Below are 70,860 nucleotides of genomic sequence, written 5' to 3'. Positions count from 1 at the left end.
AGCTCTTCCACAGTCTGCACACTTCCCCCCTCCGGTCTCCCTCTCTGTCCCTGCGTCTGTTCTCCGACCACTGTAGCCGCTTCTTCAGCGACTCGAGCTGCTCCCGGCTGCGGGACATCTCCTTCAGGAAGCTATCGTCCACCAGCCTTGTGATCTCGTACATAGCAGCCTTGAATACCGTCTCCATGACTCCGGAGAGCTGAGACTGGAAGGTTACGATGGCTTCAGACATCATAGCAAATTGTCTATGTGTAGCTAGGTACAGTTACGAGTTCATAACATTTAGGTACTTTTGTTTCGGTGGGTCAGTGTTACGATCCAGCTCAGCAAAAGGCTAGGAAGCTAGCTAGCTACCGTTAGCAGGCTAGCTACTGTTGGATGTTGTCTCTTTCAATGACGGTTCTAATAACAAGTTTAATATTTTCGAGATATAAGATGTAGCATTTACTGTATGAGGATATTCGAACAAAGAAATACCATAGGCATTGAAAGAACGCAAGCTCATGGCAGTTAGGTAACTAACGTTTGATAGGTACAGAGCCAACACCAAAATCACAGATAGAACAATGAGACAGACATTTCACCGGATGTATAAAATGTAAAGCATCCGCTTTCCATTCACTACCACATATGGTAGTGACAGGAAATCTACTGGCCGTGAGTGGGAGAATATGGAACGATATTTTGCTTGATCTCAAAACAATTTTCTGTTCCCCAAACTATTATATGTTATGAGCAGAGTGTACCATGTGCGAAAGTTTTTTTAAATGACGTTGTTTACAAGGAACGTCAAGGCGAGGAGGGGGGGAAATATGCAGATAAATGCTAGAACGCGCCAATAGGATCTTGCTAGTTCGTGATTGGCTCTGCCCACCTCTTTCATTGTTATGCCCACTATTACTAATTTGTTCCCATTGGAAACAACAGGCTGGGTCTATCTTGGTCTAGTTATAACAAATCTTTGCTGAAGTCATTCCCAAAAAACAATAGCACTTCCGGAAACAAACCTACGGATCTGGTAGTGGGACAATCCACACTACGCTCCTCTCTGGAGAGACGTCTTTATTTGAGCAAAACCTTTGCATGTTCTCACGTTGACTGTAAAAAAGGTTGAACATATAATCCGGCTATTTTTATAAAATTGTGTAAAATATTTACAGGAAATCTACACATCATTCAGTGCGTCACACAAAGCACTGTGTGCCGTGTCCATAGAATAAGAAGCCATGTTCTGATCAATCCTGTACGTTATATTCTAAATAATAATCGATTGTACATGTACATGAGTGTTGGTTGAAGATGTCTGCCACCCACATGTCGAACGAAGGGTTTCAAATTCAGTTCGCCTCTGTTATGGAGAGTGTATTGAATACTGCAGTCACCGAGACAATTAAACTTTTCGAAACAACTATTGAGGAACTGCGAGCCGAAATATCCAGAATAAAAAAGAGAACAAGGAACCTCAAATCGAGGCGTCGATCCCATGAAATAACGAAGAGATGGACCGGTGAAAGTGAACGCCAAAACCACAGAGCCCAGACCGAGTCAAAGTGCAACACGTATCGGAAAATGTGACATCGGCGTTCAATGCGGTGAGTTGAAAACGTTATCCACTGTTGCTAACTATCTATCTACGTTCTAATTACTCACCCATGATCACACATCCTGATAATTAGCTCGCTGAGCATGTAGAATCACAGCTAATTTTTCCAAAACTACTTCATGTAGCTACGTTTAATTTGTATAGACTACAATATTAGGCAGAACATATCGTTTTGAGAGTTGTAGTCTATACTATTATGCATTCATAAATGACTGATAAGAGATCCTTCATAACCTACGGATTTATATGTCACCCAAAATGATAGGGATGTTGCAACCATAGAAATAGATAAAATAGAACTTACTTGGAACCTCAAAAACTGGCAATTTGACGGGATTCTATTTGTATGGTTGCAACACAGGATGTGAAATGTTCTGTCACATCAGTTGGTTTGTAAACTTTAACTCAGCGTGTTTTTTGTGCCTTTTATCCTATGTACAACTATCTTCTGGTCTGGTATTTTCAGTTCTGACAAAGCAGGCTTTACCTCGGGCTGGGGAGCAGCACCTGCGGGAGGAGGACCAGGGGACTGAGCTGCACTGTGGAGCGTATAACAAAGAGGGCAACCCACAGATGGCCTTTGTTCTGATCAAACAGGAGGTCGACTGGGTAAGACAGGCTTGTAGCCTGAGTCCCCAGCTAGTCTTAGTCCCAGATCTGTTTGTACTGTCTTGTCAATTCATCCACCTCTCTATACCCAACCTGTTGTTGGTGAACCCAGAAAAAAAGAGAAACCTTCACACTGCGCTTGCTAGTATCACTTGTTCATTTAAGCTTATGTACATCGGCCTCACAGTCTTTGTCAGAGTTTTCAATGACCCTAAGCTTTTGTGGTTGATTGTGCCATTGCCCCCCCCCCCATCATCAGGAGGCAGACTATTCTGATGACTACTCCCCTGGGTACATACTGCTGAAGAAGGAGGGGGCAGGTCCCCCGACTCTGGTCCGCAGACAACCTCTCAGAGAGTTACCAGGCAGAGGTAGGAACTAGGGAGACCTGCTTCTGAATCACACATCTTATTACAATGTATTAAACAGTATTGGAATGAGAACCAGGCTCTAATAATATCTATAATTATCTCTCCACTGTTATTCTCTCTGTCTTTTGTTCTTTCTCTGTCTCTCTCTGCATCTCTCGCTTTCCACTATCCCCGCCACCTTTCTCCTTCCTGTCCCTCTGTAGCCCTGGTCCCTCCTGGAGCCGTCAGGGCCCTGATCAACCGTTACACCCAGGAAAGGCCTCCCACCACCCAGTCTACCCCAGGAGCCGCAGCGGCCGTCCTCCAGGGAGATCCAGACACCCAGGAGGCCCCCCAGGCTCTCAGCCCATCCCAGCCCAGGACCAGAGAAGTTACCAGTGCCAGTGCAGGCCAGGCCCCTGGAGCAGAACAGCAGTCACTGGTAATACCAGCAGCAGAGTCTCCCATCAACATTACACCAGACAGCATCTTCTCAATCAGCAGCCACTATCCAGTCTACATCACCTGTCCTGTCTGCTGTATTGGTCCAGTCCACGGTAACTACTCTGTCAAAAGAAACTGTCCAGTCGACCGTAACGGTGAAGTCGACAGCAGCAGCGTCAGAGCGCCTGCCACCTGTCCTCTCCGGGTTACCCAGAACCCCTCATCAGGATACACAGCCCAGCCCCGTACCCCCTCGTCCACCCCAATCATCACCATCACAGTCCTTCACAGATGTTCTACCTGTAGCTCGTCCAATAGCAGTGCCCTCAACACAACCAGCTAGGCCTACAGGACCACCGGTCGCACCACCAACACAACCGCAACCGCCTACAGTTTTGGAGCAGTTGGGTGTTGCCATGGCAACATCGCTAACACCACCGGTCCAGTCCGCTCCTTCTCCAACTGTGTTGATAGAACCTGCCGGCCCCCCTGAGAAGCAGGGGTCGTTGGTCACTGATCATGTGCAACGCTCCCCCACTGTGCCACGACCGAAGTCACCTGCTTTCCCAGAGAGGATGTCTGATGAAGCTCCTCCTCAGCTGTCAGACCCTGCTGTAACTACACCCTCACCCTCTTGCCCCTTTCAAATGTCTAAGACACAGTTTTTAGCTCAGTTGTCAGTAGTACCCCAAGTACGCGCCCTGCCGTGGTTGGAGGAAGAGGAGGAGGAAAAATGGGGGGGAGGAAGATGAAGGGCAGAAAGATGAGGGCTTTCTTCCCTCCCTGCCACGTCTACGGAAGCTATGACAACCAGGTCTGTCGCTACGGAGACAACCCCCGCCGGCAAGAAAAAGGAGGAGATTGTTGTCCAGGTAGGTGGTGGCAGAAAGTCAAGTCAACGTGAAGCGCTCCTCTCTGGTCTCCGCCTCCGCTTAAGGCCCTGCCCCCAGAACAGTACTCCATCTCCAGTGGTTGCTAAGAAACCCAGAGAAGAGAGAACCGCACACCGGTACCATACCAGCTCCAACAGACTCCCCAGGCTCCACCGAAACGTCTCGCCAAAAAAACAGTTTTAAAATGTTTTACCAAGAACCAGTGTGCAGACTGCGGTCGTGTCCTGAGCAGCGCCGCTTCTTTAGAGAGTCACGCCTTTCTCCACACGGGAAGCGCCCGTTCGCCTGCTCTGCCTGCGGCAAGGACTTCCCCGACCTCAAGGGCCTCAACCGCCATGCCCGCGTCCACGGTGATCAGCGGGGCCACCAGTGTCCGCAGTGCAGCAAGACCTTTGTCTACCGCTTCGGCCTGACCAAGCACGAGCAGATGGTCCACAGCGGCGTGCGCCCGTTCATCTGCCCGATCTGTGACAAACGCTTCGTCATCCGGCGCGACATGGAGACGCATCTCCGCGTTCACACTGGAGAGAAACCGTTTGCCTGCTCCCTCTGTGTGAAGCGGTTCAAGAGGCGTGTGGAGCTGAATGTTCACCTGAGGTGGCATAACGGGGAGAAGAGACACTGGTGCTCGTACTGCGGGAAGGTCTTTCTGGATTACAATAATCTGAAGAGGCACAAACTGGTCCACACTGGGGAGAAACCTTACACCTGCTCTGAGTGTGGCAAGCACTTCAAACAGACTGGCCATCTGAAGAAACACCTGAAGACAATACACAAAGACAGATAGAGAGGACAGGGGGACGAGCCTTTAATGGCACCCTATTCCCTATATAGTGCACTATGCAGGCTCTGGTCAAAAGTAGTGCACTATATATATATATAAGAATAGGGTGTATAGAGGGGATTAATGGACATTCTCCATTTGTCAGTTCAAAACCCAGCCATATAGGTTTTAATGGGATATTGTGTGTAGTTGGTGAGGAAAAAAATACATTTAATCCTTTTTTAATTGAATCTTGAATTCTCACAGTGATTAATGACGCAGGGATCTCAATCTATTCTCACAGTGACCGGGAAGGACATGTTATTTTATGTTTTTCTGTACTGATTGATTACAAGAGTCAACGCTTTGGTTGTGTAAACATTTGGGGCTACTTTTGTTGTTTGAAAGGTTCATGCTGCGAGAGAATGACGTTCCTAAGTGATAGCGTAGTGTAAAAAAAGAACGACGTAGCTAAGTGATGACGTAGCGTAAAAAAAGAACGATGTTCCTAAGTGATAGCGTAGCGTAAAAAAAGAACGACAGCTAAGTGATAGCGTAGCGTAAAAAAAGAACGACGTAGCTAAGTGATGACGTAGCGTAAAAAAAGAACGACGTAGCTAGTGATGACGTAGCGTAAAAAAAACGACGTAGCTAGTGATGACGTAGCGTAAAAAAAGAACGACGTAGCTAAGTGATAGCGTAGCGTAAAAAAGGAGAAAAATGTTGAATTTACATTTATTGTATTTAAAACAAAATCTGATTATTTGTACATTTTGTTTATTAAGAAGTTGTTATGCCGAAAAGCAAGGTTATATTTAGTTTTATCGCGGTCACGCACATTATGGTTTTATGGTCAACAGGTTTCAACTAGTTTCATTTAAATTTGTTTCATGTTCTGTGCTATCGCCGCACTTTGGATCAATGATGTTCCTCATGGTTGGTTTAATGGATCATTTATAGAATGGTGTGGGCTGATTAGATTTAGGCCTAGCCCTAAAAGATAGCTTTAATTTTATTCTAGGGTTTAACCTATCCAGTGCTGTTGAACGTTTAAACCAGACATTTTTTCATTTTTTTTATTTCACCTTTATTTAACCAGGTAGGCTAGTTGAGAACAAGTTCTCATTTACAACTGCGACCTGGCCAAGATAAAGCATAGCAATTGGAAACATAGAACAACACAGAGTTACACATGGAATAAACAAAACATAGTCAATAATATAGTAGGACAAAAGAAAACAAAAAGTCTATATACAGTGAGTGCAGATGAGGTAAGTTAAGGAAATAAATAGGCCATGGTGGCGAAGTAATTACAATATAGCAATTAAACACTGGAATGGTAGATGTGCAGAAGATGAATGTGCAGGTAGAGATACTGGGGTGCAAAGGAGCTAAATAAATAAATAAATACAGTATGGGGATGAGGTAGGACAAGACTTGTTTTAATAATTTTTCTGAGCTATTAGATATGCTTGGGAGGGTGCACTGTCTCAGCGTCCAGGCACATGTTGGGCCCAACACTATCTAGGATAGGCACTCTATGACATTGCAATATCAGATTTGCTACTTACACTGAAAATAAATCTGTCTCATCTCTCTAGGTCAGTTAGCAAGAACCAATTAAAGTTCATATTTTGGTTTGGCTATTGTGCTTCTATGTTGAAAGGTATTATTTCTCATATCAACTAATGACAGTTGGACATCTACAGTGTTTTCAGAAAGTATTCATACGCCTTGACTTATTCCACAGTTTGTTGTGTTAAAGCCTGAATTCAAAATGGCTTAAATGTTGATTGTTTTTTCACCTATCTACACACAATACCCCATAATGACAAAGTGATAACATTGTTTTCGATTTTTAGGCAAATTTTGTGAAAATCTAATACATAAATAACTCATTTACATAAGTATTCACACCCCTGAGTCAATACATTATTATAATCACCTTTGGCAGTGATTACAACTGTGGGTCTTTCTGGGTAAGTCTCTAAGAGCTTTGCACAGCTGGATTGTACAATATTTGCACATTTATTATTTTCAAAATTCTTCAAGCTCTGTCAAGCTGATTGTTGATCATTGCTAGACAGCCGTTTTCAAGTCTTGCCATAGATTTTCATGTAGATTTAAGAACATTCAATGTCGTCTTGGTAAGCAACTCCAGTGTGTTTTAGGTTATTGTCCTGCCGAGAGCAGAATTTGTCTAAAAGTGTCTATTGGAAAGCAGAAAACTAGGTTTTTGTCAAGGATTTTGCCTGTGTTTAGCTCTATTCCATTTATTTTTATCCTAAAAAACTCCCAAGTCCTTGCCGATGACGAGCATACCCATAACGTGATGAAGCTACCACCATGCTTGAAAATATGAAGAGTGGTACTCAGTGATGAGTTGTTTCGGGATTTGCCCCAAACATAGGGCTTTGTATTCAGGACAAATACAGTTTTGTAATATTTTTTTCTTTACAGGTTTCCTTTTCACTCTGTCATTTAGGTTAGTATTGTGGAGTAACTACAACATTGTTGATCCATCCTCAGTTTTCTCCTTTCACAGCCATTAAACTATGTAACTGTTTTAAAGTCACCATTGCTGTTTCCTTCCTCTCCAGCAACTGAGTTAGGAAGGATGCCTGTATCTTATCAGGGTCACCAGGGTCTAGCCTACGCATGTTATTCTTGTTCATATATGGTGACAAATAAAATACAAAAAAATCATGCCAAACAGAAAGTATTCAAACATTGAAAAACCCAGATTGTATTATAAGAAAGCTCAAGAAATTGTGTTTTAACCCAAATTTGATGTCGTGTTCACGTGCTAGTCGGAACTAGGAAATCCTGAAATGTTCTAACTGGTTGAAGTTAATCACAGGCTGTGATCAACGAATTAGCAAGTCTCAAATGTCGGAGTTTCCTAGTTCCGACTGGCATGTGAATGTGGCATAACCCCTTTTTTTGGCACTAGTGTACTTCCATATATATTTCACATTCAGTTTTGAAACTGGTACCAGGTTACCTTCTGATAAGGCTTATGGGCGTTTGTTTGTAGAGCAAAACAACAGAAATGTCTGAGAGTCTCACCGTTTGATGGTGGATCATATTAGTTTGTAGCAGTGGAGGCTCCTCAGTGAAATACATTTTAAATTGTAAAACATAAAAAAATATGTATTTTTTAGATAAAACTATACTAAATATAATCACATCACCAAATAATTGATTAACACACACTATTTTGCAAATAAGGTCTACAGTAGCCTCGAGCAGTCTGTCGGGTCGCACATGATGTAGCCAGACAGCTTGTTTCCGTTGTAGTGGAAATTTCCTGTATTTACCAAATCATGAGAACAAACCACACATAAGTCAGAGTTATCATAAAGTACATCTTTAATTATATGAGCTCCATCACAACCCTGTGACTCTCAGATCAATTCAGTGTCTATAAATGAATTCTCTGAGAGTCCTTACACACTGCAACTGAGATCCTTTATAGCAAAGACACACATAGCCAGACAGCATTGGCTATAAATTATCGTTCAGCTTTGTCTCCTAAACTATGTTCTCACCTCGCTCTCAGGACCATAAAATAAATCCTCATATCAACAGGCATATATCAAATACACCCCTCCTTGACAAGATCACAGAGACACAGTGACTGGCACACAGACATTGTGGAGCCAAGAGATAATTGATTTAAAAGACATGTTTACCTATGAAGACAAGCTTGACCCCTCCCCTCTCTGCGGCCCAAGTAACTTACCCCATGACAGAGAACAGATAACTGAAACCGGCCAACAGTATTATACAAAAATAGACATTCTGATGAGAAGTAACTCACAAGCATATAATGAAATTAAAACATCTTATCTATGTTACCCAACTAATTCTGATTATTCCCCAACACTATCCTCTGGGTACATTGACTTCAATACAAAACCTAGGAGGCTCATGGTTCTTACCCCCTACCATAGACTTACACAGTAATTATGACAACTTCCGGAGGACGTCCTCCAACCTATCACTGCTCTTGCAGCATGTTGTCCACCCAATTAAAGGATCCGATAATAAATCTAGTACTGAAAGCATAAGCTACAGCTAGCTAGCACTGCAGTGCATAAAATGTTGTGTATAGTTGACTCAAAGAGAGAGAAAGACAGTAGTTGAACAGTTTTGAACAAATTAATTAATTCCAAAATGAAGGAGAAGCAAGAGATACATAGAGAGTAATTGTTTTAAGTTTCACTTAGCTTGCAAATGCAGCAAGCTAGATTAGCTTACTGAATGGCGGATGCTATGTTAGCTAGCTGGCTATGACTTTAACACAACACTGGAACTCTTCCCCAAGTCAAGGTCAGATTTTGGTGTTACTAATGTATTGCCACCGAGGCCCGCCGGAGCGCATAGATGTGAGAAGGAATACAACATGGCTGCTATGAATGTGAACCATGTGATCAGGGGTGTATTCATTCAGCCGATTCTGTTGAAAAACGTTTCTTAAATGGAAGCAAATGGAACAAAACGGGGATAAACATACCTGAATTTGTCCAATAGAAAATGTTGTTTGCAAATGTTGGACTAATGATAGGGAAAATGTTAGTATCATGTAGAGTCGTGGCCAAAAGTTTTGAGAATGACACAAAAATTAATTTTCACAAAGTTTGCTGCTTCAGTGTCTTTAGATATTTTTGTCAGTTGTTACTATGGAATACTGAAGTATAATTACAAGCATTTCATAAGTGTCAACAGCTTTTATTGAGAATTACATGAAGATGATGCAAAGAGTCAATATTTGCAGTGTTGATCCTTATTTTTCAAGACCTCTGCAATCCACGCTGGCATGCTGTCAATTAACTTCTGGGCCACTGATGGCAGCCCATTCTTGCATAATCAATGCTTGGAGTTTGTCAGAATATGTGGGTTTTTGTTTGTCCACCTGCCTCTTGAGGATTGACCACAAATTCTCAATGGGATTAAGGTCTGGGAGTTTCCTGGCCATGGATTCAAAATATCGATGTTTTGTTCCCCGAGCCACTTAGTTATCACTTTTGCCTTATGGCAAGGAGCTCCATTATCCTGGAAAAGGCATTGTTCGTCACCAAACTGTTCCTGGATGGTTGGGTGAAGTTGCTCTCGGAGGATGTATTGGTACCATTCTTTATTCATGGCTGTGTTCTTAGGAAAAATTGTGAGTTAGCCCACTCCCTTGGCTGAGAAGCAACCCCACACATGAATGGTCTCAGGATGCTTTACTGTTGGCATGACACAGGTCTGATGGTAGAGCTCACCTTGTCTTCTCCAGACAAGCTTTATTCCGGATGCCCCAAACAATCAGAAAGGGGATTCATCAGAGAAAATGACTTTACCCCAGTCCTCAGCAGTCCAATCCCTGTACCTTTTGCAGAATATCAGTCTGTCCCTGATGTTTTTCCTAGAGAGAAGTGGCTTCTTTGCTACCCTTTTTGACACCAGGCCATCCTCCAAAGGTCATTCGGCTCACTGTGCGTGCAGATGCACTCTCACCTGCCTGCTGCAATTCCTGATCAAGCTCTGTACTGTTGGTGCCCCGATCCCGCAGCTGAATCAACTTTAAGAGATGTTCCCAGCGCTTGCTGGACTTTCTTGGGTGCCCTGACAACAACAATTGAACCGCTCTTCTTGAAGTTATTGGTGATCCGATAAATGGTTGATTCAGGTGCAATCTTACTGGCAGCATTATCCTTGCCTGTGAAGCCCTTTTTGTGCAAAGCAATAATGACGGCACATGTTTCCTTGCAGGTAACCATGGTTGACAGAGGATGAACAATGATTCCAAGTACCACCCTCCCTTTTGAAGCTTCCAGTCTGTTATTAAAACTCAATCAGCATGACATAGTGATCTCTAGCCCTGTCCTCCTCAAAACTCACACCTGTGTTAACAAGAGAATCACTGACATGAGGTCAGCTGGTTCTTTTGTGGCAGGGCAGAAATGCAGTGGAAATGTTTTTTGGGGATTCAGTTAATTTGCATGGCAAAGAGGGACTTTGCAATTAATTGCCATTCATCTGATCACTCTTCATAGCATTCTGGAGTATTTGCAAATTGCCGACATACAAACTGAGGCAGCAGACTGTGATAATTAATATTTGTGTCATTCTCAAAACTTTTGGCCACGACCGTAGTAGCCTAAACCTATCGCTGTTACATGAACTGGGTGAATGAAATATGAATGACAGTTATCAAATATGTTGTAATAGAAATAAGGCCATCTCGTCTTCAACGGCATGGACCGCCACTGGTTTGTAGCCCAAACTGTTTGGACGCTACAAATGTTTTGGTGAGAAGACCGATTTTTGGGATGTCTGCTGGTCTGAAAAACACCCCTGTAGGTGTTACCTTCCATCACACATGAGGAATGGCGACATCGGCAGATTGACAAGCAGACCATGCAAAAAACACATATCTTTAGTTTAAACAGATGGATTTTGATGGGGATTTCTTTATTATGCCAATTATGCTGCTGCTCCCTTGGGGTGGGATGTGTGCAGTCAAAGCATTATTTACTCTAAACTGTGTCCTAAACTGTGTCCTGAGCACTAAACTACTAGTCTAGTCAAGCAGACTGACCACTATCTAGTTTCACTGATATGTGAAATCAGACCGGTTTCACATTGCTACTAAACTACCTCAGGTTATTTGTCTTGTTATAATACAGAGTCAGTAGGAAAGCAGAGATGTTTTATTCATGACAGATGTAAACTAAAGACTTACATTATGCTACAAAAATGAAAACATCTTACAGTGCAAATAACACGTTGAGAAAGTGCCTAGAGAGAGAGAGAGACTGTTGGCAGTTTTTTTTACAAAAGAGACATTCATTTTCATTGTGGCTTTGGCCATGTTTCAGGCTGACTACTTTGCAGACGCCTGCCAGAGTTCACACGTGGATAGGTGTTCAACATATCAGCTTCACACATCGTATCTGATGCATCATTTCGGCGACAATGATGTATCACGCAAAGCAGTTGTTGATGCAATGCAATGTCTGCAATATGGTCGACCTGGAACGTAACCGTTAGCATTAAGAGGCAGTTTCGGGAAGACAGTCAACACATGAGCCTTACGATATTACCATAACCAAGTGGGAAGGTGGCATTTACCACATAAGACAGAGGAAAATCCACTTGAACGCCCCTCCAACTGGTAATTACTAGTCTATCACCCATGAGCTACAACTTCTCCCAAATGCTGACCTCTGATGTCACTTGCTAAGGAAATTAACTCGATAACAGCATTTTCAGCAGTTAAATGCAACGAAACCTTATTAAAAGCAATCTATTTATCTATCTATCTAATCTAATATGGCTTTTGAAAACTATAATTAGTTGGCAAGCATGATGGCTGTACTTTGTGTTTATGGTTGTCGCAGCTGGTTGTCCATTAGCCAAATCAGTGTTTCCCAAGCATGTGCACTTCACAAAGTTTAAATGACAGATTCCCACTTGGTTGTGAATGCAGCATTAGATCAAATAAGTAGGTCTCTGAGGGACGTAGTGAAGAAGGCAGAGACCAGCAGACACACCAACAGTGGGAGGGACAGAGCGATGGAGGGTGGTCCCGCGTTGCGGACGATGGAAAACCGACAGGTGCCGACATTCATGGCTCTGTCCACCGCCTCCAGCTCCACTGTCAGAGAGCAGCACGAAGCGTTGAACGCTGCTGCAACGACCGTCTGCTTCAGGTCCGTGTGGGTGAGGCTGCCTACGCCCTGGAGGTGTGTGAGGCTGGCGATGCCTGTGCCATTGACGCCGTCTGTCAGGTTGGCAGAGAGCTGCCAGAAGGCGGAGCTGCAGGCTGCTGGGTCAGCTGGGCAGTCGACCACCGAGACGCTGACCACCTCACACTGAGGAGGGGTGACATCTGTCACCTGCAATGGGAGGGGGGGAGATTAAGTGATGAGGAGAAAGAGAGACTTGGGTCCTATAAGTCTAATTCTGGCCCAGAGATTTGGTAGTACTTTCTCTGACCACCAGAGTACTTGTGCGGCTGAGCTTCAACACTCTTAAAGAGGAGCTGAACTCAAAAAACGACTTACTTAGTTGAAAATGGCCTACAAGGCATCGCTATTAGTCAAATACATGTTTTATTAAACAATATATATTATTACATATTATTTAACTAGGTAAGTCAGTTAAGAACAAATTCTTATTTACAATGACGCCTTGTCCAGATATCTTTTGTTGACAATTTGCATAGAAAATAGATGCCTGCTACAGTGAGTTTCCACTGAAGGTCTTGTCAATAAAAAAAGCTGGACAGAATGACGTCACACCTACAACAACTTTTTTGCTAAAAACCTAATGTTGGTTAAAATAATAAAGTAGTTGAGTTTATCCATTTAGGGAAATTGATGAATGAACTGCAGACAGCCTGTTTGCCCTCCCACCTATCTGGTTCATGTCTCAGGTAGCCTGCAAACGCCTGCATGGATAGAATGCAAGAATTTACTCATATCTGGCATATTCTAATCATTCTAATGTGCCAACGTGTCGCCACAGTCAGCGCCATGATGAAACTTGCACTCTACTAGATCTGAAATAATTGGATGTGGTAAAATTGTATCCAGCCAATCAGAAAATCAAGGCGAAGCAATTCAGGCATTCTGGAAAGTCAGGACAAGGTTCCTGCAAAGAAACATTGTGTTTATAGTTGAAATCTAGATTTAGCAAGTTGTTAGAATCACATGCCCTGCATACCTTCACAATTATTATTCATCAGTTATTTTTTGGTCGAATTAACCTGGATCAATAGAACTCGCCTATTGACTACAAAGTGTAAATAGGATCATTTTGGTCATAGAGTCAGTTTTGATCAAAACGGAGATGAGTAATTGAGGTCATGGCTTTTTACCTGAGGGTTGGGTTTTGATTTCAAATCTCTATCCTACACGGGACCACTGCCAGGCACAGTCGAATCACAGTTGACACTAATTATACAGAGTACAGGTGCCAGTTGTGCTTCCGCACAATTATTTCCCAGCCGATCGAACCATTAGCATGCAGAGCTTTGGAATTGTTCTAAAACAATCTATTGTCACAAATTTCAATGTTGAAAGAATTCGTTTTTAAATTATTATTTTTTTTAAATAAAAGGCTTGTAATTTTCTGCAACTCAAACATCTTCACATTCGTGAGCTACGGTTAGCATCAAACAACTTTCATCAGAGATATGGATATATGATGATGCTTATGTCTCCGCCCTAACAATGAGATTCTTTGTCCACGAAACAGAACGGCGGGCTGTCAAGCACCTGGCTTTTACAGGTTTTGGATCCTCCGTTTATGTTCCGAGGTTGGACTTCAGCACACTAGCACGGTTAGCAGTGTGCTTAAGGTTAAGATATATTATTTTAAGAAGATAAATTGTTAGAAATAGGCGGGGTTTATGACTTTGTGGCTGTGGTAACTTGTGACGACCAGGCACAACTCCGATACAAAGTGTTTTTTCTCAAAATTGCAGGGATGTCACATGTCTTACTTATAACAGTACACTCATAAACTAATCACTGTAAAACTTAGAGTAGATCAAATAAGCCACATGTAGCAAATAAGCCATTACATTTTCTGTTAATCAAATTCAACACTTATTGACCTCCATACAAAAACTCCTCATTTGGTGAGTGAACAAAACAAAAACCGCCACCTGCCAGAGTAAACAGATTTTGGGACCAGTTATCCCTCTCTTCACCTCTTTCTCTTTGATTACGCTCAGTGCACGGGATTCTTGACCAAACACGTCACGCGGTTGCTAAGCAATTCGTCACCCAATGTACTGTGGCCTGTTTGGGACTGTGACTCGAGGGACAAACAACAATTGCTGCCAGGATACAATATAGCGAACATAACACACCCACATTGAACCACACCCCCAGGTGGCTCCTTAATTGGGGAGGACAGCTCATAGTAATGGCTGGAACGGTATCAAACACGTGGTTTCTATGGTTTCCATGTGTTTGATAACATTCCATTTACTCAATTTCAGCCACTGTTATGAGCCTTCCTCCCCTCAACAGCCTCCTGTGATGCCAGGTTACCTTGGTGGTGTATAGACAGGTGCCGACATTCATGGCTCTGTCCACCGCCACCAGCTCCACTGTCAGAGAGCAGCACGAAGCGTTGAACACTGCAGCAACAACCATCTGCTTCAGGTCCGTGTGGGTGAGGCTGCCTACGCCCTGGAGGTGTGTGAGGCTGGCGATGCCTGTGCCATTGACGCCATCTGTCAGGTTGGCAGAGAGCTGCCAGAAGGCAGAGTTGCAGAATGCTGGGTCAGCTGGGCAGTCGACCGATGAGACGCTGACCACCTCACACTGGGGAGGGGTGACATCTGTCACCTGCAGAAATAAGTCTAGAGTGAGAGAGTGAGTAATCATGGTGAAGCTTCAACACTCTTAAAGAGGAGCTGAACTCAAAAAGACTTACTTAGTTGAAAATGGCCTACAAGGCATCGCTATTGTCAAATACAGGAAAGGAGTCAGTTAAGATGAGTGTCCAGATATCTTTTGTTGACAATTTGCATAGTAGATGCCCATAGTGGAGAGGGCCCATGACAGGTCTTGTCAATAAAAGATGACGTCACACCTACAACAACTTTTTTGCCCAAAAGTGGAAATAATAAAGTACGGGCCCAGACAGTGGAGACGGGCCCATGCATGGTGGCAAGAATTTAGATATCTGGCCCATTCTAATGTGCCAACGTGTCGCCACAGTCAGGAGATGAAACCACTCTACTAGATCTGAAATAATTGGATGTGGCCCATAGCCAATCAGAAAATGGAGACTGGAAAGGGCCCAGAAACATTGTGTTTATAGTTGAAATCTAGTGGAGACGGGCCCTGCATACCTTCACAATGGATTATTCATCAGTTAGTGAATTAACCTGGATCAATAGGCTATTGACTACAAAGTGTAAATAGGATCAGCTTAAGGAGACGGTGAGCTGTCAAGCACCTGCCTTTTACAGGTTTTGGTTCCTCCATTTATAGTGGAGGTTGGACGGGCACCAGTGTGCTTAAGGTGAAGATATATTTTTTTAAGAAGGAGAGGCGGGGGACTTGTGACGACCCTCACCAGCCTCCTGTGATGCCAGGTTACCTTGGTGGTGTATAGACAGGTGCCGACATTCATGGCTTTGTCCACCGCCACCAGCTCCACTGTCAGAGAGCCCATGAACACTGCAGTGGAGAGGCTGCCCGCTCCCTGGCGAGGCCATGCCCGTGCCATTGACACCGTCGGTCATGTTGGCAGAGAGCTGCCAGAAGGCGGAGCTGCAGGCTGCTGGGTCAGCTGGGCAGTGGACCACCTCACACTGGGGAGGGGTGAAATCTGCCCATATGGTGGAGACGAGGTAATCATGGTGAAGAGGGAGAAGAGATGAGGAAAGGAGGCTATTTAGAAGTGGAGACAGGCCCATACAGTGGAGACGGGCCCATACAGTGGAGACGGGCCCATACAGTGGAGACGGGCCCATACAGTGGAGACGGGCCCGTACAGTGGAGACGGGCCCATACAGTGGAGACGGGCCCATACAGTGGAGACGGCCCATAGAGAGGAGACGGCCCATAGAGTGGAGACGGCCCATTTAGTGGAGATGGCCCATAGTGAGGAGATGGTCCATAGAGTGGAGACGGCCCATAGAGTGGAGATGGCCCATATAGTGGAGACGGGCCCATACAGTGGAGGCGGGCCCATACAGTGGGACGGGCCCATAGTGGAGATGGAGAGGAGATGGTCCATAGAGTGGAGATGGCCCATATAGTGGAGACGGGCCCATACAGTGGAGGCGGGCCCATACAGTGGATTCGGGCCCATACAGTGGAGATGGCCCATAGAGAGGAGACGGCCCATAGAGTGGAGATGGCCCATATAGTGGAGACGGCCCATAGTGGAGAGCCCATAGAGTGGAGACGGCCCATATAGTGGAGACGGGCCCATATAGAGTGGAGACGGGCCCATATGGAGAGTGGAGACGAGACGGCCCATAGAGTGGTGGAGAGTGGGATGGCCCATAGAGTGGAGAGACCATAGAGAGGAGACGGCCCATAGAGTGGAGACGGCCCATAGAATGGAGACGGCCCATAGAGTGGGGATGGAGATGGAGGCCCATAGAGAGGAGACGGCCCATAGATGGCCCATAGAATGGAGAGCCCATAGAGTGGGGATGGCCCATAGAGAGGAGACGGCCCATAGAGTGGAGATGGGCCCATACAGTGGAGATGGCCCATAGAGAGGAGATGGCCCATAGAGTGGAGATGGCCCATATAGTGGAGACGGCCCATAGAGAGGAGATGGATGGCCCATAGAGTGGAGATGGCCCATAGAGTGGAGATGGCCCATAGAGTGGAGACGGCCCATATGGAGACGGTGGAGAGACGGCCCATAGATGGAGTGGAGAATGGCCCATAGAGTGGAGACGGCCCATAGAGTGGAGATGGCCCATAGAGTGGCCCATATAGTGGAGACGGCCCATATAGTGGAGACGGCCCATAGAGAGGAGACGGCCCATGGAGACGGCCCATAGAGTGGAGACGGGCCCATATAGTGGAGACGGGCCCATAGAGTGGAGACGGGCCCATACGAGTGGAGATGCACCATAGAGTGGAGACCCATAGTGGAGTGGAGAGTGGAAACGGCCCATAGAGTGGGGATGGCCCATAGAGTGGAGACGCACCATAGAGAGGAGACGGCCCATAGAGTGGAGACGACCCATAGAATGGAGACGGCCCATAGAGTGGGGATGGCCCATAGAGAGGAGACGGCCCATAGAGTGGAGACGCACCATAGAGAGGAGACGCACCATATAGTGGAGACGGCCCATAGAGTGGAGACGCACCATAGAGTGGAGACGGACCCATAGTGGAGACGGCCCATAGAGAGGAGACGGCCCATAGAGTGGAGATGGCCCATATAGTGGAGACGGGCCCATACAGTGGAGACGGGCCCATACAGTGGAGGTGGCCCATAGAGAGGAGACGGCCCATAGAGTGGAGATGGCCCATATTGTGGAGACGGCCCATAGAGAGGAGATGGTCCATATAGTGGAGACGGCCCATAGAGTGGAGACGGCCCATAGAGTGGAGACGGGCCCATACAGTGGAGACGGGCCCATACAGTGGAGACGGGCCAATAGAGTGGAGACGGCCCATAGAGTGGAGACGGCCCATAGAATGGAGACGGCCCATAGAGTGGGGATATAGAGTGGAGACGCACCGGACGGCCCATAGAGTGGAGAGACATAGAATGGAGACGGCCCATAGAGTGGGGATGGTGGAGGAGACGGCCCATAGAGTGGAGATGGGCCCATACAGTGAGATGGCCCATAGAGAGGAGATGGCCCATAGAGTGGAGATGGCCCATATAGTGGAGACGGCCCATAGAGAGGAGATGGTCCATAGAGAGGAGACGGCCCATAGAGTGGAGACGCACCATATAGTGGAGACGGCCCATAGAGTGGAGACGCACCATAGAGAGGAGACGGGCCCATAGAGTGGAGACGGCCCATAGAGTGGAGACGGCCCATAGAGTGGAGACGGCCCATAGAGTGGAGACGGCCCATAGAGTGGAGACGGCCCATAGAGAGGAGACGGCCCATAGAGTGGAGACGGCCCATAGAGTGGAGACGGCCCATATAGTGGAGACGGCCCATATAGTGGAGACGGCCCATAGAGAGGAGACGGCCCATAGAGTGGAGACGGCCCATAGAGTGGAGACGGGCCCATAGAGTGGAGACGGGCCCATAGAGTGGAGACGGGCCCATAGAGTGGAGACGCACCATAGAGTGGAGACGGCACATAGAGTGGAGACGGCCCATAGAGTGGAAACGGCCCATAGAGTGGGGATGGCCCATAGAGTGGAGACGCACCATAGAGAGGAGACGGCCCATAGAGTGGAGACGACCCATAGAATGGAGACGGCCCATAGAGTGGGGATGGCCCATAGAGAGGAGACGGCCCATAGAGTGGAGACGCACCATAGAGAGGAGACGCACCATATAGTGGAGACGGCCCATAGAGTGGAGACGCACCATAGAGAGGAGACGGACCCATATGGAGAGTGGAGGAGACGGCCCATAGAGTGGAGATGGCCCATATAGTGGAGACGGGCCCATACAGTGGAGACGGGCCATAGTGGAGGTGGCCCATAGAGAGGAGACGGCCCATAGAGTGGAGATGGCCCATATTGTGGAGACGGCCCATAGAGAGGAGATGGTCCATATAGTGGAGACGGCCCATAGAGTGGAGACGACCCATAGAGTGGAGACGGGCCCATACAGTGGAGACGGGCCCATACAGTGGAGACGGGCCCATAGAATGGAGACGGCCCATAGAGTGGAGACGGCCCATAGAGTGGAGACGGCCCATAGAGTGGAGACGGCCCATAGAGAGGAGACGGCCCATAGAGTGGAGACGGCCCATAGAGTGGAGACGGCCCATAGAGTGGAGACGGCCCATAGAGTGGAGGTGGCCCATAGAGAGGAGATGATCCATATAGTGGAGACGGCCCATAGAGTGGAGACGGCCCATAGAGTGGAGATGGCCCATATAGTGGAGACGGCCCATAGAGAGGAGATGGCCCATACAGAGGAGATGGTCCATATAGTGGAGACGGGCCCATAGAGTGGAGACGGCCCATAGAGTGGAGACGGCCCATAGAGTGGAAACGGCCCATAGTGGAAAGTGGAGACGGCCCATAGAGAGGAGACCCATATAGTGGAGACGGCCCATAGAGTGGAGACGGCCCATAGAGTGGAGACGGCCCATAGAGTGGAGACGGGCCCATAGAGTGGAGACGGCCCATAGAGTGGAGACGGCCCATAGAGTGGAGACGGCCCATAGAGTGGAGACGGCCCATAGAGTGGAGTCGGGCCATATAGTGGAGACGGCCCATATAGTGGAGACGGCCCATAGAGTGGAGACGGCCCATAGAGTGGAGACGGCCCATAGAGTGGAGACGGCCCATAGAGTGGAGACGGCCCGGGCCCATATAGTGGAGACGGGCCATACAGTGGAGACGGCCCATACAGTGGAGACGGGCCCATAGAGTGGAGACGGCCCATATAGTGGAGACGGCCCATAGAGTGGAGACGGCCCATAGAGTATAGAGTGGAGTCGGGACAGTGGAGACCCATAGAGTGGAGACGGCCCATAGAGTGGAGACGGCCCATAGAGTGGAGGGCCCATAGAGTGGATCGGGCCATACAGTGGAGACATAGAGTGGGACGGCCCATAGAGTGGAGACGGCCCATAGAGTGGAGACGGCCCATATAGTGGAGACGGCCCATAGAGTGGAGACTGGAGACGGCCCATATAGTGGAGACGGACCTTATAGGCCTGTCAGCTCTCTAGTGTATCTTTATATATCCACATTCTAGCGTATCTAATACATCTATTTGTATATACACTGAGTGTACAAAACATTAAGAACACCTTCCTAATATTACGCCCCCCTTTGCCCTGAGAACAGCCATATTTCGTTGGGGCATGTACTCTACAAGGTGTTGAAAGATTTCCACAGGGATGCTGGCCCATGTTGACTCCAATGCTTCCCACAGTTGTGTCAAGTTGGCTGGATGTCCTTTGGGTGGTGGACCATTCTTGATACACATGGGAAACTGTTGAGCGTACAAAAAACCCAGCAGCATTGCAGTTTTTGACACAACCCAATGCGCCTGGTACCTACTACCATAATCCACTCATAGGCACTTAAATATTTTGTCTTCACCCTCTGAATGACACACACACACGATCCATGTCTCAGGGCTTAAAAGTCCTTCTTTAACCCGTCTCCTCCCCTTCATCTACACTGATTGAAGTGGATTTAACAAGTGACATCAATAAGCGATCATAGCTTTCACCTGGATTCATCTGGTGAGTCTATATCCTGGAAATAGCAGGTGTTCTTAATGTTTTTTACTCTCAGTGTAGATGTATCTACATATCTGAGGTTACCTTGGTGACGACAGAGAGGCGCAGGACGGCGTAGTTGGAGTCGGACGCCCGGGGCCACAGCCTCGATGGTCAGGGTGACGTCTGTTCCTGAGGGTGTGTTGGCGGGCACCGTGATGGTCAGTTCACCGGTGGCGTTTCCACCGGTGGTCACAGCGATGCTGTTAAGTTAGCAGCAGCAATGGGTGAGCATTAAGTGTCAATACAAGTGATGCCAAGAGAGGACAATAATTAGTCATGTTGAGTCAGATAACCTGGTCCCAGATCTGTTTGTGCCTAAATTGCTTCTACGACCAATGTGTCACGCAACAATGACCACAGAAATGGGCAAGACCATACAAACAGATCTGGGACCAGTCTCAGGATATTCCAGCCCTGATCCCTACCTGCTGGGGACGTTCATTTTGAAGTCTCTGTCGTTTCTGGCACTGATTTTGTAGCTGCCTCCAGTGGCGTCGGTCATGACGGTGAAGGGAAGGGTGAAGGGTTTACCAGGCTCCATGCTTCTGTCCACCACGGCCTGAGAAGACAAGAACAACAAGATCTGTTGTGTAGTTGTTGTGAGGTCCACTTTTTTGAATGTGCAGTTTGTTTGTTGGCTCATTTACAGACACACATTTCTGTGCTTAGAAAGTCCATGTTGTAATTTGTAAGTAGGCCCACAGTACTACATGTTTAGGGAGTAATAGTCAGTCACGTTTTTCTTTCTGATATGGTCTATAATTGTCGATGACCATGGTTTTTGTCTGACACTATCCCAACATGCAGTATAGACTCCTTCACGATTTACAAATAAAAGGCGTTTTTCAATGTAAACTTACCTTGATGGTAACCTTGGAGACGGACATCTGAGTGGTGGACTGTCTCTGGAACACGGTGGAGGAGACCACGTCTGTCCCGTTCAACAGCACCACAAACTCCCCCACAGGGACCTTGGTTACCGTAACTAGGAAGTCTCCATTGCCCATGTCTTCCAGGGTACCGCCTACAACCTCTAACCCTGACACGGTCACCAAGGCAACGTTGGCCACCTTGACAGAGGCTGGGCCCTTTCTGCCCAACACTGATACCAACAGCATGGCAGGCATACCTGGGAGAAGGAGAAAAGAGAGGAGGAAAGGAGGGAAAGGAGGGAAAGGAGAGGAAAGTGTAGGGATAGGGAGAGAAAAGGGAGATTGAGAAGAGGACGAGTGTAGGGATAGGGAGAGAAAAGGGAGATTGAGAAGAGGACGAGTGTAGGGATAGGGAGAGAAAGAGAGAGAGAGAGAGAGAGAGAGAGAGAGAGAGAGAGAGAGAAGAGATAAAATAATTTATGTGGCTATGTAACTGTTCTAGGTTCAGATCAATTATTACAAATAACAATTAACTGCTTTTTATGACTTTGATGAAGTAGGCTTTATAAATGAACAGAATGCATTGTTTCGACCCACACAACATCAAAGAGGGCCAGCCTACTTTCTGATAGAGAATACAGTGATGAGTGCAAAACCTCTCGCCGGTGAGACAAACAACATGCACAATGATCATCTGCCTCTAACGTCTGTAATGAAGTGGCAGCTGCATTCATGTAGATGATGTCGCCATGATGTCGCCTTAGTAAAATTGTGATTGACAGATTACCTGCTTGATATGGTAATGATTTTAAGAGGATGTTGTAGTGTTTTACCTGCTTTTGGACGGCCAGAGATGAGGGCGTATCCTGGGTGAGGTCCCTCGAAAGTCTCCACAAAGTCATAAATGAAGGCAATGGTACTCTGACCTGGACACACACACACACACACACACACACACACACACACACACACACACACACACACACACACACACACACACACACACACACACACACACACACACACACACACACACACACACACACACACACACACACACACACACACACACACACACACACACTCAAGTTGCTCAAATTGTTCTGGTGAGTTATTAACAAGCAGCCTTTGGGATGCTAGACGTTTGCGTAATACACCCACCCATCCACCACGACCAAACATCCATCCTCCTTTTGTGTTTTTGCATTAAGAAATCTTCTGTCTTATGTAACTATATCAAACATAGCATACATTTGAAGTCTGAAGTTTACATACACTTAGGTTGGAGTCACTAAAACTCGTTTTTTAACCACTCCACAAATTTCTTGTTAACAAACTATAGATTTGGCAAGTTGGTTATCTACTTTGTGCATGACACAAGTCATTTTCCAACAATTGTTTACAGACAGATTTTTTTCACTTATAATTCACTGTATCACAATTCCAGTGGGTCAGAAGTTGACACTAAGTTAACTATGCCTTTAAACAGCTTGGAAAATTCCAGAAAAATATGTCATGGCTCTAGAAGCTTCTGATAGGCTAACTGACATCATTTGAGTCATTTGGAGGTGTACCTGTGGATGTATTTCAAAGCCTACCTTCAAACTCAGCACTTCTTTGCTTGACATTATGGGAAAATCAAAAGAAATCAGCCAAGACCTCAGAAAAACAATTCTAGACCTCCACAAGTCTGGTTCATCCTTGTGAGCAATTTCCAAATGCCTGAAGGTACCACGTTCATCTGTACAAACAATAGTACGCAAGTATAAACACCATGGGACCACGCAGACCACCATGGGACCATGAAGATGCTGGAGAAAACAGGTACAAAAGTATCTATATCCACAGTAAAACAAGTTCTATATCGATATAACCTGAAAGGCCGCTCAGCAAGGAAGAAGCCACTGCTCAAAAAACGGCATAAAAAAGGCAGACTAAGGTTTGCAACTGCACATGGGGACAAAAATCATACTTTTTGGAGAAATATCTTCTGGTCTGATGAAACAAAAATCGAACTGTTTGGCCATAATGACCATCGTTATGTTTGGAGGAAAAAAGGTGATTCTTGCAAGCCGAAGAACACCATCCCAACCGTAAAGCACGGAGGTGGCAGCATCATGTTGTGGGGGTGCTTTACTGCAGGAGGTACTGGTGCACTTCACAAAATAGATGGCATCACGAGGAAAATAGATGGCATCATGAGGCCGGAAAATTATGTGGCTATATGGAAGCAACATCTCAAGACATTAGTCGGGAAGTTAAAGCTTGGTCACAAATGGGTCTTCCAAATGGACAATGACACCAAGCATACTTCCAAAGTTGTGGCAAAATGGCTTAAGGACAACAAAGTCAATGTATTGGAGTTGCCATCACAAAGCCCTGACCTCCATCCTATAGAAAATGTGGGCAGAACTGGAAAAGCGTGTGTGAGCAAGGAGGCCTACAAACCTGATTAAGTTACACCAGCTCTGTCAGAAGGAATGGGCCAAAATTCACCCAACTTATTTTGGTAAGCTTGTATAAGGCTACCCAAAACGTTCTACCCAAGTTAAACAATTTAAAGGCAATGCTACCAAATACTCATTGAGTGAATGTAAACTTCTGACCCACTGGATATGTGATGAAAGAAATAAAAGCTGAAATAAATAATTTTCTCTACTGTTATTCAGATATTTCACATTCTTATAATAAAGTGGTGATCCTAACTGACCAAAGACAGGGAATATTTGCTAGGATTAAATGTCAGGAATTATGAAAAACAGAGTTTAAACGTATTTGGCTGATGTGTATGTAAACTTCCAAAAATAGAAACGTCCTCCCTGTTAACTGTGTTTATTGTCAGCAAACTTAATGTGTAAATATTTGTATGAAGATATCAAGACTCCACAACTGAAACATAAACTGAACAAGTTCCACAGAGGAACAGAAATGGAACAATGTGTCCCTGAACAAAGCGGGGTCAAAATCAACAGGAACTGTCAGGATTTGGTGTGGCCACCAGCTGCATTAAGTACTGCAGTGCATCTCCTCCTCATGGACTGCACCAGATTTGCCAGTACTTGCTGTGAGATGTTACCCCACTCTTCCATTAAGGCACCTGTAAGTTCCCGGACATTTCTGGGGGGAATGCCCAAGCCCTCACCCTCCGATCCAACAGGTCCCAGACTTCTCAATGGAATTGAGACCCGGCTCTTCGCTGGCCATGGCAGAACACTGACATTCCTGTCTTGCAGGAAATCACGCGAAGAACGACTAGTATGGCTGGTGAAATTATCATGCTGGAGGGTCATGTCAGGATGAGCCTGCAGGAAGGGTACCACATGAGTGGGAGGATGTCTTCCCTGTAACGCACAGCGTTGAGATTGCCTGCAATGAAAACAAGCTCAGTCCGATGATGCTGTGACACACCTCCCCAGACCAACTCCAAATCGATCCCAAATCAGATACAGGCCTCAGTGTAATGCTCATTCCTTTGAAGAAGATGTGAATCCGACCATCATCCCTGGTGAGACAAAACCGTGACTCATCAGTGAAGAGCACTTTTTGCCAGTCCTCAGTCTGGTCCAGCGACGATGGGTTTGTGCCCATAGGCGACGTTGCTGACGGTGATGTGATGTCTGGACCTGCCTTACAACAGGCCTGCAAGCCCTCAGTCCATTCTCTCTCAGCCTATTACGAACAGTTTGAGCACTGATGGAGGGATTGTGTGTTCCTGGTGTAACTCGGGCAGTTGTTGTTGCCATCCTGTATCTGTCCTGCAGTGATGTGATGTACCGATCCTGTGCAGGTGTTGTTACACTTGGTCTGCCACTGCAATAACGATCAGCTGTCCGCCCTGTCTCCCTGTAATGCTGTTTAGGCGTCTCACAGTACGGGCATTGCAATTTATTGCCCTGGCCACATCTGCAGTCCTAAGGCACGTTCGCACAGATGAGCAGGGACCCTGGGCATCTTTCTTCTGAGTCAGTTGAAAGGCCTCTGTAGTGTCCTAAGTTTTCATAACTGTGACCTGAATTGCCTACCGTCTGTAAGCTGTTAGTGTCTTAACGACCGTTCCACAGGTGCATGTTCATTCATTGTTTATGGTTCATTGAACAAGCATGGGAAACAGTGCTTAAACCCTTTACAGTGAAGATCTGTGATGTTATTTGGATTTTTACGAATTATCTTTGAAAGACAGGGTCCTGAAAAATTGACATTTCTTTTTTTGCTGAGTTTATTTGGTGCATGTGACGCATTTGAATGGATTATTTAAACCCAGATCTGGGCTCTGTGTGTATCTAGGCTGCCATCTAGTGTTGAGCGTGAGCATAACACACATATTTAATAGAACAGACGTATCTCTATGGTAACTCACCAGTGACCTTCAGTGTGTAGGGCTGGTTGGAGTTCATGCTGATTTCCCATAATCCTGTCTGTTTGTTGGAGGCCAGACGGACCCGGAAGAGGTTGCCCACCGTCTGGACAGTCCCCAGTTCCCCGTTGGCCTCGTTCTGTTTCTGGGTCACACCTGTAGGGGCAAGGAGGGTGACAGTCAAATAGGATGACAGTCAAACATACTGTCAATGGGATATACCTGGTTCATGATACCTTGTTGAAATATGCTTTGTGCCTTAAAAACATTAAGATCGCTACATACGTAAACACGCAAAACAGGTCAACTGTAACCATTAAGGAGGGAAAACTAACCATAGATCATAGGGGAAATGATTCAGTTAGGTGTGAAAACTGATATTAGATCAGTGGGGAAATGTCATCCTATTCAGTTAGGTGAACCTTTACCTGAAAACTGATATTAGATCAGTGTCTAGGGGAAATGTCATCCTATTCAGTTAGGTGGTGATATTAGATCAGTGTCTAGGGGAAATTCACTATTCAGTTAGGTGAAAACTGATATTAGATCAGTGTGTAGGTGTTGGAGGTTCCCACCTGCAGGGTTCTTCAGGGTGAAGGTGAGGGACTATCCAGTGATGTTTGAGGTTCTTACCTGCAGGGTTCTTCAGGGTGAAGGTGAGGGACTTTCCAGTGATGTAGATGGTGATGTTGTTCAGGGATGTTTGAGGTTCTTACGTCCAGGGGCAGGGGAAGGGAGGGACTATCCAATGTTTGTCTGCAGCTTCAGGGTTGCTATTCAGGGATGTTTGGGTTACCTGCAGGGTTCTTCAGGGTGAAGGTAGGACAGTGATGTTTGTCACCTGAGGGGAGGAGGACTTTCCAGGATGGATGGTGATGTTGAGAGAGGCAGGAGGAGGACAGGACTGTCATGAGAGGGACAGAATGAGAGAGGAGGATAGAAATGGTATGTTTTTTTTTTGTAACTTGGAGGATTTAATTTTCATAGATATAACAATTATGTCTAGGCATTTCTAAAATTCATTATTTATAAAGCATGTGTTTTTTAATTGATCAAGTTTTGAATTATTCCAAATCAACTACTGATCCAAATCAAAATGGCCACCAGTGTTGACTCACCAGAGCGGAGGTGGAGGAGTCGATGATGACGTCAGTGGCCTGGGGCAGATTTTCCTTGGTGACTCCAATGGCCTGACCACCAGACGCCAGCGCCAGGTCCTTGTAGGTCTGGAATGTAGCTGCCCTGGACTCTACTCCACTTCTCCTCCTTCTAGCACCAGCACCATCACCAGTCATGAAGAAAGACACCTGGAGAGACACATAGGTGTGTTTGAGAGAGTTTGCCTGGTCGTATTCATTAGGCACCAAACGAAGAAAGAAAGAAAAAAGGCAATGACTACTTGTCCAATAAGAATGGCTTGTTTTGTTTGCCGTTGGAAAACATTTTGCTGCGTTTTGCTACTGTGTGCCCTAATTAATAAGATCCTGAACTGCAGGACATGGTTTCTTCTAAAACAGGAAGTGTTTGAGGAGGTGTTTGAGGAAGTGCTCACAGCTGACTTGGTGCTCCTGATCAGGGCCAAGATGGTGTCCCTTAACGCAATGTCCTTGGCAACGGCATCTGTGAAAACATAGATGTGGGACGACGCAGGGGCACCGGTCAGCGCCAACAACTGTGGAGAGAGAGAGAGAGAGAGAGAGAGAGAGAGAGAGAGAGAGAGAGAGAGAGAGAGAGAGAGAGAGAGAGAAGAGAATGCTTAGTGTCTTTATTTATTGTCAGGTGCAATATAAACAAAGAATGAGACTATATCTGAAAGCTGATTGGAATATAGCCATGTCAATCACTGTACCTGTAGACCTGATAAGCACATCTCAGGGAGGTCTCCGCCCCCATCAGCTTTGAGTTTAGCGATCTCTGTTTTCATAACATCAGGGTTTGTCGTTCTTATCAGGGGTCCGAACTCTACACACACACACAAACACACACTGATCACTAACCACTTCCTGACTTAACCACAAACCGCACCAGCATTTCAGTAACTGCCAGAGTTTGTCAGTGATGTTTTGCTAAGGAGAATGCTTGGTGGAGTGTAAAGCCAGCTTTACTTGGGTCATTGAATGGGACCAGGATGTACTGGGAGGGCTCGTCCAGTGTTCCCTTTTTGCTGTCGATGATCTCATTGACGACTCTCTTGGCTTCAAGGATGTCATCCTTCATGCTCCCCGTGGTGTCGATCACAAAAGCAACCACTGCCGATCGCGCTATGCCCATGAAGCTGTGGGAGAGAGAGAGAGATAAAGAGATAGAGAGTAACTTCAACATGGGTATTTCCCTCTTCCCCTCCACTCCTCTCCTCCCCTTCACCCCCTCTACCCCTCTCTTCCCCTCTACCCCTCTCCCCTCTCCTTCTCCTTCCCCCCTCTACCCCTCTCTTCCCCTTCACCCCCTCTACCCCTCTCTCCCCACTTCACCCCCCCTCTACCCCCTCTCTCTCTTCCCCTCTACCCCCTCTCCTCCTCTCTTCCCCTTCACCCCCTCTCCCCCTCTCCTCCCCTTCCCCCTCTACCCCCCTCTCACCCCTCTCCTCCTCCCCTTCACCCCTCTCCCCTCCTTCTTCCCCCTCTACCCCTCTCCTCCCCTTCACCCCCTCTCCTCTCCCCTTCTCCCCCTCTACCCCTCTCCTCCCCTTCACCCCCTCTACCCCTCCTCCTCCCCCTTCACCCCCTCTCCTCCCCTTCACCCCCTCTACCCCTCTCCTATCCTTCACCCCTCTCCCCCTCTACCCCTCTCCTTTACCCCTCTACTACTCCCTCTCCTCTCCTTCACCCGCCTCTACCCCTCTCCTCTCCCCCTTCACCCCTCTACCCCTCTCCTCTCCTTCACCCCCCCTCTACCCCTCTCCTCCCCTTCACCCCCTCTCCTCCCCTTCTCCCCCTCTACCCCCCTCCCCTACCCCCCCTCTCTCCTCCCCTTCACCCCCCTCTACCCCCCCTCCCCTTCACCCCCCTCCCCTCCTCCCCTTCACCCCCTCCCCCCTCTCCTCCCCTTCCCCCCTCACCCCCCTACCCTACCCCTCTCCTCTCCTTCACCCCTCTACCCCCTCTCCTCTCCTTCACCCCCTCTACCCCTCTCCTCCCTTCACCCCCCTCTACCCCTCTCCTCCCCTTCACCCCCATCTACCCCTCTCCGTACCGTAGGTAGTTGTTGTCACCGGCGGCTCCCCGGATGTCGTCCAGCAGCTGGAGGGTTGCGGTCGTTGCCACGGTGACAGCAGCAGTGTGCAGGGCCACGTTGTCAGAGCGACGCTCGTCCTTGCTGATGCCCCCGCGAGGAACCTCAGAGCTGTTTAGGTCAGCTGCACCGCCATGACTACACTTACCTGGGGGAGGAGAGGTGATGATGGGTGTTATACAGAGAGTGTGTGGGTATCTGGGGAAGGGTGTGTGTGTGTGTGTGTGTGTGTGTGTGTGTGTGTGTGTGTGTGTGTGTGTGTGTATACACACCTTTAGGCTTAGCTGTGGAGAAGATCCCCATGTACCCAGAAGTGAGTTTCTTCTCATTAAGGATGTTAGGAAGGATGGAGTTTGAACATAACCCCCCATTGGCACAGTCACTGCAGGTCGGGGTGCTGACATCTACCGAACCAAATCACAACGTAAGAGTCGGTCTTGAATTAAGGTGGCATTAAAAATATATATACAGTGCCTTGCGAAAGTATTCAGCCCCCTTGAACTTTGCGACCTTTTTGCCACATTTCAGGCTTCAAACATAAAGATATAAAACTGTATTTTTTTGTGAAGAATCAACAACAAGTGGGACACAATCATGAAGTGGAACGACATTTATTGGATATTTCAAACTTTTTTAACAAATCAAAAACTGAAAAATTAGGCGTGCAAAATTATTCAGCCCCCTTAAGTTAATACTTTGTAGCGCCACCTTTTGCTGCGATTACAGCTGTAAGTTGCTTGGGGTATGTCTCTATCAGTTTTACACATCGAGAGACTGAATTTTTTCCCATTCCTCCTTGCAAAACAGCTCGAGCTCAGTGAGGTTGGATGGAGAGCATTTGTGAACAGCAGTTTTCAGTTCTTCAGTTCATGCGGATGACTCAACACTTTACATGTCAGCTACTACAGTTACTGAAATGACTGCCACACTTAACAAAGAGCCTCAGTCAGTTTCAGAACGGGTGGCAAGAAATAAGATATTTCTAAATATTTCACAAACTAAAATCATTGTATTTGGGACAAATCATCACAATGCTTGATGGTTTTTGTGACTGAACTTGAAACTTTCAAAGTTCTTGACATTTTTCCGTCATGACTGACCTTCATATCTTAAAGTAATGACGGACTGTCATTTCTCTTTGGTTATTTGAACTGTTCTTGCCATAATATGGACTTGGTCTTTTCCAAATAGGCTTCTCTTCAACACAACTGATTGGCTAAAATGCATTAAGAAGGAAAGAAATTCCCAAGTTAAGTTTTAAGAAGGCACACCTGTTTATTGAAATGCATTCCAGATGACTACCCCATGAAACTGGTTGAGAGAATGCCAAGAGTGTGAAAAGCTGTCATCAAGGCAAAGCGAGGCTATTTGAAGAATCACAAATATAAATACATTTGGATTTGTTTAACACTGTTTTGGTTACTACCTGATTCCATGTGTTATTTCATAGTTTTGATGAATTCTACAATGTAGAAAAATAGTTAAAATAAAGAAAACCTCTGAAAGAGTAGGTGTTCTAAAACTCTTGACTGCTAAGTATAGATGGGTTTCAGTAGAAAGGACTGACACACACACACACACACACACACACACACACACACACACACACACACACACACACACACACACACACACACACACACACACACACACACACACACACACACACACACACACACACTCTCCTAAACCCTAAATGGGAGTGGTGGTCCTTTCGCTTACCCATAATTCCCTAAGACTATTCTGCTTTATCTGGCTCTGTTGAACATAGGAGATGATATGTGTTTGTGTCCCTCTCTGTCTGCCCTTTAGACTTCCTGTAAACCCTTAATGACCTCATTATCGAATGAAGCCAGAGGTAGCAGCAGATTTCTCTCTTTGTCTCTCCTTTTTAATCTGCTGTCGTACTTTTCTCTAACATTCCAAGCATGCCTCCCTCCTTCCTTCCTGCAATACCACCCCCCTCCTTCCCCCTTCCTTCCCTTCCCTACCACCCTCCTTCCCTCCTCCCTTCCTTCCCTTCCCTAACACCCTCCCTCCCTCCTTCATTCCCTGCCCTACCACCCTCCCTCCCTCCCTGCTCTACCACCCTTCCTCCCTCCCTCCAGTTGGACCCCATGCCTAGCTGTCCTCGTTGCTGCATTAACTCAAGCCCTCCCTACCTGCCAGGTTTTCCAGTGGGAGATCGGGGCGGATCAGGTTGGCAAAGGGTTCAGTGTATCCCAGGTCCACCCAGTTACTGTGGCTGTAGAAGTCCTGACAAAACACAAGCATGTATTATATACCAAGTCTGTGTCTGAGGGAAAGCTATCAATCTAATTCCCTATAGTAGAGTCCTCTCCCCAGTGTCTCTCCTCTTACCTGTAGTGTGTGTAGTCCTCTCCCCAGTGTCTCTCCTCTTACCTGTAGTGTGTACAGTCCTCTCCCCAGTGTCTCTCTAGCTACCTGTAGTGTGTACAGTCCTCTCCCCAGTGTCTCTCTAGCTACCTGTAGTGTGTACAGTCCTCTCCCCAGTGTCTCTCTAGCTACCTGTAGTGTGTACAGTCCTCTCCCCAGTGTCTCTCCTCTTACCTGTAGTGTGTACAGTCCTCTCCCCAGTGTCTCTCTAGCTACCTGTAGTGTGTACAGTCCTCTCCCCAGTGTCTCTCCTCTTACCTGTAGTGTGTACAGTCCTCTCCCCAGTGTCTCTCCTCTTACCTGTAGTGTGTGTAGTACTCTCCCCAGTGTCTCTCCTCTTACCTGTAGTGTGTACAGTCCTCTCCCCAGTGTCTCTCCTCTTACCTGTAGTGTGTGTAGTCCTCTCCCCAGTGTCTCTCCTCTTACCTGTAGTGTGTACAGTCCTCTCCCCAGTGTCTCTCTAGCTACCTGTAGTGTGTACAGTCCTCTCCCCAGTGTCTCTCCTCTTACCTGTAGTGTGTGTAGTACTCTCCCCAGTGTCTCTCCTCTTACCTGTAGTGTGTACAGTCCTCTCCCCAGTGTCTCTCTAGCTACCTGTAGTGTGTACAGTCCTCTCCCCAGTGTCTCTCTAGCTACCTGTAGTGTGTACAGTCCTCTCCCCAGTGTCTCTCTAGCTACCTGTAGTGTGTACAGTCCTCTCCCCAGTGTCTCTCCTCTTACCTGTAGTGTGTGTAGTACTCTCCCCAGTGTCTCTCCTCTTACCTGTAGTGTGTATAGTACTCTCCCCAGTGTCTCTCCTCTTACCTGTAGTGTGTACAGTCCTCTCCCCAGTGTCTCTCTGGCTACCTGTAGTGTGTACAGTCCTCTCCCCAGTGTCTCTCTAGCTACCTGTAGTGTGTACAGTCCTCTCCCCAGTGTCTCTCCTCTTACCTGTAGTGTGTGTAGTACTCTCCCCAGTGTCTCTCCTCTTACCTGTAGTGTGTACAGTCCTCTCCCCAGTGTCTCTCCTCTTACCTGTAGTGTGTGTAGTCCTCTCCCCAGTGTCTCTCCTCTTACCTGTAGTGTGTATAGTACTCTCCCCAGTGTCTCTCCTCTTACCTGTAGTGTGTGTAGTCCTCTCCCCAGTGTCTCTCCTCTTACCTGTAGTGTGTGTAGTACTCTCCCCAGTGTCTCTCTGGCAGCCTGGAAGTTCTCCCTTTGTACGCTGGCCTTGATGCTGGCCACCCCGTCAGTTATAAGGCGCCGGCCCTCAGCAAACGCCTCTGAGTTGAAGTGATGGGCTGGGCTGTTATTATAAAAATTATGATCATTTGGTTTCATGTAGAACACAACTGTAGGAGTGATACACCAAATGTTCACTTGGCCTGGAACAATAATGACAATGATTAATTGTTTATATAGTTCATACATTAGATCCACTAGAAGAAGGGTGTATGAGTGATGCACATCCTAAACCTTTACAATAAGGTTCTTAGGAATAAAGGATTTGAGAGCAGCATATGACATGTGCTGGATAAGAAACCTAGTTCAATAAAGATGTATTTATTTTTGTAGTTAAAAAATAAAAGATATATACACTACCGTTCAAAAGTTTGGGGTGACTTAGAAATGTCACATTTTTTGTCAATTAAAATAACATCAAATTGATCAGAAATAAAGTGTAGACATTATTAATGTTGTAAATGACTATTGTCATTAGAAAACCCTTTTGCAATTATGTTAGCACAGCTGAAAACTGTTGTTCTGGTTTGATTACAGGCTCAAAATGGCCAGAAACAAAGAACTTTCTTCTGAAACTCGTCAGTCTATTCTTGTTCTGAGAAATTAAGGCTTTCGATGTGAGAACTTGCCAAGAAACTGAAGATCTCGTACAACGCTGTGCACGACTCCCTTCACAGAACAGCACAAACTGGTCCTAAACAGAATAGAAAGATGAGTGGGAGGCCCCGGTGCACAACTGAGCAAGAGAACAAGTACATCAGAGTGTCTAGTTTGAGAAACAGACACCTCACAAGTCCTCAACTGGCAGCTTCATTAAATAGCATCCTCAAAACACCAGTCTCAACTACAGCAGTGACGAGGCAAATCCGGGATGCTGGACTTGTAGGCAGAGTTTCTCTGTTCAGAGTCTGTGTTCTTTTGCCCATCTTAATATTTTCTTCTTATTGGCCAGTCTGAGATATGGCTTTTTCTTTTCAACTCTGCCAGGAAGGTCAGCATCCCTGAGTTACCTCTTCACTGATGATGTTGAGACTGGTGTTCTGCGGGTAATATTTTATGAAGCTGCCATTAGAGGACTTGTAAGGTTACTAATGAACTTATCCTCTGCCACAGAGGTACAGAGTCTTCCATTCTTTGGCGGGTCTCATGATAGACAGTTTCATCATAGCGTTTGATGATTTTTGCTACTGCACTTGAAGAAACTTTCAAAGTTCTTGAAATGTTCCACATTGACTGACCTTCATGTCTTAAAGTAATGATGAACTGACATTTATCTTTGCTTATTTAAGCTGTTCTTGCCATAATATGGACTTGGTGTTTTACCAAATGTAGTCATCGCCTGTATACCCCACCTACCTCGTCATAACACAACTGATTGGCTCAAACAAATTAAGAATGAAAGAAATTCCACAAGTTAACTTTTAAGAAGGCACACCTATTATTTGAAATGCATTCCAGGTGACTACCTCATGAAGCTGGTTGAGAGAATGCCAAGAGTGTGCAAAGCTGTCATCAAGGTAAAGGGAGGCTATTTGAAGAATTGCAAATATAAAAATATTTTGATTTGTTGAACACTTTTTTGGTTGCTCCATGATTCCATATGTTTTATGTCATAGTTTTGATGTCTTCACTATTATTCTACAATGTAAAAAAAAATGTACAAATATAGAAAACCCTTGAATGAGTCGATGTTCTAAAACTTTTGACTGACAGCTACTGTATATGTATTTTTTTTTACCCCTTTTGCTCCCCAATTGTTCTTGTCCCAATGCTGCAACTCCCGTACGGACTCAGGAGAGGCGACGGTCGAGAGCCGTGCTTCCTCCGAAAAATGACCCCGCCATTTCTCACTGCTTCTTGACACAATGTTCGCTTAACCTGGAAACCAGCTGCACCAATGTGTTGGAGAAAACATTATACACCTGGCAACCGTGTCAGCGTGCATGCGCCATGCACACCACAGGAGTCGCTAGAGCGAGATGGGACAAGGACATCCCAGCCGGCCAAACCCTCCTCTAACCCGTACAATTGTGTGTCGCCTCATGGGTCTCCAGGTCACGGCCGGCTGCGACACATCCTGGAATCAAACCAGGATCTGTAGTGATGTAGCTAGCAGTGCAATGCAGTGCCTTAGACTGCTGCGCCATTCAGGAGGCTTATTAAAATAAAGATTTCATAAAAAACGTGTTGCATTTTCTGTGCTAATTCCAAGCACTCCAAGCACTTTACATAATACGTGAACCTCATTCTCTATCAATGGAGACCAACCTGTTGACATGATAAGTGAACCTCATTCTCTATCAATGGAGCACCAACCTGTTGACATGATAAGTGAACCTCTTTCTCTATCAATGGAGCACCAACCTGTTGACATGATAAGTTAACCTCATTCTCTATCAATGGAGCACCAACCTGTTGACATGATAAGTTAACCTCATTCTCTATCAATGGAGCACCAACCTGTTGACATGATAAGTTAACCTCATTCTCTATCAATGGAGCACCAACCTGTTGACATGATAAGTTAACCTCATTCTCTATCAATGGAGCACCAACCTGTTGACATAATAAGGGAACCTCATTCTCTATCAATGGAGCACCAACCTGTTGACATGATAAGTTAACCTCATTCTCTATCAATGGAGACCAACCTGTTGACAAAGTCTCTGTCCACCTGTCCGTTCTGTATGTAGATCTCATTCAGGGCAGATTTGAACTTAGCTGCTGACACTTCACCTGTTGCTTTGGGTCCCAGGCAGGCCTGGACCAGCTCCTCAGCAGAGTTACCCTAAATGGAAAGGTCAGAGGTTAGAGGGTAGAGGTCAGCCAATCAGCATTGAGGGCAAAGTTGATTAAAATAAAATCGGTCAACAAAACACAATTTGCTTCATCTCTCTCTCTCTTTCTCTCTCTCACAAACACGCACACACACACACACACACACACACACACACACACACACACACACACACACACACACACACACACACACACACACACACACACACACACACACACACACACACACACACACACACACACACACACACACACACACACACACACACACACACACACACACACACACACACAAACTTACCGTGGGGGTAAAGTCTCGTCCCTCTGACTCGGCGATGGCTCGGCACACCTCTGTGACCTTCTGTAGAACGGCCGCTCCCGTGATGCTGACGTGGGTGGAGGCTCCGCCCCCAAAGGGAGCAAATGCCCAGGCTCCTCCTGATAGGACCAGGGCCAAGAAGGACATGCACAGCACCGGTGACATCATCAGTCTGTGTGGAAGAGAAGAGAGGGGTGGGGGGGGGGGTAAGAGAGAGAGTCTGCCATCATCATCATTATCATCATGAAGTGGGGTTTCATTGTCAACAACTGTAAGGAAATCCCTGATGCTAAATGTTGGCCCCAACCCAACCCAACATGTCCTATAATATTGGTGAATATTGCATTCCATGTTTCCTTGGAACATACAGAGATTAATGCTTCTATCCTGTTAGCCTGTTAATAAATCAAATCTTTCCACTTCAGCAAAAACTGAACAGATTAAGAAAATATATTAGTTCAGAGACATAGTATAGTTTTGTCTAAAGACAATAATAAACACTTTCAGAAAAAATATTTTATCACAGCATTAATAACCAAAAACGTATATAGTCACAACAAACAATTCAAAAACAATATATACTTAAGCAATAAGACATTAGGGGGTGTGGTATATGGTCAAAATACCACGGCTAATGACTGTTCTTAAACACGACGCCATTATATTGGCAATATACCACAAAACCCCCAAGGTGCCTTATTGCTATTATAAACTGTTTGCCATCATAATTAGAGCAGTAAAATAAATGTTTTGTCGTACTCTGATATACCACTTCTGTCAGACAATCAGCGTTCAGGGCTTGAACCACTCACTTTATAATATGATCTACAGACTAAAAAACATTTACTCTAAAATTACACCAATAATGTTAAACAAAATGAAAATAAAGACCTCTGAATTGTTTTGTGATATAATAACACCAGTTATGTGAAGAAACCTTCTCAAAGCTTCCATACCTTCTCAGGTTATTTGAGCGTAGTTGGATCTCTTCCTCTTTCCCTGTCTCTGTTGCAGCAGTAACCCAAAGTGTAGAGGAACACTGGAAGAAACAGTACACCTGTATATATACTGGACTGTACCGCCAGGCAGGGATGGAGGAGGGTGAGGTCTGTGTGTTACAGTACACACTAATCATTCACTTCTAGGGTTTTCCATAAATCATTAACCTTTGTTTGTGTGTCTCTGTCTGTCTGTCTGTCTGTCTGTCTGTCTGTCTGTCTGTCTGTCTGTCTGTCTGTCTGTCTGTGGGAGCTGTATTCCGTATTTCCTTCCCTTTCTTTACGGTAAATGAGTAATGAGGTTTCAAAGAATTCTGTATGGCTTTATCGTACTAGTTTCACAGGAAGTCTGAAGCTGATAACATTGAAAGGAAAATGATGAAAGTGTTATATTTTTCTATCAGTCATGATTCTTCATCATTCTTCATGGGAACAGGGAGGGGAGACTGATGACTAAAGAGTGGATGGTACTAACGTTAGGGTGAATTCTTTATGGTATAACAATAGTATTTCACAAGGCAGGTACATTTCTGGGATTGCTACTTGGCGTCGATAAAGGTCATCAGCGTTTATTACTGTTCGTCACAGATAACCCACTGGGCGCACACTGGTTGAATCAACATTGTTTCCACGTCGTTTCAATTAAATTACATTTAACCAACGCGGAAGAGATGGTGAATTGACCAACTAACTCTCACAGTCTCAAGTCAGAATTAGAGTTTCATCCATGTTTCTCAAATGTCAAATACCCTAAGGTCAAATGTAGTTCCAGAGTGGTGATGTCATGTTCCAGAGTGGTGATGGGATGTTGTTCTACAGTGGTGATGGGATGTTGTTCCAGAGTGGTGATGGGATGTTGTTCCAGAGTGGTGATGTCATGTTGTTCCAGAGTGGTGATGTCATGTTGTTCCAGAGTGGTGATGTCATGTTGTTCCAGAGTGGTGATGTCATGTTGTTCCCGAGTGGTGATGTCATATTGTTCCACAGTGGTGATGGGATGTTGTTCTACAGTGGTGATGGGATGTTGTTCCAGAGTGGTGATTTCATGTTGTTCCAGAGTGGAGATGGGATGTTGTTCCAGAGTGGTGATGGATGTTGTTCCAGTGGTGATGTCATGTTGTTCCAGAGTGGTGATGTCATGTTGTTCCAGAGTGCTGATGTCATGTTGTTCCAGAGTAGTGATGTCATGTTGATCCAGAGTGGTGATGTCATGTTGATCCAGAGTGGTGATGTCATGTTCTTCCAGAGTAGTGATGTCATGTTGTTCCAGAGTGGTGATGTCATGTTCCAGAGTGGTGATGGGATGTTGTTCCAGAGTGGTGATGTCATGTTCCAGAGTGGTGATGTCATGTTGTTCCAGAATGGTGAAGGGATGTTGTTCCAGAGTGATGATGGGATGTTGTTCCAGAGTGGTGATGTTATGTTGTTCCAGAGTGGTGATGTCATGTTGTTCCAGAGTGGTGATGTTGTTCCAAAGTGATGTGATGTTGTTCCAGAGTGGTGATGGGATGCTGTTCCAGAGTGGTGATGTCATGTTCCAGAGTGGTGATGTCATGTTGTTCCAGAGTGGTGATGGGATGTTGTTCCAGAGTGATGATGGGATGTTGTTCGAGAGTGGTGATGTCATGTTGTTCCAGAGTGGTTGGATGTTGTTCCAGAGTGGTGATATCATGTTGTTCCAGAGTGGTGATGTCATGTTGTTCCAGAGTGGTGATGTCATGTTGTTCCAGAGTGGTGATGTCATGTTGTTCCAGAGTAGTGATGTCATGTTGTTCCAGAGTGGTGATGTCATGTTCTTCCAGAGTAGTGATGTCATGTTGTTCCAGAGTGGTGATGTCATGTTCCATAGTGGTGATGGAATGTTGTTCCAGAGTGGTGATTTCATGTTCCAGAGTGGTGATGTCATGTTGTTCCAGAGTGGTGATGGGATGTTGTTACAGAGTGATGATGGGATGTTGTTCCAGAGTGGTGATGTCATGTTGTTCCAGAGTGGTGATGTTGTTCCAAAGTGATGTGATATTGTACCAGAGTGATATCATGTTGTTCCAGAGTGGTGATGTCATGTTGTTCCAGAGTGATGGGATGTTGTTCCAGAGTGGTGATGTCATGTTGTTCCAGAGTGAGGGGATGTTGTTCCAGAGTGGTGATATCATGTTGTTCCAGAGTGGTGATGTCATGTTGTTCCAGAGTGGTGATGTCATGTTGTTCCAGAGTGGTGATGTCATGTTGTTCCAGAGTAGTGATGTCATGTTGTTCCAGAGTGGTGATGTCATGTTCTTCCAGAGTAGTGATGTCATGTTGTACCAGAGTGGTGATGTCATGTTCCATAGTGGTGATGGAATGTTGTTCCAGAGTGGTGATGTCATGTTCCAGAGTGGTGATGTCATGTTGTTCCAGAGTAGTGATGGCATGTTGTTCCAGAGTAGTGATGTCATGTTGTTCCAGAGTGGTGATTTCATGTTGTTCCAGAGTGGTGATGGGATGTTGTTCCAGAGTGGTGATGTCATGTTGTTCCAAAGTAGTGATGTCATGTTGTTCCAGAGTAGTGATGTCATGTTGTTCCAGAGTAGTGATGTCATGTTGTTCCAGAGTGGTGATGTCATGTTGTTCCAGAGTGGTGATGGGATGTTGTTCCAGAGTGGTGATGGGATGTTGTTCCAGAGTGGTGATTTCATGTTGTTCCAGAGTGGTGATGGGATGTTGTTCCAGAGTGGTGATGGGATGTTGTTCCAGATTGGTGATGTCATGTTGTTCCAGAGTAGTGATGTCATGTTGTTCCAGAGTAGTTATGTCATGTTGTTCCAGAGTAGTGATGTCATGTTGTTCCAGAGTGGTGATGTCATGTTGTTCCAGAGTGGTGATGTCATGTTGTTCCAGAGTGGTGATGTTATGTTGTTCCAGAGTGGTGATGTCATGTTGTCTCAGAGTTGTGATGTGATGTTGTTCCAGAGTGGTGATGGGATGTTGTTCCAGAGTGGTGATGTCATATTGTCCCACAGTGGTGATGGGATGTTGTTCTACAGTGGTGATGGAATGTTGTTCCAGAGTGGTGATTTCATGTTGTTCCAGAGTGGTGATGGGATGTTGTTCCAGAGTGGTGATGTCATGTTTTTCCAGAGTAGTGATGTCATGTTGTTCCAGAGTGGTGATGTCATGTTCCATAGTGGTGATGGAATGTTGTTCCAGAGTGGTGATTTCATGTTCCAGAGTGGTGATGTCATGTTGTTCCAGAGTGGTGATGGGATGTTGTTACAGAGTGATGATGGGATGTTGTTCCAGGGTGGTGATGTCATGTTGTTCCAGAGTGGTGATGTTGTTCCAAAGTGATGTGATATTGTACCAGAGTGATATCATGTTGTTCCAGAGTGCTGATGTCATGTTGTTCCAGAGTAGTGATGTCATGTTGATCCAGAGTGGTGATGTCATGTTGATCCAGAGTGGTGATGTCATGTTCTTCCAGAGTAGTGATGTCATGTTGTTCCAGAGTGGTGATGTCATGTTCCAGAGTGGGAATGGGATGTTGTTCCAGAGTGGTGATGTCATGTTCCAGAGTGGTGATGTCATGTTGTTCCAGAATGGTGAAGGGATGTTGTTCCAGAGTGATGATGGGATGTTGTTCCAGAGTGGTGATGTCATGTTGTTCCAGAGTGGTGATGTCATGTTGTTCCAGAGTGGTGATGTTGTTCCAAAGTGATGTGATGTTGTTCCAGAGTGGTGATGGGATGTTGTTCCAGAGTGGTGATGTCATGTTCCAGAGTGGTGATGTCATGTTGTTCCAGAGTGGTGATGGGATGTTGTTCCAGAGTGATGATGGGATGTTGTTCCAGAGTGGTGATGTCATCTTGTTCCAGAGTGGTTGGATGTTGTTCCAGAGTGGTGATATCATGTTGTTCCAGAGTAGTGATGTCATGTTGTTCCAGAGTGGTGATGTCATGTTGTTCCAGAGTGGTGATGTCATGTTGTTCCAGAGTAGTGATGTCATGTTGTTCCAGAGTGGTGATGTCATGTTCTTCCAGAGTAGTGATGTCATGTTGTTCCAGAGTGGTGATGTCATGTTCCATAGTGGTGATGGAATGTTGTTCCAGAGTGGTGATTTCATGTTCCAGAGTGGTGATGTCATGTTGTTCCAGAGTGGTGATGGGATGTTGTTACAGAGTGATGATGGGATGTTGTTCCAGAGTGGTGATGTCATGTTGTTCCAGAGTGGTGATGTTGTTCCAAAGTGATGTGATATTGTACCAGAGTGATATCATGTTGTTCCAGAGTGGTGATGTCATGTTGTTCCAGAGTGATGGGATGTTGTTCCAGAGTGGTGATGTCATGTTGTTCCAGAGTGAGGGGATGTTGTTCCAGAGTGGTGATATCATGTTGTTCCAGAGTGGTGATGTCATGTTGTTCCAGAGTGGTGATGTCATGTTGTTCCAGAGTGGTGATGTCATGTTGTTCCAGAGTAGTGATGTCATGTTGTTCCAGAGTGGTGATGTCATGTTCTTCCAGAGTAGTGATGTCATGTTGTACCAGAGTGGTGATGTCATGTTCCATAGTGGTGATGGAATGTTGTTCCAGAGTGGTGATGTCATGTTCCAGAGTGGTGATGTCATGTTGTTCCAGAGTAGTGATGGCATGTTGTTCCAGAGTAGTGATGTCATGTTGTTCCAGAGTGGTGATTTCATGTTGTTCCAGAGTGGTGATGGGATGTTGTTCCAGAGTGGTGATGTCATGTTGTTCCAAAGTAGTGATGTCATGTTGTTCCAGAGTAGTGATGTCATGTTGTTCCAGAGTGGTGATGTCATGTTGTTCCGGAGTGGTGATGGGATGTTGTTCCAGAGTGGTGATGGGATGTTGTTCCAGAGTGGTGATTTCATGTTGTTCCAGAGTGGTGATGGGATGTTGTTCCAGAGTGGTGATGGGACGTTGTTCCAGATTGGTGATGTCATGTTGTTCCAGAGTAGTGATGTCATGTTGTTCCAGAGTAGTGATGTCATGTTGTTCCAGAGTAGTGATGTCATGTTGTTCCAGAGTGGTGATGTCATGTTGTTCCAGAGTGGTGATGTCATGTTGTTCCAGAGTGGTGATGTTATGTTGTTCCAGAGTGGTGATGTCATGTTGTCTCAGAGTTGTGATGTGATGTTGTTCCAGAGTGGTGATGGGATGTTGTTCCAGAGTGGTGATGTCATATTGTCCCACAGTGGTGATGGGATGTTGTTCTACAGTGGTGATGGAATGTTGTTCCAGAGTGGTGATTTCATGTTGTTCCAGAGTGGTGATGGGATGTTGTTCCAGAGTGGTGATGTCATGTTTTTCCAGAGTAGTGATGTCATGTTGTTCCAGAGTAGTGATGTCATGTTGTTCCAGAGTAGTGATGTCATGTTGTTCCAGAGTGGTGATGTCATGTTGTTCCAGAGTGGTGATGTCATGTTGTTCCAGAGTGGTGATGTTATGTTGTTCCAGAGTGGTGATGTTATGTTGTTCCAGAGTGGTGATGTCATGTTGTCTCAGAGTGGTGATGTGATGTTGTTCCAGAGTGGTGATGGGATGTTGTTCCAGAGTGGTGATGTCATATTGTTCCACAGTGGTGATGGGATGTTGTTCTACAGTGGTGATGGGATGTTGTTCCAGAGTGGTGATTTCATGTTGTTCCAGAGTGGTGATGGGATGTTGTTCCAGAGTGGTGATGTCATGTTGTCCCAGAGTAGTGATGTCATGTTGTTCCAGAGTAGTGATGTCATGTTGTTCCAGAGTAGTGATGTCATGTTGTTCCAGAGTGGTGATGTCATGTTGTTCCAGAGTGGTGATGTCATGTTGTTCCAGAGTGGTGATGTTATGTTGTTCCAGAGTGGTGATGTCATCTTGTCTCAGAGTGGTGATGTCATGTTGTTCCAGAGTGGTGATGGGATGTTGTTCCAGAGTGGTGATGTCATATTGTTCCACAGTGGTGATGGGATGTTGTTCTACAGTGGTGATGGGATGTTGTTCCAGAGTGGTGATTTCATGTTGTTCCAGAGTGGTGATGGGATGTTGTTCCAGAGTGGTGATGTTATGTTGTTCCAGAGTGGTGATGTCATGTTGTCCCAGAGTGGTGATGTCATGTTGTTCCAGAGTGGTGATGTCATGTTGTACCAGAGTGGTGATGTCATGTTTTTCCAGAGTGGTGATGTTATGTTGTTCCAGAGTGGTGATATCATGTTGTTCCAGAGTAGTGATGTCATGTTGTTCCAGAGTAGTGATGTCATGTTGTTCCAGAGTGGTGATGTCATGTTGTTCCAGAGTGGTGATGTCATGTTGTTCCAGAGTGGTGATGTCATGTTGTCTCAGATTGGTGATGTGATGTTGTTCCAGAGTGGTGATGGGATGTTGTTCCAGAGTGGTGATGTCATATTGTTCCACAGTGGTGATGGGATGATGTTCTACAGTGGTGATGGAATGTTGTTCCAGAGTGGTGATTTCATGTTGTTCCAGAGTGGTGATGGGATGTTGTTCCAGAGTGGTGATGTCATGTTTTTCCAGAGTAGTGATGTCATGTTGTTCCAGAGTGGTGATGTCATGTTCCATAGTGGTGATGGAATGTTGTTCCAGAGTGGTGATTTCATGTTCCAGAGTGGTGATGTCATGTTGTTCCAGAGTGGTGATGGGATGTTGTTACAGAGTGATGATGGGATGTTGTTCCAGAGTGGTGATGTCATGTTGTTCCAGAGTGGTGATGTTGTTCCAAAGTGATGTGATATTGTACCAGAGTGATATCATGTTGTTCCAGAGTGCTGATGTCATGTTGTTCCAGAGTAGTGATGTCATGTTGTTCCAGAGTAGTGATGTCATGTTGTTCCAGAGTGGTGATGTCATGTTGTTCCAGAGTGGTGATGGGATGTTGTTCCAGAGTGGTGATGGGATGTTGTTCCAGAGTGGTGATTTCATGTTGTTCCAGAGTGGTGATGGGATGTTGTTCCAGAGTGGTGATGGGATGTTGTTCCAGATTGGTGATGTCATGTTGTTCCAGAGTAGTGATGTCATGTTGTTCCAGAGTAGTGATGTCATGTTGTTCCAGAGTAGTGATGTCATGTTGTTCCAGAGTGGTGATGTCATGTTGTTCCAGAGTGGTGATGTCATGTTGTTCCAGAGTGGTGATGTCATGTTGTCTCAGAGTGGTGATGTGATGTTGTTCCAGAGTGGTGATGGGATGTTGTTCCAGAGTGGTGATGTCATATTGTTCCACAGTGGTGATGGGATGTTGTTCTACAGTGGTGATGGAATGTTGTTCCAGAGTGGTGATTTCATGTTGTTCCAGAGTGGTGATGGGATGTTGTTCCAGAGTGGTGATGTCATGTTTTTCCAGAGTAGTGATGTCATGTTGTTCCAGAGTGGTGATGTCATGTTCCAGAGTGGTGATGGGATGTTGTTCCAGAGTGGTGATGTCATGTTCCAGAGTGGTGATGTCATGTTGTTCCAGAATGGTGAAGGGATGTTGTTCCAGAGTGATGATGGGATGTTGTTCCAGAGTGGTGATGTCATGTTGTTCCAGAGTGGTGATGTCATGTTGTTCCAGAGTGGTGATGTTGTTCCAAAGTGATGTGATGTTGTTCCAGAGTGGTGATGGGATGTTGTTCCAGAGTGGTGATGTCATGTTCCAGAGTGGTGATGTCATGTTGTTCCAGAGTGGTGATGGGATGTTGTTCCAGAGTGATGATGGGATGTTGTTCCAGAGTGGTGATGTCATCTTGTTCCAGAGTGGTTGGATGTTGTTCCAGAGTGGTGATATCATGTTGTTCCAGAGTGGTGATGTCATGTTGTTCCAGAGTGGTGATGTCATGTTGTTCCAGAGTGGTGATGTCATGTTGTTCCAGAGTGGTGATGTCATGTTCTTCCAGAGTAGTGATGTCATGTTGTTCCAGAGTGGTGATGTCATGTTCCATAGTGGTGATGGAATGTTGTTCCAGAGTGGTGATTTCATGTTCCAGAGTGGTGATGTCATGTTGTTCCAGAGTGGTGATGGGATGTTGTTACAGAGTGATGATGGGATGTTGTTCCAGAGTGGTGATGTCATGTTGTTCCAGAGTGGTGATGTTGTTCCAAAGTGATGTGATATTGTACCAGAGTGATATCATGTTGTTCCAGAGTGGTGATGTCATGTTGTTCCAGAGTGATGGGATGTTGTTCCAGAGTGGTGATTTCATGTTGTTCCAGAGTGAGGGGATGTTGTTCCAGAGTGGTGATATCATGTTGTTCCAGAGTGGTGATGTCATGTTGTTCCAGAGTGGTGATGTCATGTTGTTCCAGAGTGGTGATGTCATGTTGTTCCAGAGTAGTGATGTCATGTTGTTCCAGAGTGGTGATGTCATGTTCTTCCAGAGTAGTGATGTCATGTTGTACCAGAGTGGTGATGTCATGTTCCATAGTGGTGATGGAATGTTGTTCCAGAGTGGTGATGTCATGTTCCAGAGTGGTGATGTCATGTTGTTCCAGAGTAGTGATGGCATGTTGTTCCAGAGTAGTGATGTCATGTTGTTCCAGAGTGGTGATGTCATGTTGTTCCAGAGTGGTGATGGGATGTTGTTCCAGAGTGGTGATGTCATGTTGTTCCAAAGTAGTGATGTCATGTTGTTCCAGAGTAGTGATGTCATGTTGTTCCAGAGTAGTGATGTCATGTTGTTCCAGAGTGGTGATGTCATGTTGTTCCGGAGTGGTGATGGGATGTTGTTCCAGAGTGGTGATGGGATGTTGTTCCAGAGTGGTGATTTCATGTTGTTCCAGAGTGGTGATGGGATGTTGTTCCAGAGTGGTGATGGGATGTTGTTCCAGATTGGTGATGTCATGTTGTTCCAGAGTAGTGATGGAATGTTGTTCCAGAGTGGTGATTTCATGTTGTTCCAGAGTGGTGATGGGATGTTGTTCCAGAGTGGTGATGTCATGTTTTTCCAGAGTAGTGATGTCATGTTGTTCCAGAGTGGTGATGTCATGTTCCATAGTGGTGATGGAATGTTGTTCCAGAGTGGTGATTTCATGTTCCAGAGTGGTGATGTCATGTTGTTCCAGAGTGGTGATGGGATGTTGTTACAGAGTGATGATGGGATGTTGTTCCAGAGTGGTGATTTCATGTTGTTCCAGAGTGGTGATGTTATGTTGTTCCAGAGTGGTGATGTCATGTTGTCTCAGAGTGGTGATGTGATGTTGTTCCAGAGTGGTGATGGGATGTTGTTCCAGAGTGGTGATGTCATATTGTTCCACAGTGGTGATGGGATGTTGTTCTACAGTGGTGATGGGATGTTGTTCCAGAGTGGTGATTTCATGTTGTTCCAGAGTGGTGATGGGATGTTGTTCCAGAGTGGTGATGTCATGTTGTCCCAGAGTAGTGATGTCATGTTGTTCCAGAGTAGTGATGTCATGTTGTTCCAGAGTAGTGATGTCATGTTGTTCCAGAGTGGTGATGTCATGTTGTTCCAGAGTGGTGATGTCATGTTGTTCCAGAGTGGTGATGTTATGTTGTTCCAGAGTGGTGATGTCATCTTGTCTCAGAGTGGTGATGTCATGTTGTTCCAGAGTGGTGATGGGATGTTGTTCCAGAGTGGTGATGTCATATTGTTCCACAGTGGTGATGGGATGTTGTTCTACAGTGGTGATGGGATGTTGTTCCAGAGTGGTGATTTCATGTTGTTCCAGAGTGGTGATGGGATGTTGTTCCAGAGTGGTGATGTTATGTTGTTCCAGAGTGGTGATGTCATGTTGTCCCAGAGTGGTGATGTCATGTTGTTCCAGAGTGGTGATGTCATGTTGTACCAGAGTGGTGATGTCATGTTTTTCCAGAGTGGTGATGTTATGTTGTTCCAGAGTGGTGATATCATGTTGTTCCAGAGTAGTGATGTCATGTTGTTCCAGAGTAGTGATGTCATGTTGTTCCAGAGTGGTGATGTCATGTTGTTCCAGAGTGGTGATGTCATGTTGTTCCAGAGTGGTGATGTCATGTTGTCTCAGATTGGTGATGTGATGTTGTTCCAGAGTGGTGATGGGATGTTGTTCCAGAGTGGTGATGTCATATTGTTCCACAGTGGTGATGGGATGATGTTCTACAGTGGTGATGGAATGTTGTTCCAGAGTGGTGATTTCATGTTGTTCCAGAGTGGTGATGGGATGTTGTTCCAGAGTGGTGATGTCATGTTTTTCCAGAGTAGTGATGTCATGTTGTTCCAGAGTGGTGATGTCATGTTCCATAGTGGTGATGGAATGTTGTTCCAGAGTGGTGATGTCATGTTGTTCCAGAGTGGTGATGTCATGTTCTTCCAGAGTAGTGATGTCATGTTGTTCCAGAGTGGTGATGTCATGTTCCATAGTGGTGATGGAATGTTGTTCCAGAGTGGTGATTTCATGTTCCAGAGTGGTGATGTCATGTTGTTCCAGAGTGGTGATGGGATGTTGTTACAGAGTGATGATGGGATGTTGTTCCAGAGTGGTGATGTCATGTTGTTCCAGAGTGGTGATGTTGTTCCAAAGTGATGTGATATTGTACCAGAGTGATATCATGTTGTTCCAGAGTGGTGATGTCATGTTGTTCCAGAGTGATGGGATGTTGTTCCAGAGTGGTGATGTCATGTTGTTCCAGAGTGAGGGGATGTTGTTCCAGAGTGGTGATATCATGTTGTTCCAGAGTGGTGATGTCATGTTGTTCCAGAGTGGTGATGTCATGTTGTTCCAGAGTGGTGATGTCATGTTGTTCCAGAGTAGTGATGTCATGTTGTTCCAGAGTGGTGATGTCATGTTCTTCCAGAGTAGTGATGTCATGTTGTACCAGAGTGGTGATGTCATGTTCCATAGTGGTGATGGAATGTTGTTCCAGAGTGGTGATGTCATGTTCCAGAGTGGTGATGTCATGTTGTTCCAGAGTAGTGATGGCATGTTGTTCCAGAGTAGTGATGTCATGTTGTTCCAGAGTGGTGATGTCATGTTGTTCCAGAGTGGTGATGGGATGTTGTTCCAGAGTGGTGATGTCATGTTGTTCCAAAGTAGTGATGTCATGTTGTTCCAGAGTAGTGATGTCATGTTGTTCCAGAGTAGTGATGTCATGTTGTTCCAGAGTGGTGATGTCATGTTGTTCCGGAGTGGTGATGGGATGTTGTTCCAGAGTGGTGATGGGATGTTGTTCCAGAGTGGTGATTTCATGTTGTTCCAGAGTGGTGATGGGATGTTGTTCCAGAGTGGTGATGGGATGTTGTTCCAGATTGGTGATGTCATGTTGTTCCAGAGTAGTGATGGAATGTTGTTCCAGAGTGGTGATTTCATGTTGTTCCAGAGTGGTGATGGGATGTTGTTCCAGAGTGGTGATGTCATGTTTTTCCAGAGTAGTGATGTCATGTTGTTCCAGAGTGGTGATGTCATGTTCCATAGTGGTGATGGAATGTTGTTCCAGAGTGGTGATTTCATGTTCCAGAGTGGTGATGTCATGTTGTTCCAGAGTGGTGATGGGATGTTGTTACAGAGTGATGATGGGATGTTGTTCCAGAGTGGTGATTTCATGTTGTTCCAGAGTGGTGATGTTATGTTGTTCCAGAGTGGTGATGTCATGTTGTCTCAGAGTGGTGATGTGATGTTGTTCCAGAGTGGTGATGGGATGTTGTTCCAGAGTGGTGATGTCATATTGTTCCACAGTGGTGATGGGATGTTGTTCTACAGTGGTGATGGGATGTTGTTCCAGAGTGGTGATTTCATGTTGTTCCAGAGTGGTGATGGGATGTTGTTCCAGAGTGGTGATGTCATGTTGTCCCAGAGTAGTGATGTCATGTTGTTCCAGAGTAGTGATGTCATGTTGTTCCAGAGTAGTGATGTCATGTTGTTCCAGAGTGGTGATGTCATGTTGTTCCAGAGTGGTGATGTCATGTTGTTCCAGAGTGGTGATGTTATGTTGTTCCAGAGTGGTGATGTCATCTTGTCTCAGAGTGGTGATGTCATGTTGTTCCAGAGTGGTGATGGGATGTTGTTCCAGAGTGGTGATGTCATATTGTTCCACAGTGGTGATGGGATGTTGTTCTACAGTGGTGATGGGATGTTGTTCCAGAGTGGTGATTTCATGTTGTTCCAGAGTGGTGATGGGATGTTGTTCCAGAGTGGTGATGTTATGTTGTTCCAGAGTGGTGATGTCATGTTGTCCCAGAGTGGTGATGTCATGTTGTTCCAGAGTGGTGATGTCATGTTGTACCAGAGTGGTGATGTCATGTTTTTCCAGAGTGGTGATGTTATGTTGTTCCAGAGTGGTGATATCATGTTGTTCCAGAGTAGTGATGTCATGTTGTTCCAGAGTAGTGATGTCATGTTGTTCCAGAGTGGTGATGTCATGTTGTTCCAGAGTGGTGATGTCATGTTGTTCCAGAGTGGTGATGTCATGTTGTCTCAGATTGGTGATGTGATGTTGTTCCAGAGTGGTGATGGGATGTTGTTCCAGAGTGGTGATGTCATATTGTTCCACAGTGGTGATGGGATGATGTTCTACAGTGGTGATGGAATGTTGTTCCAGAGTGGTGATTTCATGTTGTTCCAGAGTGGTGATGGGATGTTGTTCCAGAGTGGTGATGTCATGTTTTTCCAGAGTAGTGATGTCATGTTGTTCCAGAGTGGTGATGTCATGTTCCATAGTGGTGATGGAATGTTGTTCCAGAGTGGTGATTTCATGTTCCAGAGTGGTGATGTCATGTTGTTCCAGAGTGGTGATGGGATGTTGTTACAGAGTGATGATGGGATGTTGTTCCAGAGTGGTGATGTCATGTTGTTCCAGAGTGGTGATGTTGTTCCAAAGTGATGTGATATTGTACCAGAGTGATATCATGTTGTTCCAGAGTGCTGATGTCATGTTGTTCCAGAGTAGTGATGTCATGTTGTTCCAGAGTAGTGATGTCATGTTGTTCCAGATTGGTGATGTCATGTTGTTCCAGAGTGGTGATGGGATGTTGTTCCAGAGTGGTGATGGGATGTTGTTCCAGAGTGGTGATTTCATGTTGTTCCAGAGTGGTGATGGGATGTTGTTCCAGAGTGGTGATGGGATGTTGTTCCAGATTGGTGATGTCATGTTGTTCCAGAGTAGTGATGTCATGTTGTTCCAGAGTAGTGATGTCATGTTGTTCCAGAGTAGTGATGTCATGTTGTTCCAGAGTGGTGATGTCATGTTGTTCCAGAGTGGTGATGTCATGTTGTTCCAGAGTGGTGATGTCATGTTGTCTCAGAGTGGTGATGTGATGTTGTTCCAGAGTGGTGATGGGATGTTGTTCCAGAGTGGTGATGTCATATTGTTCCACAGTGGTGATGGGATGTTGTTCTACAGTGGTGATGGAATGTTGTTCCAGAGTGGTGATTTCATGTTGTTCCAGAGTGGTGATGGGATGTTGTTCCAGAGTGGTGATGTCATGTTTTTCCAGAGTAGTGATGTCATGTTGTTCCAGAGTGGTGATGTCATGTTCCAGAGTGGTGATGGGATGTTGTTCCAGAGTGGTGATGTCATGTTCCAGAGTGGTGATGTCATGTTGTTCCAGAATGGTGAAGGGATGTTGTTCCAGAGTGATGATGGGATGTTGTTCCAGAGTGGTGATGTCATGTTGTTCCAGAGTGGTGATGTCATGTTGTTCCAGAGTGGTGATGTTGTTCCAAAGTGATGTGATGTTGTTCCAGAGTGGTGATGGGATGTTGTTCCAGAGTGGTGATGTCATGTTCCAGAGTGGTGATGTCATGTTGTTCCAGAGTGGTGATGGGATGTTGTTCCAGAGTGATGATGGGATGTTGTTCCAGAGTGGTGATGTCATCTTGTTCCAGAGTGGTTGGATGTTGTTCCAGAGTGGTGATATCATGTTGTTCCAGAGTGGTGATGTCATGTTGTTCCAGAGTGGTGATGTCATGTTGTTCCAGAGTGGTGATGTCATGTTGTTCCAGAGTGGTGATGTCATGTTCTTCCAGAGTAGTGATGTCATGTTGTTCCAGAGTGGTGATGTCATGTTCCATAGTGGTGATGGAATGTTGTTCCAGAGTGGTGATTTCATGTTCCAGAGTGGTGATGTCATGTTGTTCCAGAGTGGTGATGGGATGTTGTTACAGAGTGATGATGGGATGTTGTTCCAGAGTGGTGATGTCATGTTGTTCCAGAGTGGTGATGTTGTTCCAAAGTGATGTGATATTGTACCAGAGTGATATCATGTTGTTCCAGAGTGGTGATGTCATGTTGTTCCAGAGTGATGGGATGTTGTTCCAGAGTGGTGATGTCATGTTGTTCCAGAGTGAGGGGATGTTGTTCCAGAGTGGTGATATCATGTTGTTCCAGAGTGGTGATGTCATGTTGTTCCAGAGTGGTGATGTCATGTTGTTCCAGAGTGGTGATGTCATGTTGTTCCAGAGTAGTGATGTCATGTTGTTCCAGAGTGGTGATGTCATGTTCTTCCAGAGTAGTGATGTCATGTTGTACCAGAGTGGTGATGTCATGTTCCATAGTGGTGATGGAATGTTGTTCCAGAGTGGTGATGTCATGTTCCAGAGTGGTGATGTCATGTTGTTCCAGAGTAGTGATGGCATGTTGTTCCAGAGTAGTGATGTCATGTTGTTCCAGAGTGGTGATGTCATGTTGTTCCAGAGTGGTGATGGGATGTTGTTCCAGAGTGGTGATGTCATGTTGTTCCAAAGTAGTGATGTCATGTTGTTCCAGAGTAGTGATGTCATGTTGTTCCAGAGTAGTGATGTCATGTTGTTCCAGAGTGGTGATGTCATGTTGTTCCGGAGTGGTGATGGGATGTTGTTCCAGAGTGGTGATGGGATGTTGTTCCAGAGTGGTGATTTCATGTTGTTCCAGAGTGGTGATGGGATGTTGTTCCAGAGTGGTGATGGGATGTTGTTCCAGATTGGTGATGTCATGTTGTTCCAGAGTAGTGATGGAATGTTGTTCCAGAGTGGTGATTTCATGTTGTTCCAGAGTGGTGATGGGATGTTGTTCCAGAGTGGTGATGTCATGTTTTTCCAGAGTAGTGATGTCATGTTGTTCCAGAGTGGTGATGTCATGTTCCATAGTGGTGATGGAATGTTGTTCCAGAGTGGTGATTTCATGTTCCAGAGTGGTGATGTCATGTTGTTCCAGAGTGGTGATGGGATGTTGTTACAGAGTGATGATGGGATGTTGTTCCAGAGTGGTGATGTCATGTTGTTCCAGAGTGGTGATGTTGTTCCAAAGTGATGTGATATTGTACCAGAGTGATATCATGTTGTTCCAGAGTGCTGATGTCATGTTGTTCCAGAGTAGTGATGTCATGTTGATCCAGAGTGGTGATGTCATGTTGATCCAGAGTGGTGATGTCATGTTCTTCCAGAGTAGTGATGTCATGTTGTTCCAGAGTGGTGATGTCATGTTCCAGAGTGGTGATGGGATGTTGTTCCAGAGTGGTGATGTCATGTTCCAGAGTGGTGATGTCATGTTGTTCCAGAATGGTGAAGGGATGTTGTTCCAGAGTGATGATGGGATGTTGTTCCAGAGTGGTGATGTCATGTTGTTCCAGAGTGGTGATGTCATGTTGTTCCAGAGTGGTGATGTTGTTCCAAAGTGATGTGATGTTGTTCCAGAGTGGTGATGGGATGTTGTTCCAGAGTGGTGATGTCATGTTCCAGAGTGGTGATGTCATGTTGTTCCAGAGTGGTGATGGGATGTTGTTCCAGAGTGATGATGGGATGTTGTTCCAGAGTGGTGATGTCATCTTGTTCCAGAGTGGTTGGATGTTGTTCCAGAGTGGTGATATCATGTTGTTCCAGAGTGGTGATGTCATGTTGTTCCAGAGTGGTGATGTCATGTTGTTCCAGAGTGGTGATGTCATGTTGTTCCAGAGTGGTGATGTCATGTTCTTCCAGAGTAGTGATGTCATGTTGTTCCAGAGTGGTGATGTCATGTTCCATAGTGGTGATGGAATGTTGTTCCAGAGTGGTGATTTCATGTTCCAGAGTGGTGATGTCATGTTGTTCCAGAGTGGTGATGGGATGTTGTTACAGAGTGATGATGGGATGTTGTTCCAGAGTGGTGATGTCATGTTGTTCCAGAGTGGTGATGTTGTTCCAAAGTGATGTGATATTGTACCAGAGTGATATCATGTTGTTCCAGAGTGGTGATGTCATGTTGTTCCAGAGTGATGGGATGTTGTTCCAGAGTGGTGATGTCATGTTGTTCCAGAGTGAGGGGATGTTGTTCCAGAGTGGTGATATCATGTTGTTCCAGAGTGGTGATGTCATGTTGTTCCAGAGTGGTGATGTCATGTTGTTCCAGAGTGGTGATGTCATGTTGTTCCAGAGTAGTGATGTCATGTTGTTCCAGAGTGGTGATGTCATGTTCTTCCAGAGTAGTGATGTCATGTTGTACCAGAGTGGTGATGTCATGTTCCATAGTGGTGATGGAATGTTGTTCCAGAGTGGTGATGTCATGTTCCAGAGTGGTGATGTCATGTTGTTCCAGAGTAGTGATGGCATGTTGTTCCAGAGTAGTGATGTCATGTTGTTCCAGAGTGGTGATTTCATGTTGTTCCAGAGTGGTGATGGGATGTTGTTCCAGAGTGGTGATGTCATGTTGTTCCAAAGTAGTGATGTCATGTTGTTCCAGAGTAGTGATGTCATGTTGTTCCAGAGTAGTGATGTCATGTTGTTCCAGAGTGGTGATGTCATGTTGTTCCGGAGTGGTGATGGGATGTTGTTCCAGAGTGGTGATGGGATGTTGTTCCAGAGTGGTGATTTCATGTTGTTCCAGAGTGGTGATGGGATGTTGTTCCAGAGTGGTGATGGGATGTTGTTCCAGATTGGTGATGTCATGTTGTTCCAGAGTAGTGATGTCATGTTGTTCCAGAGTAGTGATGTCATGTTGTTCCAGAGTAGTGATGTCATGTTGTTCCAGAGTGGTGATGTCATGTTGTTCCAGAGTGGTGATGTCATGTTGTTCCAGAGTGGTGATGTTATGTTGTTCCAGAGTGGTGATGTCATGTTGTCTCAGAGTTGTGATGTGATGTTGTTCCAGAGTGGTGATGGGATGTTGTTCCAGAGTGGTGATGTCATATTGTCCCACAGTGGTGATGGGATGTTGTTCTACAGTGGTGATGGAATGTTGTTCCAGAGTGGTGATTTCATGTTGTTCCAGAGTGGTGATGGGATGTTGTTCCAGAGTGGTGATGTCATGTTTTTCCAGAGTAGTGATGTCATGTTGTTCCAGAGTGGTGATGTCATGTTCCATAGTGGTGATGGAATGTTGTTCCAGAGTGGTGATTTCATGTTCCAGAGTGGTGATGTCATGTTGTTCCAGAGTTGTGATGGGATGTTGTTACAGAGTGATGATGGGATGTTGTTCCAGAGTGGTGATGTCATGTTGTTCCAGAGTGGTGATGTTGTTCCAAAGTGATGTGATATTGTACCAGAGTGATATCATGTTGTTCCAGAGTGGTGATGTCATGTTGTTCCAGAGTGATGGGATGTTGTTCCAGAGTGGTGATGTCATGTTGTTCCAGAGTGAGGGGATGTTGTTCCAGAGTGGTGATATCATGTTGTTCCAGAGTGGTGATGTCATGTTGTTCCAGAGTGGTGATGTCATGTTGTTCCAGAGTGGTGATGTCATGTTGTTCCAGAGTAGTGATGTCATGTTGTTCCAGAGTGGTGATGTCATGTTCTTCCAGAGTAGTGATGTCATGTTGTACCAGAGTGGTGATGTCATGTTCCATAGTGGTGATGGAATGTTGTTCCAGAGTGGTGATGTCATGTTCCAGAGTGGTGATGTCATGTTGTTCCAGAGTAGTGATGGCATGTTGTTCCAGAGTAGTGATGTCATGTTGTTCCAGAGTGGTGATTTCATGTTGTTCCAGAGTGGTGATGGGATGTTGTTCCAGAGTGGTGATGTCATGTTGTTCCAAAGTAGTGATGTCATGTTGTTCCAGAGTAGTGATGTCATGTTGTTCCAGAGTAGTGATGTCATGTTGTTCCAGAGTGGTGATGTCATGTTGTTCCAGAGTGGTGATGGGATGTTGTTCCAGAGTGGTGATGGGATGTTGTTCCAGAGTGGTGATTTCATGTTGTTCCAGAGTGGTGATGGGATGTTGTTCCAGAGTGGTGATGGGATGTTGTTCCAGATTGGTGATGTCATGTTGTTCCAGAGTAGTGATGTCATGTTGTTCCAGAGTAGTGATGTCATGTTGTTCCAGAGTAGTGATGTCATGTTGTTCCAGAGTGGTGATGTCATGTTGTTCCAGAGTGGTGATGTCATGTTGTTCCAGAGTGGTGATGTTATGTTGTTCCAGAGTGGTGATGTCATGTTGTCTCAGAGTTGTGATATGATGTTGTTCCAGAGTGGTGATGGGATGTTGTTCCAGAGTGGTGATGTCATATTGTCCCACAGTGGTGATGGGATGTTGTTCTACAGTGGTGATGGAATGTTGTTCCAGAGTGGTGATGGAATGTTGTTCCAGAGTGGTGATGGGATGTTGTTCCAGAGTGGTGATGTCATGTTTTTCCAGAGTAGTGATGTCATGTTGTTCCAGAGTAGTGATGTCATGTTGTTCCAGAGTAGTGATGTCATGTTGTTCCAGAGTGGTGATGTCATGTTGTTCCAGAGTGGTGATGTCATGTTGTTCCAGAGTGGTGATGTTATGTTGTTCCAGAGTGGTGATGTTATGTTGTTCCAGAGTGGTGATGTCATGTTGTCTCAGAGTGGTGATGTGATGTTGTTCCAGAGTGGTGATGGGATGTTGTTCCAGAGTGGTGATGTCATATTGTTCCACAGTGGTGATGGGATGTTGTTCTACAGTGGTGATGGGATGTTGTTCCAGAGTGGTGATTTCATGTTGTTCCAGAGTGGTGATGGGATGTTGTTGCAGAGTGGTGATGTCATGATGTCCCAGAGTAGTGATGTCATGTTGTTCCAGAGTAGTGATGTCATGTTGTTCCAGAGTAGTGATGTCATGTTGTTCCAGAGTGGTGATGTCATGTTGTTCCAGAGTGGTGATGTCATGTTGTTCCAGAGTGGTGATGTTATGTTGTTCCAGAGTGGTGATGTCATGTTGTCTCAGAGTGGTGATGTCATGTTGTTCCAGAGTGGTGATGGGATGTTGTTCCAGAGTGGTGATGTCATATTGTTCCACAGTGGTGATGGGATGTTGTTCTACAGTGGTGATGGGATGTTGTTCCAGAGTGGTGATTTCATGTTGTTCCAGAGTGGTGATGGGATGTTGTTCCAGAGTGGTGATGTTATGTTGTTCCAGAGTGGTGATGTCATGTTGTCCCAGAGTGGTGATGTCATGTTGTTCCAGAGTGGTGATGTCATGTTGTTCCAGAGTGGTGATGTCATGTTTTTCCAGAGTGGTGATGTTATGTTGTTCCAGAGTGGTGATATCATGTTGTTCCAGAGTAGTGATGTCATGTTGTTCCAGAGTAGTGATGTCATGTTGTTCCAGAGTGGTGATGTCATGTTGTTCCAGAGTGGTGATGTCATGTTGTTCCAGAGTGGTGATGTCATGTTGTCTCAGAGTGGTGATGTGATGTTGTTCCAGAGTGGTGATGGGATGTTGTTCCAGAGTGGTGATGTCATATTGTTCCACAGTGGTGATGGGATGTTGTTCTACAGTGGTGATGGGATGTTGTTCCAGAGTGGTGATTTCATGTTGTTCCAGAGTGGTGATGGGATGTTGTTCCAGAGTGGTGATGTCATGTTGTTCCAGAGTAGTGATGTCATGTTGTTCCAGAGTAGTGATGTCATGTTGTTCCAGAGTAGTGATGTCATGTTGTTCCAGAGTGGTGATGTCATGTTGTTCCAGAGTGGTGATGTCATGTTGTTCCAGAGTGGTGATGTTATGTTGTTCCAGAGTGGTGATGTCATGTTGTCTCAGAGTGGTGATGTCATGTTGTTCCAGAGTGGTGATGGGATGTTGTTCCAGAGTGGTGATGTCATATTGTTCCACAGTGGTGATGGGATGTTGTTCTACAGTGGTGATGGGATGTTGTTCCAGAGTGGTGATTTCATGTTGTTCCAGAGTGGTGATGGGATGTTGTTCCAGAGTGGTGATGTTATGTTTTTCCAGAGTGGTGATGTCATGTTGTCCCAGAGTGGTGATGTCATGTTGTTCCAGAGTGGTGATGTCATGTTGTTCCAGAGTGGTGATGTCATGTTGTTCCCGAGTGGTGATGTCATGTTGTTCCAGAGTGGTGATGTCATGTTTTCCAGAGTGGTGATGTTATGTTGTTCCAGAGTGGTGATATCATGTTGTTCCAGAGTAGTGATGTCATGTTGTTCCAGAGTAGTGATGTCATGTTGTTCCAGAGTGGTGATGTCATGTTGTTCCAGAGTGGTGATGTCATGTTGTTCCAGAGTGGTGATGTCATGTTGTCTCAGAGTGGTGATGTGATGTTGTTCCAGAGTGGTGATGGGATGTTGTTCCAGAGTGGTGATGTCATGTTGTTCCACAGTGGTGATGGGATGTTGTCAGTGGTGATGGGATGTTGTTCCAGAGTGGTGATTTCATGTTGTTCCAGAGTGGTGATGGGATGTTGTTCCAGAGTGGTGATGTCATGTTGTTCATGTTGATGTCATGTTGTTCCAGAGTAGTGATGTCATGTTGTTCCAGAGAAGTGATGTCATGTTGTTCCAGAGTGGTGATGTCATGTTGTTCCAGAGTGGTGATGTCATGTTGTTCCAGAGTGATGATGTTATGTTGTTCCAGAGTGGTGATGTCATGTTGTCTCAGAGTGGTGATGTCATGTTGTTCCAGAGTGGTGATGGGATGTTGTTCCAGAGTGGTGATGTCATATTGTTCCACAGTGGTGATGGGATGTTGTTCTACAGTGGTGATGGGATGTTGTTCCAGAGTGGTGATTTCATGTTGTTCCAGAGTGGTGATGTCATGTTGTCTCAGAGTGGTGATGTCATGTTGTTCCAGAGTGGTGATGGGATGTTGTTCCAGAGTGGTGATGTCATATTGTTCCACAGTGGTGATGGGATGTTGTTCTACAGTGGTGATGGGATGTTGTTCCAGAGTGGTGATTTCATGTTGTTCCACAGTGGTGATGGGATGTTGTTCTACAGTGGTGATGGGATGTTGTTCCAGAGTGGTGATTTCATGTTGTTCCAGAGTGGTGATGGGATGTTGTTCCAGAGTGGTGATGTCATGTTGTTCCAGAGTGGTGATGTCATGTTGTTCCCAGAGTGGTGATGTCATGTTGTTCCAGAGTGGTGATGGGATGTTGTTCCACAGTGGTGATGGGATGTTGTTCCAGAGTGGTGATTTCATGTTGTTCCAGAGTGGTGATTTCATGTTGTTCCAGAGTGGTGATGGGATGTTGTTCCAGAGTGGTGATTCATGTTGTTCCAGAGTGGTGATGTCATGTTGTTCCAGAGTGGTGATGTCATGTTGTTCCAGAGTGGTGATGTCATGTTGTTCCAGAGTGGTGATGTCATGTTGTTCCAGAGTGGTGATGGGATGTTGTTCCAGAGTGAGTGATGTCATGTTGTTCCAGAGTGGTGATTTCATGTTGTTCCAGAGTGGTGATGGGATGTTGTTCCAGAGTGGTGATGTCATGTTCCAGAGTGGTGATGTCATGTTGTTCCAGAATGGTGATGGGATGTTGTTCCAGAGTGATGATGGGAAGTTGTTCCAGAGTGGTGATGTCATGTTGTTCAGAGTGGTGATGTTGTTCCAAAGTGGTGATGGGATGTTGTTCCAGAGTGGTGATGTGATGTTGTTCCAGAGTGGTTATGTCATATTGTTCAACAGTGGTGATGGGATGTTGTTCCAGAGTGGTGATGTCATGTTGTTCAAGAGTGGTGATGTCATGTTGTTCCAGAGTGGTGATGGGATGTTGTTCCAGAGTGGTGATGTGATGTTGTTCCGAGTGGTTATGTCATATTGTTCCACAGTGGTGATGGGATGTTGTTCCAGAGTGGTGATTTCATGTTGTTCCAGAGTGGTGATGGGATGTTGTTCCAGAGTGGTGATGGATGTTGTTCCAGTGGTGATGTCATGTTGGTCCAGAGTGGTGATGTTTTGCTGTTCCAGAGTGGTGATGTCATGTTGTTCCAGAGTAGTGATGTCATGTTGTTCCAGAGTGGTGATGTCATGTTGTTCCAGAGTGGTGATGTCATGTTGTTCCAGAGTGGTGATGTCATGTTGTTCCAGAGTGGTGATGGATGTTGTTCCAGAGTGGTGATGTGATGTTGTTCCAGAGTGGTTATGTCATATTGTTCCACAGTGGTGATGGGATGTTGTTCCAGAGTGGTGATGGGATGTTGTTCCAGAGTGGTGATTTCATGTTTTCCAGAGTGGTGATTTCATGTTGTTCCAGAGTGGTGATGGGATGTTGTTCCAGAGTGGTGATGGATGTTGTTCCAGTGGTGATGTCATGTTGTTCCAGAGTGGTGATGTCATGTTGTTCCAGAGTGGTGATGTCATGTTGTTCCAGAGTGGTGATGTCATGTTGTTCCAGAGTGGTGATGTCATGTTGTTCCAGAGTAGTGATGTCATGTTGTTCCAGAGTGGTGATGTCATGTTCCAGAGTGGTGATGGGATGTTGTTCCAGAGTGGTGATGTCATGTTCCAGAGTGGTGATGTCATGTTGTTCCAGAGTGGTGATGTCATGTTCCAGAGTGGTGATGTCATGTTGTTCCAGAGTGGTGATGGGATGTTGTTCCAGAGTGATGATGTCATGTTGTTCCAGAGTAGTGATGTCATGTTGTTCCAGAGTGGTGATGTCAAAGTGATGTGATGTTCCAGAGTGATGTCATGTTGTTCCAGAGTGGTGATGTCATGTTGTTCCAGAGTGATGGGATGTTGTTCCAGAGTGGTGATGTCATGTTGTTCCAGAGTGGTGATGGGATGTTGTTCCAGAGTGGTGATGTCATATTGTTCCAGAGTGGTGATGTCATGTTGTTCCAGAGTGGTGATGGATGTTGTTCCAGAGTGGTGATTTCATGTTGTCTCAGAGTGGTGATGTCATGTTGTTCCAGAGTGGTGATGGGATGTTGTTCCAGAGTGGTGATGTCATATTGTTCCAGAGTGGTGGTGTCGTGTTGTTCCACAGTGGTGTTGGGATGTTGTTCCAGAATGGTGATGTCATGTTGTTCCAGAGTGGTGATTTCATGTTGTCTCAGAGTGGTGATGTCATGTTGTTCCACAGTGGTGATGGGATATTGTTCCAGAATGGTGATGTCATGTTGTTCCAGAGTTGTGATGGGATGTTGTTCCAGAGTGGTGATGTGATGTTGTTCCCGAGTGGTTATGTCATATTGTTCCACAGTGGTGATGGGATGTTGTTCCAGAGTGGTGATTTCATGTTGTTCCAGAGTGGTGATGGGATGTTGTTCCAGAGTGGTGATTTCATGTTGTTCCAGAGTGGTGATGGGATGTTGTTCCAGAGTGGTGATGTTATGTTGTTCCAGAGTGGTGATGTCATGTTGTCCCAGAGTGGTGATGTCATGTTGTTCCAGAGTGGTGATGTCATGTTGTTCCAGAGTGGTGATGTCATGTTGTTCCCGAGTGGTGATGTCATATTGTTCCACAGTGGTGATGGGAAGTTGTTCCACAGTGGTGATGGGATGTTGTTCCAGAGTGGTGATTTCATGTTGTTCCAGAGTGGTGATTTCATGTTGTTCCAGAGTGGTGATGGGATGTTGTTCCAGAGTGGTGATGGATGTTGTTCCAGTGGTGATGTCATGTTGTTCCAGAGTGGTGATGTCATGTTGTTCCAGAGTGGTGATGTCATGTTGTTCCAGAGTAGTGATGTCATGTTGATCCAGAGTGGTGATGTCATGTTCTTCCAGAGTAGTGATGTCATGTTGTTCCAGAGTGGTGATGTCATGTTCCAGAGTGGTGATGGGATGTTGTTCCAGAGTGGTGATGTCATGTTCCAGAGTGGTGATGTCATGTTGTTCCAGAATGGTGATGGGATGTTGTTCCAGAGTGATGATGGGAAGTTGTTCCAGAGTGGTGATGTCATGTTGTTCCAGAGTGGTGATGTTGTTCCAAAGTGGTGATGGGATGTTGTTCCAGAGTGGTGATGTGATGTTGTTCCCGAGTGGTTATGTCATATTGTTCAACAGTGGTGATGGGATGTTGTTCCAGAGTGGTGATGTCATGTTGTTCAAGAGTGGTGATGTCATGTTGTTCCAGAGTGGTGATGGGATGTTGTTCCAGAGTGGTGATGTGATGTTGTTCCCGAGTGGTTATGTCATATTGTTCCACAGTGGTGATGGGATGTTGTTCCAGAGTGGTGATTTCATGTTGTTCCAGAGTGTTGATGGGATGTTGTTCCAGAGTGGTGATGGATGTTGTGCCAGTGGTGATGTCATGTTGGTCCAGAGTGGTGATGTTTTGCTGTTCCAGAGTGGTGATGTCATGTTGTTCCAGAGTAGTGATGTCATGTTGTTCCAGAGTGGTGATGTCATGTTGTTCCAGAGTAGTGATGTCATGTTGTTCCAGAGTGGTGATGTCATGTTGTTCCAGAGTGGTGATGGGATGTTGTTCCAGAGTGGTGATGTGATGTTGTTCCCGAGTGGTTATGTCATATTGTTCCACAGTGGTGATGGGATGTTGTTCCACAGTGGTGATGGGATGTTGTTCCAGAGTGGTGATTTCATGTTGTTCCAGAGTGGTGATTTCATGTTGTTCCAGAGTGGTGATGGGATGTTGTTCCAGAGTGGTGATGGATGTTGTTCCAGTGGTGATGTCATGTTGTTCCAGAGTGGTGATGTCATGTTGTTCCAGAGTGGTGATGTCATGTTGTTCCAGAGTAGTGATGTCATGTTGATCCAGAGTGGTGATGTCATGTTCTTCCAGAGTAGTGATGTCATGTTGTTCCAGAGTGGTGATGTCATGTTCCAGAGTGGTGATGGGATGTTGTTCCAGAGTGGTGATGTCATGTTCCAGAGTGGTGATGTCATGTTGTTCCAGAGTGGTGATGTCATGTTCCAGAGTGGTGATGTGATGTTGTTCCCGAGTGGTTATGTCATATTGTTCCACAGTGGTGATGGGATGTTGTTCCAGAGTGGTGATTTCATGTTGTTCCAGAGTGGTGATGGGATGTTGTTCCAGAGTGGTGATGGATGTTGTGCCAGTGGTGATGTCATGTTGGTCCAGAGTGGTGATGTCATGCTGTTCCAGAGTGGTGATGTCATGTTGTTCCAGAGTAGTGATGTCGTGTTGTTCCAGAGTGGTGATGTCATGTTGTTCCAGAGTAGTGATGTCATGTTGTTCCAGAGTGGGTATGTCATGTTGTTCCAGAGTGGTGATGGGATGTTGTTCCAGAGTGGTGATGTGATGTTGTTCCCGAGTGGTTATGTCATATTGTTCCACAGTGGTGATGGGATGTTGTTCCAGAGTGGTGATGTCATGTTGTTCAAGAGTGGTGATGTCATGTTGTTCCAGAGTGGTGATGGGATGTTGTTCCAGAGTGGTGATGTGATGTTGTTCCCGAGTGGTTATGTCATATTGTTCCACAGTGGTGATGGGATGTTGTTCCAGAGTGGTGATTTCATGTTGTTCCAGAGTGGTGATGGGATGTTGTTCCAGAGTGGTGATGGATGTTGTGCCAGTGGTGATGTCATGTTGGTCCAGAGTGATGATGTCATGCTGTTCCAGAGTGGTGATGTCATGTTGTTCCAGAGTAGTGATGTCATGTTGTTCCAGAGTGGTGATGTCATGTTGTTCCAGAGTAGTGATGTCATGTTGTTCCAGAGTGGTGATGTCATGTTCCAGAGTGGTGATGGGATGTTGTTCCAGAGTGGTGATGTCATGTTCCAGAGTGGTGATGGGATGTTGTTCCAGAGTGGTGATGTCATGTTCCAGAGTGGTGATGTCATGTTGTTCCAGAGTGGTGATGTCATGTTGTTACAGAGTGATGATGGGATGTTGTTCCAGAGTGGTGATGTCATGTTGTTCCAGAGTGGTGATGTTGTTCCAAAGTGATGTGATGTTGTACCAGAGTGATGTCATGTTGTTCCAGAGTGGTGGTGTCGTGTTGTTCCACAGTGGTGTTGGGATGTTGTTCCAGAATGGTGATGTCATGTTGTTCCAGAGTGGTGATTTCATGTTGTCTCAGAGTGGTGATGTCATGTTGTTCCACAGTGGTGATGGGATGTTGTTCCAGAATGGTGATGTCATGTTGTTCCAGAGTTGTGATGGGATGTTGTTCCAGAGTGGTGATGTGATGTTGTTCCCAGTGGTTATGTCATATTGTTCCACAGTGGTGATGGGATGTTGTTCCAGAGTGGTGATTTCATGTTGTTCCAGAGTGGTGATGGGATGTTGTTCCAGAGTGGTGATTTCATGTTGTTCCAGAGTGGTGATGGGATGTTGTTCCAGAGTGGTGATGTTATGTTGTTCCAGAGTGGTGATGTCATGTTGTCCCAGAGTGGTGATGTCATGTTGTTCCAGAGTGGTGATGTCATGTTGTTCCAGAGTGGTGATGTCATGTTGTTCCCGAGTGGTGATGTCATATTGTTCCACAGTGGTGATGGGAAGTTGTTCCACAGTGGTGATGGGATGTTGTTCCAGAGTGGTGATTTCATGTTGTTCCAGAGTGGTGATTTCATGTTGTTCCAGAGTGGTGATGGGATGTTGTTCCAGAGTGGTGATGGATGTTGTTCCAGTGGTGATGTCATGTTGTTCCAGAGTGGTGATGTCATGTTGTTCCAGAGTGGTGATGTCATGTTGTTCCAGAGTAGTGATGTCATGTTGTCATGTTGTTCCAGAGTGGTGATGTCATGTTCTTCCAGAGTAGTGATGTCATGTTGTTCCAGAGTGGTGATGTCATGTTCCAGAGTGGTGATGGGATGTTGTTCCAGAGTGGTGATGTCATGTTCCAGAGTGGTGATGTCATGTTGTTCCAGAGTGGTGATGTCATGTTCCAGAGTGGTGATGTCATGTTGTTCCAGAGTGGTGATGGGATGTTGTTCCAGAGTGATGAGGGGATGTTGTTCCAGATTGGTGATGTCATGTTGTTCCAGAGTGGTGATGTTGTTCCAAAGTGATGTGATGTTGTACCAGAGTGATGTCATGTTGTTCCAGAGTGGTGATGTCATGTTGTTCCAGAGTGATGGGATGTTGTTCCAGAGTGGTGATGTCATGTTGTTCCAGAGTGGTGATGGGATGTTGTTCCAGAGTGGTGATGTCATATTGTTCCACAGTGGTGATGGGATGTTGTTCTACAGTGGTGATGGGATGTTGTTCCAGAGTGGTGATTTCATGTTGTTCCAGAGTGGTGATGTCATGTTGTCTCAGAGTGGTGATGTCATGTTGTTCCAGAGTGGTAATGGGATGTTGTTCCAGAGTGGTGATGTCATATTGTTCCACAGTGGTGATGGGATGTTGTTCTACAGTGGTGATGGGATGTTGTTCCAGAGTGGTGATTTCATGTTGTTCCACAGTGGTGATGGGATGTTGTTCCAGAGTGGTGATGTTATGTTGTTCCAGAGTGGTGATGTCATGTTGTCCCAGAGTGGTGATGTCATGTTGTTCCAGAGTGGTGATGTCATGTTGTTCCAGAGTGGTGATGTCATGTTGTTCCCGAGTGGTGATGTCATATTGTTCCACAGTGGTGATGGGAAGTTGTTCCACAGTGGTGATGGGATGTTGTTCCAGAGTGGTGATTTCATGTTGTTCCAGAGTGGTGATTTCATGTTGTTCCAGAGTGGTGATGGGATGTTGTTCCAGAGTGGTGATGGATGTTGTTCCAGTGGTGATGTCATGTTGTTCCAGAGTGGTGATGTCATGTTGTTCCAGAGTGGTGATGTCATGTTGTTCCAGAGTAGTGATGTCATGTTGATCCAGAGTGGTGATGTCATGTTCTTCCAGAGTAGTGATGTCATGTTGTTCCAGAGTGCTGATGTCATGTTCCAGAGTGGTGATGGGATGTTGTTCCAGAGTGGTGATGTCATGTTCCAGAGTGGTGATGTCATGTTGTTCCAGAATGGTGATGGGATGTTGTTCCAGAGTGATGATGGGAAGTTGTTCCAGAGTGGTGATGTCATGTTGTTCCAGAGTGGTGATGTTGTTCCAAAGTGGTGATGGGATGTTGTTCCAGAGTGGTGATGTGATGTTGTTCCCAGTGGTTATGTCATATTGTTCAACAGTGGTGATGGGATGTTGTTCCAGAGTGGTGATGTCATGTTGTTCAAGAGTGGTGATGTCATGTTGTTCCAGAGTGGTGATGGGATGTTGTTCCAGAGTGGTGATGTGATGTTGTTCCCGAGTGGTTATGTCATATTGTTCCACAGTGGTGATGGGATGTTGTTCCAGAGTGGTGATTTCATGTTGTTCCAGAGTGTTGATGGGATGTTGTTCCAGAGTGGTGATGGATGTTGTGCCAGTGGTGATGTCATGTTGGTCCAGAGTGGTGATGTTTTGCTGTTCCAGAGTGGTGATGTCATGTTGTTCCAGAGTAGTGATGTCATGTTGTTCCAGAGTGGTGATGTCATGTTGTTCCAGAGTAGTGATGTCATGTTGTTCCAGAGTGGTGATGTCATGTTGTTCCAGAGTGGTGATGGGATGTTGTTCCAGAGTGGTGATGTGATGTTGTTCCCGAGTGGTTATGTCATATTGTTCCACAGAGGTGATGGGATGTTGTTCCACAGTGGTGATGGGATGTTGTTCCAGAGTGGTGATTTCATGTTTTTCCAGAGTGGTGATTTCATGTTGTTCCAGAGTGGTGATGGGATGTTGTTCCAGAGTGGGGATGGATGTTGTTCCAGTGGTGATGTCATGTTGTTCCAGAGTGGTGATGTCATGTTGTTCCAGAGTGGTGATGTCATGTTGTTCCAGAGTAGTGATGTCATGTTGATCCAGAGTGGTGATGTCATGTTCTTCCAGAGTAGTGATGTCATGTTGTTCCAGAGTGGTGATGTCATGTTCCAGAGTGGTGATGGGATGTTGTTCCAGAGTGGTGATGTCATGTTCCAGAGTGGTGATGTCATGTTGTTCCAGAGTGGTGATGTCATGTTCCAGAGTGGTGATGTCATGTTGTTCCAGAGTGGTGATGGGATGTTGTTCCAGAGTGATGAGGGGATGTTGTTCCAGATTGGTGATGTCATGTTGTTCCAGAGTGGTGATGTTGTTCCAAAGTGATGTGATGTTGTACCAGAGTGATGTCATGTTGTTCCAGAGTGGTGATGTCATGTTGTTCCAGAGTGATGGGATGTTGTTCCAGAGTGGTGATGTCATGTTGTTCCAGAGTGGTGATGGGATGTTGTTCCAGAGTGGTGATGTCATATTGTTCCACAGTGGTGATGGGATGTTGTTCTACAGTGGTGATGGGATGTTGTTCCAGAGTGGTGATTTCATGTTGTTCCAGAGTGGTGATGTCATGTTGTCTCAGAGTGGTGATGTCATGTTGTTCCAGAGTGGTGATGGGATGTTGTTCCAGAGTGGTGATGTCATATTGTTCCACAGTGGTGATGGGATGTTGTTCTACAGTGGTGATGGGATGTTGTTCCAGAGTGGTGATTTCATGTTGTTCCACAGTGGTGATGGGATGTTGTTCCAGAGTGGTGATGTTATGTTGTTCCAGAGTGGTGATGTCATGTTGTCCCAGAGTGGTGATGTCATGTTGTTCCAGAGTGGTGATGTCATGTTGTTCCAGAGTGGTGATGTCATGTTGTTCCCGAGTGGTGATGTCATATTGTTCCACAGTGGTGATGGGAAGTTGTTCCACAGTGGTGATGGGATCTTGTTCCAGAGTGGTGATTTCATGTTGTTCCAGAGTGGTGATTTCATGTTGTTCCAGAGTGGTGATGGGATGTTGTTCCAGAGTGGTGATGGATGTTGTTCCAGTGGTGATGTCATGTTGTTCCAGAGTGGTGATGTCATGTTGTTCCAGAGTGGTGATGTCATGTTGTTCCAGAGTAGTGATGTCATGTTGATCCAGAGTGGTGATGTCATGTTCTTCCAGAGTAGTGATGTCATGTTGTTCCAGAGTGGTGATGTCATGTTCCAGAGTGGTGATGGGATGTTGTTCCAGAGTGGTGATGTCATGTTCCAGAGTGGTGATGTCATGTTGTTCCAGAATGGTGATGGGATTTTGTTCCAGAGTGATGATGGGAAGTTGTTCCAGAGTGGTGATGTCATGTTGTTCCAGAGTGGTGATGTTGTTCCAAAGTGGTGATGGGATGTTGTTCCAGAGTGGTGATGTGATGTTGTTCCAGTGGTTATGTCATATTGTTCAACAGTGGTGATGGGATGTTGTTCCAGAGTGGTGATGTCATGTTGTTCAAGAGTGGTGATGTCATGTTGTTCCAGAGTGGTGATGGGATGTTGTTCCAGAGTGGTGATGTGATGTTGTTCCAGTGGTTATGTCATATTGTTCCACAGCGGTGATGGGATGTTGTTCCAGAGTGGTGATTTCATGTTGTTCCAGAGTGGTGATGGGATGTTGTTCCAGAGTGGTGATGGATGTTGTGCCAGTGGTGATGTCATGTTGGTCCAGAGTGGTGATGTTTTGCTGTTCCAGAGTGGTGATGTCATGTTGTTCCAGAGTAGTGATGTCATGTTGTTCCAGAGTGGTGATGTCATGTTGTTCCAGAGTAGTGATGTCATGTTGTTCCAGAGTGGTGATGTCATGTTGTTCCAGAGTGGTGATGGGATGTTGTTCCAGAGTGGTGATGTGATGTTGTTCCCGAGTGGTTATGTCATATTGTTCCACAGTGGTGATGGGATGTTGTTCCAGAGTGGTGATGTCATGTTGTTCAAGAGTGGTGATGTCATGTTGTTCCAGAGTGGTGATGGGATGTTGTTCCAGAGTGGTGATGTGATGTTGTTCCCGAGTGGTTATGTCATATTGTTGCACAGTGGTGATGGGATGTTGTTCCAGAGTGGTGATTTCATGTTGTTCCAGAGTGGTGATGGGATGTTGTTCCAGAGTGGTGATGGATGTTGTGCCAGTGGTGATGTCATGTTGGTCCAGAGTGGTGATGTCATGCTGTTCCAGAGTGGTGATGTCATGTTGTTCCAGAGTAGTGATGTCATGTTGTTCCAGAGTGGTGATGTCATGTTCCAGAGTGGTGATGGGATGTTGTTCCAGAGTGGTGATGTCATGTTCCAGAGTGGTGATGGGATGTTGTTCCAGAGTGGTGATGTCATGTTCCAGAGTGGTGATGTCATGTTGTTCCAGAGTGGTGATGTCATGTTGTTACAGAGTGATGATGGGATGTTGTTCCAGAGTGGTGATGTCATGTTGTTCCAGAGTGGTGATGTTGTTCCAAAGTGATGTGATGTTGTACCAGAGTGATGTCATGTTGTTCCAGAGTGGTGGTGTCGTGTTGTTCCACAGTGGTGTTGGGATGTTGTTCCAGAATGGTGATGTCATGTTGTTCCAGAGTGGTGATTTCATGTTGTCTCAGAGTGGTGATGTCATGTTGTTCCACAGTGGTGATGGGATGTTGTTCCAGAATGGTGATGTCATGTTGTTCCAGAGTGGTGATGGGATGTTGTTCCAGAGTGGTGATGTGATGTTGTTCCCGAGTGGTTATGTCATATTGTTCCACAGTGGTGATGGGATGTTGTTCCAGAGTGGTGATTTCATGTTGTTCCAGAGTGGTGATGGGATGTTGTTCCAGAGTGGTGATGTCATGTTGTTCTAGAGTGGTGATGTCATGTTGTTCCAGAGTGGTGATGTCATGTTGTTCCAGAGTAGTGATGTCATGTTGTTCCAGAGTGGTGATGTCATGTTCTTCCAGAGTAGTGATGTCATTTTGTTCCAGAGTGGTGATGTCATGTTCCATAGTGGTGATGCAATGTTGTTCCAGAGTGGTGATGTCATGTTCCAGAGTGGTGATGTGATGTTGTTCCCGAGTGGTTATGTCATATTGTTCCACAGTGGTGATGGGATGTTGTTCCAGAGTGGTGATTTCATGTTGTTCCAGAGTGGTTATGTTGTTCCAAAGTGATGTGATGTTGTACCAGAGTGATGTCATGTTGTTCCAGAGTGGTGATGTCATGTTGTTCCAGAGTGATGGGATGTTGTTCCAGAGTGGTGATGTCATGTTGTTCCAGAGTAGTGATGTCATGTTGTTCCAGAGTGGTGATGGGATGTTGTTCCAGAGTGTTGATTTCATGTTGTTCCAGAGTGGTGATTTCATGTTGTTCCACAGTGGTGATGGGATGTTGTTCCAGAGTGTTGATTTCATGTTGTTCCAGAGTGGTGATTTCATGTTGTCCCAGAGTGGTGATGTCATGTTGTCCCAGAGTGGTGATGTCATGTTGTTCCAGAGTGGTGATGGGATGTTGTTCCAGAGTGGTGATGTCATGTTATTCCCGAGTGGTGATGTCATATTGTTCCACAGTGGTGATGGGATGTTGCTCTACAGTGTTGATGGGATGTTGTTCCAGAGTGGTGATTTCAGGTTGTTCCAGAGTGGTGATGGGATGTTGTTCCAGAGTGGTGATGGATGTTGTTCCAGTGTTGATGTCATGTTGTTCCAGAGTGGTGATGTCATGTTGTTCCAGAGTGGTGATGTCATGTTCCAGAGTGGTGATGTCATGTTGTTCCAGAGTGGTGATGTCACGTTCCAGAGTGGTGATGTCATTTTGTTCCAGAGTGGTGATTGGATGTTGTTCCAGAGTGATGATGGGATGTTGTTCCAGAGTGGTGATGTCATGTTGTTCCAGAGTGGTGATGTTGTTCCAAAGTGATGTGATGTTGTACCAGATTGATGTCATGTTGTTCCAGAGTGGTGATGTCATGTTGTTCCAGAGTGATGGGATGTTGTTCCAGAGTGGTGTTGTCATGTTGTTCCAGAGTGGTGATTTCATGTTGTCCCAGAGTGGTGATGTCATGTTGTTCCACAGTGGTGATGGGATGTTGTTCCAGAATGGTGATGTCATGTTGTTCCAGAGTGGTGATGTGATGTTGTTCCCGAGTGGTGATGTGATGTTGTTCCCAGTGGTGATGTCATGTTGTTCCAGAGTGATGGGATGTCATGTTGTTCCAGAGTGGTGATGTTGTTCCATAGTGATGTGATATTGTACCAGAGTGATATCATGTTGTTCCAGAGTGGTGATGTCATGTTGTTCCAGAGTGATGGGATGTTGTTCCAGAGTGGTGATGTCATGTTGTTCCAGAGTGGTGATGTCATGTTGTCCAGAGTGGTGATGTCATGTTGTTCCACAGTGGTGATGGGATGTTGTTCCAGAATGGTGATGTCATGTTGTTCCAGAGTGGTGATGGGATGTTGTTCCAGAGTGGTGATGTGATGTTGTTCCCGAGTGGTGATGTCATATTGTTCCACAGTGGTGATGGGATGTTGTTCCACAGTGGTGATGGGATGTTGTTCCAGAGTGGTGATTTCATGCTGTTCCAGAGTGGTGATGGGATGTTGTTCCAGAGCGGTGATGGATGTTGTTCCAGTGGTGATGTCATGTTGTTCCAGAGCGGTAATGTCATGGTGTTCCAGAGTGGTGATGTCATGTTGTTTCAGAGTAGTGATGTCATGTTGTTCCAGAGTGGTGATGTCATGTTGTTCCAGAGTAGTGATGTCATGTTGTTCCAGAGTGGTGATGTCATGTTCCAGAGTGGTGATGGGATGTTGTTCCAGAATGGTGATGTCATGTTCCAGAGTGGTGATCGGATGTTGTTCCAGAGTGGTGATGTCATGTTCCAGAGTGGTGATGGGATGTTGTTCCAGAGTGGTGATGTCATGTTCCAGAGTGGTGATGGGATGTTGTTCCAGAGTGGTGATGTCATGTTCCAGAGTGGTGATGTCATGTTGTTCCAGAGTGGTGATGTCATGTTGTTACAGAGTGATGATGGGATGTTGTTCCAGAATGGTGATGTCATGTTGTCCAAGAGTGGTGATTTCATGTTGTCTCAGAGTGGTGATGTCATGTTGTTCCACAGAGGTGATGGGATGTTGTTCCAGAATGGTGATGTCATGTTGTTCCAGAGTTGTGATGGGATGTTGTTCCAGAGTGGTGATGTTATGTTGTTCCAGAGTGGTGATGTCATGTTGTCCCAGAGTGGTGATGTCATGTTGTTCCAGAGTGGTGATGTCATGTTGTTCCAGAGTGGTGATGTCATGTTGTTCCCGAGTGGTGATGTCATATTGTTCCACAGTGGTGATGGGAAGTTGTTCCACAGTGGTGATGGG

General features: G+C 45.6%; 3 protein-coding genes across 3 annotated transcripts; 2 read left to right on the top strand and 1 right to left on the bottom strand.

The window, feature by feature from the left end:
* The first annotated feature begins 847 nt into the window (after positions 1-847).
* On the top strand, positions 848-4,077 carry LOC135531491 (uncharacterized). The gene is made up of 4 exons (XM_064959522.1): positions 848-1,592; positions 2,070-2,212; positions 2,472-2,583; positions 2,787-4,077. Exons 2-4 carry the CDS (start codon positions 2,177-2,179, stop codon positions 3,347-3,349), a joined length of 711 nt encoding a protein of 236 aa, XP_064815594.1. The 5' UTR covers positions 848-1,592; positions 2,070-2,176; the 3' UTR covers positions 3,350-4,077.
* Positions 4,078-4,083: 6 nt separating this feature from the next.
* Positions 4,084-4,686, top strand: LOC135531493 (gastrula zinc finger protein XlCGF9.1-like). Its single transcript, XM_064959524.1, has one exon. The coding sequence runs from the start codon at positions 4,084-4,086 to the stop codon at positions 4,684-4,686; it is 603 nt and encodes a 200-aa protein (XP_064815596.1).
* Positions 4,687-11,348: 6,662 nt separating this feature from the next.
* On the bottom strand, positions 11,349-35,946 carry LOC135531492 (von Willebrand factor A domain-containing protein 7-like). The gene is made up of 21 exons (XM_064959523.1): positions 35,764-35,946; positions 35,315-35,451; positions 32,583-32,727; positions 31,208-31,301; positions 29,318-29,449; positions 29,007-29,193; positions 27,920-28,089; positions 27,664-27,776; positions 27,367-27,486; positions 26,933-27,121; positions 26,611-26,620; positions 26,448-26,525; positions 25,818-25,970; positions 22,294-22,386; positions 21,449-21,717; positions 21,014-21,147; positions 20,537-20,788; positions 20,272-20,275; positions 15,778-15,882; positions 14,718-15,017; positions 11,349-12,551 (listed from the first exon to the last, which is right to left on the bottom strand). The coding sequence occupies exons 1-21, from the start codon at positions 35,944-35,946 to the stop codon at positions 12,150-12,152; spliced, it is 3,270 nt and encodes a 1,089-aa protein (XP_064815595.1). The 3' UTR covers positions 11,349-12,149.
* Between the last annotated feature and the right edge of the window lie 34,914 nt (positions 35,947-70,860).

This window comes from Oncorhynchus masou, unplaced genomic scaffold (assembly GCF_036934945.1).
Source record: "Oncorhynchus masou masou isolate Uvic2021 unplaced genomic scaffold, UVic_Omas_1.1 unplaced_scaffold_1603, whole genome shotgun sequence".
Lineage (NCBI taxonomy): Eukaryota > Metazoa > Chordata > Actinopteri > Salmoniformes > Salmonidae > Oncorhynchus > Oncorhynchus masou.
The sequence above is the reverse complement of the archived record's forward strand: the minus strand, read 5'-3'. Positions and strand labels throughout refer to the sequence as shown.

Excerpts from the sequence above, each read along its gene's own strand:
- LOC135531491 (XM_064959522.1), top strand. The coding sequence starts at position 2,177 with ATGGCCTTTGTTCTGATCAAACAGGAGGTCGACTGG. Across the intron at positions 2,213-2,471 it reads TCAAACAGGAGGTCGACTGG|GAGGCAGACTATTCTGATGA; the intron begins GTAAGACAGGCT and ends CCCCATCATCAG. Across the intron at positions 2,584-2,786 it reads CAGAGAGTTACCAGGCAGAG|CCCTGGTCCCTCCTGGAGCC; the intron begins GTAGGAACTAGG and ends GTCCCTCTGTAG.
- LOC135531493 (XM_064959524.1), top strand. The coding sequence starts at position 4,084 with ATGTTTTACCAAGAACCAGTGTGCAGACTGCGGTCGTGTCCTGAGCAG.
- LOC135531492 (XM_064959523.1), bottom strand. The coding sequence starts at position 35,946 with ATGTCACCGGTGCTGTGCATGTCCTTCTTGGCCCTGGTCCTATCAGGA. Across the intron at positions 31,302-32,582 it reads GAGTACTACACACACTACAG|GACTTCTACAGCCACAGTAA; the intron begins GTAAGAGGAGAG and ends GTGTTTTGTCAG. Across the intron at positions 22,387-25,817 it reads CTACACACTGAAGGTCACTG|GTCAGAGTACCATTGCCTTC; the intron begins GTGAGTTACCAT and ends GTGTGTGTCCAG.